Source organism: Ixodes scapularis, unplaced genomic scaffold, assembly GCF_016920785.2.
Source record: "Ixodes scapularis isolate PalLabHiFi unplaced genomic scaffold, ASM1692078v2 PGA_scaffold18__7_contigs__length_3171195, whole genome shotgun sequence".
Classification (NCBI taxonomy): Eukaryota; Metazoa; Arthropoda; class Arachnida; order Ixodida; family Ixodidae; genus Ixodes; species Ixodes scapularis.
The window spans coordinates 734,410-806,498 of NW_024609844.1; the positions used below are offsets into that span (position 1 = coordinate 734,410).

The 72,089-nt window shown below is 45.9% G+C and overlaps 1 protein-coding gene and 1 pseudogene across 3 annotated transcripts; one reads left to right on the forward strand and one right to left on the reverse strand.

Moving 5' to 3' along the window:
* Positions 1–18,260: 18,260 nt before the first annotated feature.
* LOC120840436 (zinc finger protein 239-like) lies at positions 18,261–49,561 on the forward strand. 3 transcript variants are annotated; one of them, XM_040501134.1, is made up of 6 exons: positions 18,261–18,514; positions 26,302–26,409; positions 33,650–33,677; positions 34,400–34,570; positions 46,486–46,671; positions 48,590–49,561. In XM_040501134.1, exons 1-6 carry the CDS (start codon positions 18,500–18,502, stop codon positions 49,129–49,131), a joined length of 1,050 nt encoding a protein of 349 aa, XP_040357068.1. In that variant the 5' UTR covers positions 18,261–18,499; the 3' UTR covers positions 49,132–49,561. The 3 variants fall into 3 exon arrangements, 2 of the variants coding, with proteins under 2 accessions (XP_040357068.1, XP_040357070.1); XM_040501136.1 differs by lacking the exons at positions 46,486–46,671; positions 48,590–49,561 and adding an exon at positions 45,768–46,183; XR_006077699.1 differs by lacking the exons at positions 26,302–26,409; positions 34,400–34,570; positions 46,486–46,671; positions 48,590–49,561 and having other exon boundaries at positions 33,650–33,738.
* A 16,066-nt stretch (positions 49,562–65,627) lies between these two features.
* Positions 65,628–67,776, reverse strand: LOC121835647 (annotated as a pseudogene).
* Between the last annotated feature and the right edge of the window lie 4,313 nt (positions 67,777–72,089).

Consider the following 72,089-nt stretch of genomic DNA (forward strand, 5'->3'; position numbering starts at 1 on the left):
CCCCGACCTCGAGCTCGGAGACCCTGGTAGGTGGCGGGAGAAGGGCGGACCCCCAGAAGGGCCGGGCAGGTTGGCTGGACGTTCCTCCCGTCGTCTGTTCCAGTGAGTCGTACGGGCTTCGGTTTTTCCCTTTTCGGGGAGTGAGTGTGCGCGCGGGGCTGCGTTGCGTCCACCGCCGAGCAACCAGTCCACCACGCCGGGAAAGTCAAGCCTTCGTCGTCCGTCGGACCGAAGACGTCGGTGAGTCTGCGGACTTCTTTTGAACCACGGTTGAACTTTTCCCTGGACTTTGGGTTCACCGGTGGAGCTTTTCCTTCCTCGGAACTTTTGTTTTCTATGCGTAGGCGAACTGGTAAAGATGTCGCTGGTCTGCCGCTGGCGTGGCCTAAGAAGAGGGGAGGAGCCTGGGAGAGGGGAGGGGGAGGGGCTATTGCGGAGCGCCAATGGCGAGGTGCGCGGAGGGGCGCGCGCCGGGAAGCAGGCACGGAGGCTGCGGGCTCCTATTTCAGTTGCTTTGTCGGAGTACAGATGGCGCTAGGAGCGCGCTGTCGCGTGGAGTGGGGAAGATTGGGCAGACGGGCGCAGCAACGACGCAGACACCTCTTTGAGTTGCTTTGTGAGAGTACAGATGGCGCTACGAGCGGCGCAGTGCGCTCGTGACGGTTGTGCGCCTTTGCGCTACGCGGTGAAACGGGCGCACGGTCGCACTAGCGACGCCGGCATGTTGTCGCAGCCCTGTCGTGACGGCTCTTCCGGCGCGCCGCCGTGTTTCGCTTGCTTTTGACGGCTCTGCGCTCGGTCGCGCGTCGTCGCTCTCTGGGCGCGCTTATGGCGCTGGTCACTTGATGAACTCGCGCTCACTTTTCTGCGAGCTTTTAAACTGCAGATGACGGGGCTCTGTAGCGCTTTTGAGTGTACACATTTGGAAAGTGATGGCAGTGAGGTCTTGTAAAATTTAATCGGAATACGTAAAACAATCCCTGATTGATAGACAGTTTGACGTCTATTTTTAAGTTATTGGTTGTCGTATCAATACTGCTTTTCTTCTAGCAGTCTGCTAGCTGAAAGGCTCAAGACAAACAAAGACAACGCACTGGGTACATGACCTCGCATTAACGGAGATGAGAGCGAGGAACAGAAATAACTCTCGAACGGTAATAAAGTTGTTATTTTTGCATGTAAAAACAATGCTTGTAAATTGCGAAGGGAAATGAATTTCCTTATCAGATATTCCTGCTTTCTTTTCACAAATTTCTTTTTCTTTTCGTAGGTTTGTTAGTTTGTGCACGGGTATTGTGACTCAAAATTGGAGCGAGCAAGCCCAAAGGCACTACGGCGCAAAGCATCAGGGACTGGGTTAAAGAATTTTACATATATCCAATTTTTTGGACTGCACAATTAGTTCACATCTCTCGCACACCATCAAACAACTTCTCACTCAGTGTATCAATAACATGAAAAAAAAATACAGTAGAAATATTTCCCCTTCTGTAGGTGATCAACCCAGTATAAAAGGCTCTGGATCAACCAATCGAGCGAGCACGGAAATAGAAACCGGAGCAGCTATCATCCAAGCATTTCATACTTCGCAGTGTAGCAACTGCTGCCAGGCGAAAACAATAAAAATAAAGGAACAGCTGCACTGCGCAAAAAACCTGGCTCCCACGCCACAATGCCCGATTGGAATTTTTTTTTTTTTTTCGCGTGGTGCGTAGATACGTGTTCCCACCAATACAAGCCTCGTCATCGTCCGTTCATTAGACCTAAGTTATAGAGTTTATTGAGGTTTTTTGTGTCTTGTTTTTGTTCCCGAAATACCTGTCAACGTGCTCTTGGCATTACTTGACTGCGCGCTGGGCAGGGGCGTCGCGGTGTTACAAAGTCCCTAGATAAGAGCTTCCTACTAGTTGCGACATTTCTTGAGGCGCCGACTGCGTGGCGGTGCAGTTTTAAGGAAGCGAATGGCGGCGCACAGCAGAAGACTGAACGGAATGGCGCCATTTTGTTCCAGCGGAATCTGCTTCGTCATTTGTATACATGCCTTGAACCTACGTCACATGACGACGTTGAACACCGGTAACACCCATGGTGGTGGTTGAGTCGATGGTGATTCGCGGCAAGAGCCTTGGTAAACTGCGCCGCGCTCGGTTGTAGCAATTGCTAAGTGCCCTGCCCAGCGTTTCGTCGGCATGCCCCGCGACAGAGTAATCATCAAGTTAGAAAAAGTACGAGCAGCAGGAAAGGAATGCGGGCGCGCATTACTGAGTTTGCGGACGGATTTCATAGCAGCGAGCGACCGCACTTTTCTACCGTTGTTTGCGTCGGTGCATACCTTTGCATCTGCTTTCTCCGTTCGTCCTGTAGATACCCTTGGCCTTTCGTTTCATCACGCCGTTTCCACGCTTCAAGCGCACATTTGGGCTGTTTGCCCGGCCAGACGGCTATCGGTCAGCGGCACCGCCGTGTGCACGCTCACAGAGACGCCGCCGCCGGGGCATCGGCTTGTGCCGTCTGCGACACGATAACCTTCGCAAGGAGCGAAAGTGTGCACGTGAGCTGCTTAGGAAATATAATTTAAACCTTGATACAAGGAGAGTCGTCGTTCAGTATTTTTTTTCTCCTTTTTTCAGGGTTTAGATTATGACGGTAACCTTACTTTGCTTACCAGTACTTCGAAAGATCATAAATGTTTTACTACAAGCGGCTCCTTGAGCCGTCCGTCACAATTGAGGGCGCGCAATGAAAAAAAAGATTTTTTTTTTTTTTTGCCGACAGGATGGTTTTTTTGCGTCAAAACTTCGTTGGCGGCATATGGAAACTTTTTGCTCATAGCGCAATCGCACCCACGCTAGCAGCCGCCTGCCGCTCCTTTTATAACGCCACATTTCTCCATATCGCTAGCAGGGAATCCCGATGGACCAGACTTGGACGTAGTTCAACTACTCTACTCAAACTACTGTAGTTTAACTACTTTTTCGAGTAACTTGGTAACTTTCAATTACAATTTGATTTGGGTAATTAGTAGTTTAATTTAACTACTTTTTTCAGGTAACTTCTACTCAAATTACTAACTACTTTCGAAATTATATAGTGCAAATTTGCCCATCACGAAAGTTTGAGCGCAGAAATGAATAAGACGCCGGCAGATGAAGTGGCATTCCCGAACAAGGGGCCCCCTTGTTCGGGAAGGCGTTTTTGGGCCAAGGTGGCGACGAGCAGCCAAACATAACACCGGCACGCACGAACGCAGGAAGAGATGCTTAACAAGCCTTGGTCGGGTATTGACCTAATCCGGTAATGCACGCAGTCGCCGCATTTCCAGCTGCAACCGTGAAAGACGGGGACACTCCGAGAGTTGTTGTTTTCGTGTTGTCTGTCTTTAGTGAGTTCTGACTCAAGTGGTAGTTTCCATGGAAGGCGCCACTGGAATGACCTCGCAGCTGGGCGCCTGTTCCCATGGCCGCCTTGTCGTCAGCGCATACGCCTTTGCAAAGCCGGACTCTCCCGCGAACAAACCCTGGTACGGATAATCCGTTCATGGGAGCATGTTCCCGCTTTCAGCTGCAACTGTATACGAGCGACGATGCTTGTTCACGTAATCCTTCGCGTCCTTCCGACCATCCATGCCTGGGAGACCTCCTTTTTGTTAAAAACGATTTACTTGTCAGGCGTGTCAGGCGCGTCAGAATATTGTAGTCGCCGGCGACGATTGCCAGCTACCCTTGGGAGATCCTTTTGTTGCACCCGGCGTCAGCGGCGAAGTATACTTCAGTTGATCTTCTGGTAAACCAAAACAATTTTTTTTAGTAGCGTAGCACTAGCGCTACAACGGGACGCGCAGTCGTCCGGATGATCTCATCGTCGTGGCGCGAGACTTGAACCCTTGACGGTCAGATGCACTCGGTCAGCGTACTCTCCGAACGTCGTGGGATAAAGAAGGGCCATTCATAAAAATCTCAACTTGCCGAAGAAAAAAGAAAAAGCACGAGATTTTCTTATAAAAGACCCTCTAGCCTAGGGAAACCTCACATGTTTCGTCCCGGACACCTAAGATCGACACTCGCTTACCCGACCCTGCACAGCCTCTTTCTCAAATTCAACGCTGCCCCATCCAGCGCGTCGATGGAACGCATTTTAGCTTGGCTGGGGACGTCTTTAGGAGGAAAAGGGTGAAACTCCCGTGTCAAGAACTTTGAAAGTCAATACACCGATCTCACCAGCCAGTTTGACTACGCCACCGCTGCCGCAATGCATCGAGGGAACTTTAGTCTTTCTGCGCGTGCCACAACCTGGCTGGAGCTCTGCGCGTGCAGGGCACGAACAGTCTCGTGCACTGCCTATTGCCTCCTGTGAACTAAAGTTATGGCTGCCTCGCGCGTGCGTCGGATGCTCGGTGAGATCGGTCTATTGCTTCTGCGAGCGAATAAACTATTTTGGCGAAAACGCAAGCCATAAATAGACTGCATTCATTTTAGGCTCGCAGGGTTTTTCATTGATGAAAACTGCTGTTCATTTTGCTACCACAAAAATATAAAAAAGTAACTTCGAAAGTAACTTCAAAGTAACTCGCTACTTTTTACAGTAATTAGTAGTTTACTCAATTACTATTACAAATGCGTAATTTCTACTCTACTCCAATTACTTTTGGCGTCGATACTCAGTAACTTAACTTAACTACCTTTTTTGAGTAATTTGTACATGTCTGCGATGGACAATGCCCCGACCAAAGCAATAGGGCCATTGTCTCAACGTACAGCTATGCCTTTCCTTCTCCCTCAAACACCGCCATTCGCGTTAACCACACCCGCGCCGAGGGGCCAAACGTCCTTCGTCGCTGTGTCGCCATCGAAGTCCGGACGGAGGAAGAGGATAATCCATGCGGTAAGGGATAATCCCACAAACGCGCCAGAAGCTAGGAGAAGGCGGAATCTCTCCAAGGCTGTCGGGACGAACTTCGTCAGTCAACTCAATAATCCTTCGTTGGAGGCCACGTTGGCGACCCCAAGGCGCCTCTCGCTTTGCTTCCGGGCACAGCTGACCGGAGCCATCCGCATATTTTGTACTCTTGTCCCCGGCTACTTAATAAACGTATCCGGTATAAGCGACGAAAAAATAATAAAACGCTTCAACCTGTAAATAGTAAAAAAAAAAAAAAAAAAAATAGAGGGGCGGCAAAACGAGAATGTGTGACGGCTACCACTTTTATCCTAAATATATTATATTGGCGTGGCGACGGAAAAACAACGTTTTCGCCGATACTGGGGCGCCCTTGTGAAAAGTCTCTATACTCCATTTCACTAAAACCGTGCAGTACAGCCAAAGTTACAGGGGAGAGAGCTTGTGCCAACCTGTTCACGAGGGGAGAACGGGATTCCCTCCTTCCCCCTTTCCCTCCTCTTGAACAGGTCAGGGGTACACTCTCTCTTGTATCTTTGGCTTTACTGCACAGTTTTAGTGAGACGGGGTATAGTCACGCGATAACGCAGTCATGCGCACTTAATAATACTAGTAATAATACTATTAATAATATAATAATTATACATTTTTATTCATAGCAGTAAGCAAATACAAATACAGGTGTGCGTGAGCCAAGGGAGGCTTATGTTGCATGACCTTGCAGTACAGCCCATTCCTTGCAGAAATAGCAGGTAGCAACATAACTCACTAAATATCAACTGTACATTTATCACTTGGTGATATCATGTAATAAATTTTTTCAGATCTTTTTGAACCCATGGTTAGAATAAGTTATCTGGTAGCTCATTAAAAATCTTCGGCGCGTAAAATTACCTAATGCTTTCCCTATAATGAGTATAAATACGAGGAATTTCAAAGCCGAGTAGTGCTCTAAATATACGTGGGGCCAAACTCTCAGTTTTAAAATCACTGCATCAGAAGTGACAAAAAACAACCGCCTGAATAAATAACGAATAGAAACAAGGCAATTTGAGTAAACTAAATAAATTACTACCTGAGGTGTTGAAGTAACACTTTTGAACATCCCCCTCAGAATGCTATCAATTCTGGCGTGCCATTGTCGAAAGCAGTTAAAAAATAGAGTGACACCATACCTAAGGACACTACACCAAAGAGTGCATGAGCATTTTTCTACTTGCAAACAGAAGGTACACCTTTAGGTTATGGAGCTAACAAGATACACTTGCGACCAATCTCCGATAGAGGCGTCCGCTTTCAAACGGCAAACGCTCCCCTTAGTTTGAGTTGGACCCTCTCTACAATCTACGCTACAATCTAGGTAAACTCAGTTTTCCGAGGGACGTTTTTAGATTTCATTTGTTTATATGACTACTCTGGGCCCTGACTTGATGTGATAACGATAATTAAAATGACACCGCCCAGCCAACGTGCTCGCATTTTTAAAATAGGAGATCAAGTACACTGTCGTTCCCATTGCACAATTCACTCGCGAATTAACCAAGCTCGATATGTCTCTATGAAAGAATCAGTTAATTTGGCAGTTCTTGCTTTTCCAAAGATTTTCATTACAACACCCATATACTTGTCTTTTCATGGCGATATACATTATATATATAGATATATATTTTTTTTTTTTCTTTTTAAGGCGAGAATCCCGAGCTCGCAGTTTTATCTTAGGCAGTTGCTCCTGCTGATCGAAAGTTCTCCGAGATGCATTTTTCAAGGAAGAGTTCACGCTTGCAGCCTAGTCGCGGAATTGTTGTACATTACAAAAAACTGGGAAGCAAAACATAAAGTGAAACAAAGGGCAAATGAACACAGATAGGGTATGTAAAAACGATGTGAAAAAGTTGAAAAAAGAGGGCCAATTTCCGAGCGAATATGAATAGGCGAGACGAGATCACGATGGCGCAGGCCATTTCTAGTACTCGAGACATGGGAACCGGGACTCGTAGCCGGTTGCCTGCGGGCTGCGTCTCGGCGAGTCGCGGGCCGCATGCGGTCCGCGTGTTTGAGACTCCTGACCTAGGCTATCACGAACAATAGGCGAAAGAAGCGATGCCGCCGGCATGATCCTTTCCTCGTTATGTCATCACTCTAAGTATCGAAGCCGATTTTATATAAAGGCATTTTGTCTCGTTTATAGGCGTTAGAAAACAGTTCCGATAACGCGTCTTGCTCTCTTTATGGCGCACAAAACAAACATTATTGGCCTCGAGACCAAGATTGGATTGTATGGAAGCGTGCTTTTGTTTACCTATCTCTATGAGGCATGTGGTGATTCCATCTGTCCACAATGCGGGTGGAGACAAAGCATCCACACCAGCGGAACAGGGCACGGGCAAGGGTACAGAGCACGAGTTCTTAGCACTTGATCCCAGTGCGCGAGCGCTGCATTGGCGTCTCCCATGGGTTCGGCCTCATGTGCGTAGCATTCCTTTTGCTCCAAGTAAGTGTAAAACAAAGCGTAGTTCTGATTTTTACCGTATGAGCCGTGTCGATCGAATCTCGGGGCGAATAGTCGTGGTGACAGGCGAAGAGCGCAGTCGAAGCTCCGCCTCCAGCGCGAGCTTTCTCGTCTTGAAAGCGGAAGAGTGCTCACGCAGCTGCAGGGAGTATTCACTGGACGCCATATTTGTGGGTGCTGTTTAGAGCGCAAGCTCAGAACGAGCTCACATCAATAGGCTGCTAAGACCGACACTCTTGATGGTGCGGAATGCACGTTGCAAAAGAACTGTGGAAGCTCGCCATCAGCACGCGATCAGCATTCGCGCACACAGCTATGGCCGACAGTGAATACTCCCTATACACGCAGCCAAAGTACACTCTAGCCAAAGCGCTGCGAAAGACAAAGAGCGCGTGATGGAGGCACTGACTGTAAATGCCACTAAGATGGCCGCAATGCCATCAAAAGCATCTCTTTTTTTTTTTTTTTTTTTTTTTTTTTTAAGACCAGAAAAACAACTTTATTCTGCGACGTGCCGGGATCGTGGATTTGTACAAATTCGTTTTGTTAAACGTCTCACTTTCCTCAGTTATTCGTCGTTTTGTTACATGTCATTCGTAGTGATTGGATGCAAAAAAAAAGAGAAAAAAAAACTGACAATTTTTTAACACTAAAATTGTTGCACTACCCCTACAAATGGGCGGTGCAAGGATATTCAGTTGGAATGTGTTTCACTTTACACGAGTTTACCGGCGCTCGTGAGACCCAGGTATACTCGCACGCAACACCACTGACCGAGAAACCTCTTTGTTGCAGTGCAATTTCAAGGATAAAAGCGAGCGTGTTCTTTCAGTCTATCCTTCGCAAAACTTGATGACGTAGCGTGGGGGTCGCAGTGTTGGTATAGTCCCCTAGTGATAATATTTAAATGCGGCTCATAGATTGAACCCGAGCATCGCGTGAGCACTCGATTTGGACTCGTGATAATCGATAGCTCGACAAGCATTCGGGTATAGTGGCTCGTGTGTCCGATCGCGGCAATCACCACGCCGAACCCAAATAATGTCTGAAACTCAGCGCGTGTCCTGTGCTTTGCCAACCTCAGCGTGTGGCTATGATCCACTCTGGCGGCATATCATCGGCTCCAGATCACTCGGCCGCTTGTTCTGACTGCGAGTTGAGAGAATGAACGCTGTTTTTTTTTTTTTTTTCTTTTATTATCATTCTTTTTTCTGCGACGTTCATTTCGTGCGGAGAAAAACGAACGCGTGTTTCATTAATCATAAACGTGCAGGGATTCGTTCTAAGCCAGGGGTTTCAAACACGCGGCCCGCAGGCTATCAGCTTCGAGTCCCGCGGTTCCGATGTCTCGACCGCTAGACATGGCATGCGCCATTGTGATCTCGTGTCGTCGATTCATTTTTGCTCGAAAAGTACCTCTGCTCTTTTAACGTATTCACATAGTTTAAACTTATCCGTGTTCATTTGCCCTTTGTATTGTTTTATTTTTGCTTTCCAGCTTTTTGTAATGCAAGAGCGAGCTATTCGTTGAGGGATGCATCTCGGTTGCGCGATCTCTCTATCAACGGGAGCAACTGCCAAAAATAAAGCTAAAAGCTCAAGATTCTCGCCTTCAAAAAAATATAAAATAAATATCACCATCAAAGGAGCCACGAAACGATTTTTGTACCTTCGCCAATCTCTACTTAAAATCACTCACTAACGTTAATAACTGAATAAACTTGACTTAGTTTTTCTTTCTAGGCAATGGGCAGTCGCTAAAAAAATTCGAGAAATATCTATATGCATCGTCTATCCCCTCAAATCTAAGCTAGAACAAGCGGCCACGTGGCCTCGTGCCAATCCTATGCCGTTAAACGGCTCCAGGAATCCAGGAATTGTTACGGCTATTCTCATCACCGCAGTGGGTGGACACGAGCCACGATCCGAGTGTCCGCCGAGGCATTGACTGTTACGAGCCGAAGTCGAGTGCCCACGCAGTTGTCGTGTCTAATCTATAAGCCAGGGGTTTCAAACACGCGGCCCGCAGGCTATCAGCTTCGAGTCCCGCGGTTCCAATGTCTCGACCGCTAGACATGGCATGCGCCGTAGTGATCTCGTGTCGTCGATTCATTTTTGCTCGAAAAGTACCTCTGCTCTTTTAACGTATTCACATAGTTCAAACTTATCCGTGTTCATTTGCCCTTTGTATTGTTTTATTTTTGCTTTCCAGCTTTTTGTAATGCAAGAGCGAGCTATTCGTTGAGGGATGCATCTCGGTTGCGCGATCTCTCGATCAACAGGAGCAACTGCCAAAAATAAAGCTAAAAACTCAAGATTCTCGCCTTCAAAAAAATATAAAATAAATATCACCATCAAAGGAGCCACGAAACGATTTTTGTACCTTCGCCAATCTCTACTTAAAATCACTCACTAACGTTAATAACTGAATAAACTTGACTTAGTTTTTCTTTCTAGGCAATGGGCAGTCGCTAAAAAAATTCGAGAAATATCTATATGCATCGTCTATCCCCTCAAATCTAAGCTAGAACAAGCGGCCACGTGGCCTCGTGCCAATCCTATGCCGTTAAACGGCTCCAGGAATCCAGGAATTGTTACGGCTATTCTCATCACCGCAGTGGGTCGACACGAGCCACGATCCGAGTGTCCGCCGAGGCATTGACTGTTACGAGCCGAAGTCGAGTGCCCACGCAGTTGTCGTGTCTAATCTATAAGCCTACACTCAAATGAGTTCGAGACCACTGTATTAATACCCCTGCCAGACGGGCACGTTAAATGACATTTGAGCAAAATGACATTACAGCTCGGCCAATCCGCGTGTTTAATAAGCCACGCTGCGCGTGCACCCGCCACATGCAGAACTATAGCATCACGAGCTGATTCGCCCAGCGATGAATGACATTCGATCAAAATGGCATTTACCTTCCCGTCTGACGTGGGTATAGGCCGTATTCGCACAAAATACAGAATTTGTTTTACCGCCCCCCTTATGGGCTAGTTTTGATTTCGTCTTGAAAGAGCAACATATAATTGTTTTTCTCTTTATATCCAACGGTCGCATTATGAATTGTATTTGAAATGAATACGCGTATCTTGAAATAGATCCGACTTATGTGTGTAAAGTGCATCAGTTTATTCAGTGCGACTTAAAACTCTGTTCATGTTCATCGCAGAATAAAAAAATCTACTATGTTTCTCCTTATTCCTTATTTTACTCTTCTATGCTTTGTCTTACTTTCATACAGCTTTTTGTGTTTTTATTTGACTCTCCGCATAGCTGGGTAGTCTAAAAAACAAGAAAACATATCAGTCCCAGAGTGCCAGACTTCTGAACGGTACGTCCCTACGGTGGGTTTGTACGATTGACGTATGCGAGCCATGTCTGAAGAAGTCAACTGGAGGTGACGTGGGGAGAAACAATTTCAGAGTAAAAGTAGCGCAATGATTTTGGCTCAATAGCGTTCTGAACAGTTTGTAGTCGTAGATAGTAGTAATAGGGACTTTTAGCAATCCGCTACCGTGTTTCGCGTACCGCACTACCGGAGCCTCTGAAGCAAGCTTTTAAGGGCGCGCCCCGATGATACCTTGAGCGGACGGTAGCGCAGTACGCGGAACACGGTAACGGATTGCTAGAAGTTCCCAATATCAATGTAGAATTCCATTCTAACGGAACCTAACTCAGAATTCGCCACCTGTCCGAAGCATGTGCACTTGCGCCGCCGAACAACTGCGCGTTTCAGCACGTGTCAACGCGTTATGATCCCCCCCCCCCCCCTACACACACACACATTATCTGGCACTCCCAAAAAGCTGTCGTTAGATGGCTGTCCATTTTTCCATGACTCTCATTCTGCGTATGTATGACGGCTTATGAGTTGATGGGAAACTCGTACATTAAGATTGATCGAATTCGCTTGGCTTCTTTCGTGGCTTTGTCAGACTGGCACAGTTTCCGGACCTTCTGGTATCGATCGGCAAGCTTGGGAGAATGAAACAAACAAGGGCTCGAGATTGAGTATGATAATTGAGCTTAAAGGTGTCGCACTGAAAAGGGCAACGAGGATGTCTTATTTCTTTTTTTTTTTTTAATTTTGGTATTAAACTATCACGATACTTATGTTATGAAATTTCTGAAATGCTGTCATAAAGAAAGAGAAAGCAAGTGACTGCAAAGCAAGTGGGAGCCTTCCGGGAGCCGCGAACGAAAGTGTACGTCCACACGGCCACAGGCGGTCACTGGCGGTCACACGACAGCACGACAGTGACCGCGTAGCCTCCGCCGTGCATTGGGAGCGGCCGGCGCTTGGAGGACGGTGACATCACGATGTAGGGGACGCCCCGCTTCTTAACACTGTGAAGTCCCTTCATTATTAATTTTATAAGTAACGAGAACCAATCCAAATGACGGGGCCCATTCCGCTGAAACAAAATGGCGTCATTCCGTTCAGTCTTCTGCTGTGCGCCGCCATTCGCTTCCTTAAAACTGCACCGTCAAGCAGTCGGCGCTTCAAAGAATGTCGCAGCTTGTAAGAATTGCTCTTATGTAGGGACTTTGTCAGGAGCACGTTGACAGGTGCTTTGGAAGCAAAAAACAAAACACGAAAAACCTCAATAAATTTTATAACTGAGCTCTAATGAACGGACGATGACGAGGCTTGCATTGGTGGGGAACCCGTATCTGAGCACCACCACAAAAAGCAAAATTCCAAACGGGCACCCTAACGTGAGGGCCGGTTTATCGCGCAGTGCAGCTGTTCCTTCATTTTTATTGTTTTCGCCCGGCAGCAGTCTGAAATGCTTGGATGATAGCTGCTCCGGTTGCTATGTCCGTGCTCGCGCGATAGGTTGATCGCGTACACAAGTCGAAATATCTCTACTGTATTTTTTTTTCGTCACTTGATACACCTTGTGAGAAGTTGTTTTGAAGGTAGGTGAGAAATGTGAGCTAATTGTGGAGTCCCAAAATGATATATGTATAATTCTTTAACACAGTCTCTGCTGCTTTGCGTAGTTGTGTCTTTGGGCTTGCTTGCTCCGATTTCGGATCACAATATCCGTACTGAAACTAACGAAAAAAATGTGAAAAGAAAACATAAATATGTGATAAGGACATTTATTTCCCTTCGCAATTTTCTACCGTTGCTTTTTCATGCAAAAATGATAACTTTATTACTATACGAGAGTTATTTCTGTTCCCCGCTTTCATCTGCGTTAGTGAGGGGGGGGGGGGGGGGATCAGGTACCAGCGCTATAATGCGTTTTCTTTTTTTTATATTGAGCCTTTCAGCTAGAAGACTGCTAGAAGAAAAGCGGTATTGATACGACAACCAATAACCTAAAAATAGACGTCAAACTGTCTATCAATCAGGGATTGATTTACGTATTCCAAATTACTTTCACAAGACCTCACTGCCATCACTTTTCAAATGTGTACACTCAAAAGCGCTAGAGAGCCCCGTCATCTGCAGTTTAAAAGCGCGCAGAAATGTGAGCGCGAGTTCATCAAGTGACCAGCGCCATAAGCGCGCCCAGAGAGCGATGACGCGCGACCGAGCGCAGAGCCGTCAAAAGCAAGCGAAACACGGCGGCGCGCCGCAAGAGCCGTCACGACAGCACGTCGGCGTCGCTAGTGCGACCGTGCGCCCGTTTCACCGCGTAGCGGAAAGGCGCACAACCGTCACGAGCGCACTGCGCCGCTCGTAGCGCCGTCTGTACTCTGACAAAGCAACTCAAAGAGGTGTCCGCGTCCTTGGTGCGCCCGTCTGCCCTGTCTCCCTCACTCCACGCGACAGCGCGCTCGTAGCGCCATCTGTACTCCGACAAAGCAACTGAAATAGGAGCCCGCAGCGCCCGTGCCTGCTTCCCGGCGCGCGCCCCTCCGCGCACCTCGCCATTGGCGCTCCGCAATAGCCCCTCTCCCTCCCCTCTCCCAGGCTCCTCCCCTCTTCTTAGGCCACGCCAGCCACAGTTTATCATACACAGTTTGCCCACTGCAGAATAAACCTGTGGTAATCGCAAACCACGTGATCGAGGGCCTTGTGTGAATAAAAGTACATTGTAGAACTAAACTCATTACATATTACTCACAGAATATAAATTATATTGATAACCTAATAATTAAAAAAGAGCGAAAGTTCCTTAAACAATTATTTAAACTCGTAAAAGCGCCCTCTCACCACGGATGGGGTAACTAACCACATTTTATGCTTCTTTTTTATTGTTTTGCTTTTCAAGATGGCGGCCCCCATGGCATTTTGTGTACCCGGTTCTCGCGTCCGCTTGCGTTGCGCTTTCGCTTTATTGTGGCGTGCGCACCACTGGACGACAATCACAGGTAATTTATTCACACAAGAGTTATTTCATGCAAACAAATGTTTATTTTCGCTCTGCATAGTACAATTTATAAGAAAACGTTACAAACAGCACATGCAATGATGCGGTTGCTGACGGGTATTATCGAACATACACGGTAGTACAAACAGTTTGAACGTTAGCCTTCAAGCTATGTGCATAAATAATGATAAACCTAAGATCAACAAACATAGTCTAAACACGTAGAAGTAAAGTCGCGGTAAAGGTATTTCAAAACAGCTATTCATAAACCATGCAAAAAAAAAAAAATGCACAGACGCGAGAGTTTTACATAACGAGTGCGATTACAAACCAGTTGCTTTAACAGTAACTGCAGGCTAATGTGGTAAAGAATAAAGCTGTGCTTGGAGGTGCATTTGACCTGCCTGTCCTTTCCCCCCCAAGGTGAATGTTCAACACACCTGGGGGTATGTTCGACGACAAATGTTTCGTTTCTCCTAAAAAGAAACGGAAGTGAAGATATTGCGTCTGATTGGTTAGAGGCTCAAATGATGAAAGTTCCCGCTTTCGTCATTTGAGCCTCTAACTAATCAGACGCGATATCGTCACTTCCATCACTTCCCTTTCTTCTTAGGAGAAACAAGACATTTGTCGAACATTGCCCCCCTGGTCAGTCTTCTATGAGATATATTGGATCTAGCCAGTCAAATGTTTCAGCACAATGTTTAGCTGTTAGGTTCGATGACAGCGCGCCTTTACAACCCTCCGTCTCCTGATCTGCCTAACGGGGCTACTGGCCCTTCGACAAAAATATCGCCTATCATCGACAAACCGTAAGCACCTAGAATGCCACTTTCCGACTGCAGCATCACCATTGAACATTGTAATCTATGGAAGCAACCTCCTGGCTCAGCATTCTTCACTCATCGCCCTCGCCAACCTCACCTAATCTCGTTATTGCTGATCACTGGTGAAGCACACCCGCCAGCAATATGAAAGTGAACACCTTACCTGGATTCTTGCCCGTTTTACGGCTCTCTATAGCTATATTAACTCTCAACGTCTCAAATAGTACGTGGCTTGGGGTCTAAACTTTGCGTTCTAACCCTCTTCTGGAACAGAGCTTGTTCCAAAACTTGCAGGAGCGTCAAAAACAAGAAGAGGGCTGTTCATCTTCATATTGCTCACCTTCATATTGCCCGCTCAAATCTAACATCCACTTGTGACGGAGTGTATTACCGACTCATTCGGTGCTGTGCGTGCGGGCACGTGTGGGTGTGTGTGTCCCACCGTGGCGTTCGCGCCAGATTACAAAGAATCCTCGCCTCGCGGCCAGGGGAAGAAAAGAGGACAAAGAAGAGGGACAGCAAAAAAAGGGCGGTTTAGCCATCGCAAGCCTTCGGACGGAGAACGTTGTACCAGTTGTCCGTGTTGCGAACTAGTCCTGGGTACTGTCTCTCCTCAACGTCGGGGCCCGACGTTGAGGAGAGGGAGTACCCAGGACTAGTTCCGGCACATATAACTTTATCTAAACTCGGCTTGAGTTCGCGACACAGACAACTGCTACGACGTTCTCCGTCTGAAGGCTTGCGATGGCTAAACCAAACAATGGAGCCCCCGCCAATATGGTTTCCGCCCGGCAGGAGCTGGGAATCGGCCCTTGCAGCTTTCACTTATGCACTCAGCACAGCCTCGACAACCGAACTCCGTGCGAGATCGTCCAGTTAGACTTCAGAAAGGCTTTTAACAGCGCAGACCACAGCTTGTTCCTATCCAAACTCCAACAGATGGGAATCTCCGGCATGAGGAATTAAAAATTTACATTTTCACACTACCTTATTCTTCAAGGGCTCTTTTCGTGATTTAGCACAAAGGGGCTTTGAGAAAACCAATTGAAGAACACTTTGTCCAAGCTCAAGAGAAAAAATCTTGTTCTTGACCACTGGCTAACACAACATGATGGGAGCAACCGGTTATTGTTTTCTTCCGGTGACTTCAGAACGAGGTCTACTGGCACGACAACCAGCTGTGGTTGTCGTGCTGATCTCTAAGACAGATCGTGATGAGGAAGAGCTAGAGATAAAATTTGAAAGCACAAACAAGGACGAGGACAAAAAGGAAGGCGAACAGGACGAGCGCTTACTCTCAACTGAACATTTAGCGCTTTTAAATTTTATATCATGAACCAACTCGCCCGCTTCGCCACTTTAGTAAAAGCTAGAGCCCTCCCAGCCACTGTTTTTTCCCAGATATGCAGAACTACCTTTACTGCACTTACCCAACCATTTACACAGTTTGTTATATGAAGAGTTGCAGATTATTGTCAAGTGACCACTTGTGGCTGCGACATTCATAATTGCATAAGAGATCATAGAATAGATGCCAGAACCCACATGAGGAATGTTATGCCGCAATGTCAATTTTGGTGGCCCTATTACAGCTATAATCTGTTTCAGCCTAATTTTACAAAGAAAAGCACTGCCGCCTTTTGGAGCTAATCAGAGCAACGAAGCAAGTTTTGTGAGAGCTCTCCGTAGGAGGTGTATACTCCCACAATATGTTGTCCCGTCCCTCAGCCAAATGTTCCGGTTGTCTCATTGGTGCCGTAGCTTTGGTAATGCCCTGTAAGCTGCAGAAGGATGAGTCAACCTAGTTCCAGTAACAGTTCACCTCACGTACGAATATGACCAGAAAATGCTCAGCCACCCAAGGATGAGGGTCGACAAATTTCCCAGCGTACAGTCTCCGATTTTCTTCTTGTGGCCCAGATGATGAGCTGCCTCTTGAGTTTCCTCACTTCATCCCCCTGGTTACTGATGGTCCTAGTCTCTGGTGTCCGGCCCTTGCAGCTTGCTTCCACATGTTTGTCGCCCTCGTGGTATTCTTTGTGACTCTCCGAGGAACCATCGTACTGGAACAAGAAAGTAACAGTATACAGTGAATGAACGAAGCGAGACACACCTTATACTCAGGGGCACATCCAGAACTCCGTTTGGGGGGGGGGGGGGGGGTGGGGGCAGAAAGTTTGTAAGGATGCTATTCTCCCCTTCTTTCGTGTGCACCGGGGGTCCAGCCATGTCAAATTGCCCCCCGAGATGGGGGCAGGGGGGGGGTCGAATTTTTTTGGCGGGGGGGATGGGGGGGGGGGCGGCCGCCCCCGTCGCCCCCCCTTGGATCTTCCCCTTGGATCTGTCCCTGCTTATACTTCTAAATTAGATAAGTACTGTGGGTCTTACTGCATGACGTGCCAAGAGGAGATAAATAATGTCTGGAGCTTGACGGGGGGAGGAGGGGTCTCGACCCATGCTGGACGACAGGTGCCAGATGCTGCCATACCCACAGGGTATCCTGACGAGAGAGAGAAGACAGGCGTGAGTCCAGGAAATTGGCATGTTTGAGCAACACGTTTTTTGGAGGTGCCTTCCCGTTAATTCCCTTCAAAGGACATCCATCTGACTAGTTAATTCAGAATTATGTTCAATGTACCCAGTCAACTTGCTTAGCCAAATGCAAATATATAACAAGTGGTAAATTCACTTTTTATAATGTTGCGTGTTTTTTTGTTTTGTTTTTTATATCTTATGCTATGATGCCAACTTCTCTTTTATGATTTTACAGATTAGCAAATCCAAGGTTCGGTCTTGATCCGCGTCATTTGCTACGATATTTATATTTTTCCAGTAAAGTGGTGTGAAAGTTTCGATACGTGGAGGTTGCGCGTGAACAAGCAATTCATTACGTTCGACCGTTTTACAAGTCACGTCCGACGTACATACGACTAAGAAATTAATCGAGTCACATACACAGCGTTGGAGAAAAGACGATCGTGCCATGGTCTGACGCGAAGGACAGCACGAGCACATTAAAATGTTTGCACTCACCAGCAACGAACTTGAAGCGGAATCCCGGAAACTCGAACGGCGAAGTGAGTCCCCGGCTTTTTGGCTTCTTGCCTGAGCAGGCCCATTTAGAACACATTCATAGCGCGATTCGGTAACTCATGTGACATTAAAACGCCAAGCGAGGATCCAACCGAAAGGGAAATGTACTAGGAAAGAGGAATTCGCAGAACAGCAACACCGACAACGCCGACAACGCGACCAGCGACATGGCTTCGGTTAGGGCAATGAACTTTTTCAAGCTAACGGTCACGGCTCGATTTTTTCTTTCCATGTTGGTTTATCATTATTACCTAGCTTATTATGTTTTCTAAAAATATTAACATTAACGCACTCAATTTAGTCAATTGCGATTCTTTTTGACCCTGTTTTTTTTGTTTGTTTTTGTTTTACAACTTTAGTTGTCGCCATCCGGCTTGAGGAGCGCTGTGTATGCACGATTACCGGAAGTGGCCTTGAGTGGGACCACTGGTTATGATTCCACTGTGACGCCAGCGGCAGACCAGCGACATCTTTACCGCCGGAGGTATTCCGGGAGATCGACGAGGAGGGCAACGACGGCGCCAACACATAGCCGACAGCACTGCGGGCAGGGCATGGCAGGGGCGCAGGGGTCCACGGCCCATACTGCCCATGTTGCCCATACTGCCCATACCACGCTGGGGAGTGGGATCCCCCGTTACAAAGGGGTTAGCCGTATTTCTAAAGCCAAAGTCAAGCCACTGGCTAAGCCCGGATAATACTTTTCCCGCGTAAAGTTTGTATTCGCGATGTTCGCATCGATTCTTCGTTTTTTTTCGCCAGTTTCTTTTGCAGTTTTGTTTCCGTTCAAGTCCGCCTAAGTGTTCCTTTTCAATCGGGGGGATGGCGTCGGAAGCGGCAGATGACTCGGAACGTGGTAAGTGTTCTCTTTCTCGCACTGCACCATTCACATAGCCATTGTAGCCCAATGATGTCGGCCAGAGCGCGGGTTCAGCGGAAGATGATCCGGCGCGTAAATGAGTGTATCGAGCTAAGTTTACCCAAAGATCCAATTTGTTCCACTGCTGTTGAAGATCAACGCCCGTCTCTAGAAGCAACGGTGTCTTCTGCATGCGATAGCACTCGACAGGACCATTTGATCGCAAGCGCGCTGCAAGGCACCACCTTTGGCAGCCAATCACGGTCAGTAGTTTGTGATGATCAGCCTACTGGGAACGGCACTAATTCCTATACCCGCAACGAAAGTACGCCTGTGCATAACGATATCGCACTGAGCGAACTCTCCGATATACAAGACCACGTGTTGCCTTTCCGCAGGCAGCTGCAAAGGTGGGCGGTCGAATCGGGCAGCTCTCACAATGCAGTGTACAAGCTTTTGATCCTGTTGCGCACTCATTCGTGCTTTTCTCCTCTGCCTTGATCAGCGAGAGCGTTGCTCGACACGCCTAGAAAGGCCTTGGGAATCGAACGTATTGGCAGGCCTGCGCAGCCGTAGCTTTGGCTATTGTAACGCGCTCCCCGACGGCTGAACGAGCGAAGGCGCGAGGAGAAAAGCACAACAGAGTAAAGCCCTTCGATGTGTTTGCGTTTGACACAGAGCACAACACAGCGCCCCCTTGTTTGTGCAGCGCTTAAAACAAAACTTTTTGTTTTTCTAAGAATATCTGCTCCAAAAGCCACTTTTGCTGCTTCGAAACACTCTTTTGGCTGCTCCAAAAGGTGCTCCAAAATGGCTTAGGCCAATCACATCACTGCATCAAGCTAAAACCCGGTCCCTCTAAGGATCTGAAAGAAAAACAAACGCCCAATATGATTTCATTACTTCAGGACCCTGGTGACCGCTCAGTTAGACTCGAGGAAGGGCAATCCCTGCTTCTTGACACTGGGGGTGCCATCAAAAACAATCTGCTGTCAATTGAAAATAAGGTAACCGACATCCACAGCAGACTCGCTACCGTAAAACAAAATATATCCAGCGTCGACACCGTTCAGCAGGCATTAAATGCTATAAGCCAAACCACTGAGATAACTTAATATTTTTTATGGAATCCCCTTCATTGCCGGAAATGTGGCCGATGTCAGATATCAAAGTATGCAAAATAATATTAATAAAAAAAAAAAAGCTTCACCTTCACATTTTCTCTGAAAGTTTTGTCCGTGCACATAGGCTTGGTCGTGTTTTTAGCTTCGATACGTGCTGACCGATTATTGTAAATTTTTTGTCTTTTAAGCCTTAAGAAAAACTTCATTTCTACACCCGAGCTTCGTGGTACTAACATTTCCATTTCCGAGGACTTGTCCATCGAAACACGCTATGTCAGAAAAATATTAATTGAGTCCGGTAAGGCGAGTAATGAACCTTTTAAACTATGCAATACTGAGCTATATGTAAACAATCCATGCTATTTCTGCTGTCCCAACGGTAATTGCGTTTTTGAACTACGACTTGATTACACTCCGAGTAACGAAATTCCTGACGTTGAAGTTACAAATATTTGCACGGCATCATCATCAAGGTATAAAACAAAATAATCAGCGTGATGGCCTCATTCATTTTGCTAGAGAAATCCAAGTTTTACTAACTAATATCTGAAGTGTCATTGGAAACCGTGATGATTTGGCGTCGCTAATCGATTCGTCATCTAGTGATATTGTGGTTTTGACCGAAACTTGGCTTTTAGTACAGTTCACAACTCTGAAATTCGGAAGTGTGAAAAGTGCTTTAACTTTTATCGTTGTGACAGGTCATTGAGAAGAGGGGACGGGTTTTTAATAGCAGTGAACGAACCTCTTGAATCTTTTTATGTTAATTTTGCTACCTCACTCGAATTTGTCTGTGTGCGACTACAGTGTGCGTATAAAAGTGTCATCCTGTGCGTATGTTATCGACCGACTGAAAGTCCTACGAGTTTTTTTTGTGCATTTACATGATGTTGTTTATGCCATTTGGGGGGGGGGGGGGGGGGGCAGCGGTGTCAAACCCAGGAGATTCTGCAGTGTAAGCTTTCGCTCCACGCTTCCAGCGGAGACCCATTAGGTCAATGATGTACTGCGGATGTATCATTTCTACTTTAAGGTTTAGCGCTGCGTGAGCTTGATTTTGCAGACAGTGTTTGCTTGTTTACAGTGCTGCGTTAAGAACATAGAAAAAGTACTTGAGTAAAGTTCAAAGTCAATTACTTAGAGCTTATGTACTTCAAGTATCGTAAGCACACCAAGTGCGATGTACTTGAAGTAAAGTACTATAAATAGAACATACTTTTAAATTAAAGTACAAATACTTTTTAACACAATCTTTTATGACGCCCTTTAATACCACATTTTTCTTATTGTATTTTATCTGGTATGCATTGCTCCAGGGGTAATCGGAGGAGCATCAGTTTTTTTTTCCCGGAAATTGCGGCAAATATTGGATAAAATCAAGCCTCCACGGAGTAGTTCTTTTACTCTGGCTGACAAACCATCACGAGACATTTATAAGGCACTTTTTTTTATCGGTCTCGTAGCTGCCATTATGTCACTGAGAGAAATTACCAGATGACGTCTCGAAAGACGATAGCGCGTTTTAACATGACGATACACGCCATTTTTTGTTTCCGAATTTGTGGAATGCACTTTATAAAGTCCGGAATTATACATTCTTCAGAAATTACCAGAAAAAGCACCGTAGTAAAGAACCAGTACAGGCACAGAGAATGTATATCAAGTAAAGTACAAGTTTTCTAATCCTACTTAAAATAGTACTTTAAGTATTCCGTGTGTAAAACACCTCCCGATTCAGCTTTTTTCTCAAAAACGTCGCATCGTGAAAGACCTGCATATTCTAAGTCTTGGGAGTAAAGGCAACGCAAAGAGATCATGACATCTTTGCATTGCCCTTTTAGCATGCTATCCTTCAAGTACAGCACGAACTACAAAAGCTTCAGAGCGGGTGCAGCATTTTGTTGGCTCCTTTGGGGGAGACTGCAGCGTGTACACCTCGTGTAGTGGGTGAGAGTTCCTACGTTGGGGAGAAGTTGGGACTAGGGATGCCGCAAACTTTTTTAGAACCGAAGTTTCGATGATCGAATCAAGTGGTTTGAAAGTTTCGAAAGATTTTGAATTTTCAAATTTTCTATATCGTAAGATTTGACTGAAGTCGAATTTCGAACTTGTTAAGCTAAGAAGTTCGACGCTTTTCGAACCGTCGAACTTATTACGGTAAAATATTCTATCCTTTTCGAACTTTCGAACTTATCACGCTGCAAAATTTGATGCTTGTCTAACTTCCAAACTTGACTGACCAAAATATTTGATCATTTTCGAACGTTCGAACTTCTTGCACTAAAAAGTTGGAAGCTTTTCGAATTTCCTATGCTAAGGAATTCGATAATTTTTTAACTTCCGAACTTATTTATCAAGAGAATTGAAAAAGTTTCGAACTTTCGAATCCTGAAAAGTCAGAAGTTCGACGAACTTCGAACTTTTAGGGTAAAAGTTCGACCTTCGTCGAACCTCGAAAGAGCGGTTGACGACTTCATTTGAATTCAAGTAGTGAGGTACATTCCTAACTTTTTTTCTCGAACTTTTACATGCGGTGCTGCGTTCCTTACGAAAGACAATGCCGTTTATTTCAATGTTCTGGCATGCTTAGTTTTAAAGAAATAAATTCCCGAAGGGGCGAGGAAGGACGACGGGTTTTTGACGATTATCTTTTGTGCCAGATTTGAAGTGCGCTGTAGCCGAAGCTATTCATGGTCGAGATGTTAAACGTTTTACGAATGATCTATGTGTAGCCTAGATAAGTGTCGTCTTAAGATGTGATTATTGTTATTCAAGGTGAGTTTCGAAGAAATGTCCAAACGTGTATCTACATGCAATTATGCCCTAAACTTGGTATTTATTTTCGTCTAAATTGTTTGAGGTATCGCATTTGAATTAACACCACAGACAGTACATATCATTGCCATCTGCAGAATACAAAATAATGTATTTATTGTTTTTTCATGTTAAGGAATAAATTAACTCATGGGAGAAGATTTCTTATATTCCTCAAGTTCAGCATGTCATTAAAAGAAAACATTTTTTTTTTCGCTTCAAGTTCCTGGGACGTGTTTCTTTTAGCCTGTACACATTTTGGAAGGAGAAACTTGTTTCGAAGTTCTGAACTTCTGAATATGCAAGAATACAACACTTCCGGCAAATTCTTGATAGTTTTTTTTTCTCCAGATTTTTCTCCCCGCATTTATTAATGTTTTTTTTTACTATTGGCACAGTTATTTAGGTCGAAAAAACATAGCTTTGAACTTCCGAACCACTAAGCATGTGACGAGTAGTGCCTTCTGACAATCAGTTTCTAACAATGACCATCCACGCATTCTTTTATGCAGTGAAGAGCAACAATAGCTATTTATATGCATAAATAATTTCAGATTAAAATATGGTTCGACCACGCCCTCTTTCCCCGTATTGTTTTCCTTACAAAGGGGGGAAAGGGGGGCTGAAACTCCCCCTCCCCTTCCCCCCCCCCTCCCCCTTCCCCTCCCCCCCGGCCCGTTTTTCCTCTCCGACGCCACTTGTATGGTCGAACGCTCCTCGACCTCGAGTTGTGTAGGGTTCTGTGCTTTTTGCGAGGCGATTCCTCCGTCCCAGAAAACAAACCTCCAGGACAATTACAAACTTAACTTACTATATGCCAGCGTCACTCGGGCGGCGTTCGATCGGATTACTACCAGCGTTCAAGGGATGGGGAGGTAGTTTGCCAGGTCACTTCAAGGCTTTTCTGAGCCTCAACCTCCTGCCCGCCCGTGGCCGTTTCGAACTGGATGAGTATCGTAATACAGTGTGTTTGTGTGATCACTACTGCGTGATGCAGGTTAAAGACGCCCCCCCCCCCCCCCCCCAACCCCCCCGGGTCGGCAGTCACAGTTACTGATCTATGGCCACACGTCACCCTGCACTGGCAAATTTTGGGGACACTCGTCGTCTCCTTTAATTGCCTGACCAACTTCGCAGAGTCTAGATATCGCACCCTAACTTTTGTAAACTTGATTTCATGAAAACCAGTGAGTCGTGGCAACGTTATTTGAAATTGAAACTGTGGAGGAACTTGAAAACCGGACTTCGAACTTTGAAAACTTAGACTTGAATAAAATTCAAAATCTTCGAAGTTTTTTTTTTCCGAATTTAGCGTTAAAAAAGAATTGAAACCTTCAAACTTTATGCAGAAAGAAATTGAAATCTTAGAATTGTTCGAACTTCATGTTTATAAAAATTCAAAGCTTTCAAAGTTTTCGAATTTTATTTCCAAGGAATTTCGAAATCTTCGAATTTTTCGAACTTCAGATCCCAAGAAATTAAAATTTTTCAAATATCTCGAATTTCAAGTTAGGAAAGTTTGAAATATTTGAATTTATCGAACCTCAAGTCACAAAATATTTGAAATATTCGAACCCGAAATTTTCGAATTTGAAACTCCACTGTGTTCGAAAGTTGTGAATTTTTTAAATTCAAACCTCGGTCGGTACGAAAATATCGAAATTTTTCAAAATCAAACCTTAGTTCGCTTCGCAAATATCGAAACCTTTCTAAATCGAACCTCGGGTGGTTCGCGACATCCCTAGCTGGGAGAAACCTTTCCTTTAAATACGTCAAGTCTCCTTGAGCTTCGAGGCACACAAACACAAAAAAGCCAGTCTTTGGCGGTAGTTCCGCATTTACTGGGTCTCAGTTGCGACGTGTCTGTCCGCTCCCCGCGCCTTGTAGCAGAATTGTAGCAGTGGGGGCGCTTGGCTCGTAAACATTTTAGGGGGTTTCGGGCCATCTAAACCACTTCCCCCCCCCCCCCCCCCCCCTTCCTGCCCACACAACATGTTTCCGCCTATTCGCAAATATCGGCTGACCTTCCAGCATCTTATCCATTTTTGTGGAGGAATGTTTGTTACAAACAAACCTACCACTAAAATTCGAAAGTTACGCTGCGTGTTCTTTGGGTTACCCGCGGTTCCTTTTCACGAGTGGTAATGCTCAATGACAATAACAGCGTGATGACCTTATAAAAGATTGAATATAAGGTGGCATCTCCGTTAGCAGACGCAAGTGTTGCCACCCACCACTCTGTGAGAGCCGCCCAGCAACATTCAGGGACTCTACCCCGGAGCCACCGCTGCCTCTTCAGCCTTGTTGTCTTGTTTTTCAGGACTGGAGTTATCAACCGGCAGAAGTAGATACCTAAGGTTGTTCCTCAGCTAAAAAACACAATTTATTAATCTCATACGTGATGTGTCTAACAGTCGACCAAGGCAGTACAGAATGACGAAGGAAAGAAGATTCACACAGCAGACATCGAAATCTAAACAACTTTTAAGAAGAAGAAAGAGCTGAGACGACTGACACCCGAAGATGCAAACACAGCTGTACTGCATTCACCCTCATTAATCTGAGACATAATGGGTCGCATCTTCATACGCCTCAGCCCCAAACCAAGTTTTAATACTCATTGTGTTTTCCGAATATGGCGTGTCTAATTCACGAGAACAGAATTTCAATCACAGCATAATATAGCAAGGGTTGCAGTGGACGATAAATCTGATCTACTGATTCGCTAGGTCGGCTCTGAATATTAACTGGTTGGGGTGATCAGTGCATACTCATCTCATTCAAATGTAAATCTTAACTGTACTCTCATTGCTCATTTGCGATGCCTGTCTTTTTTTAAAATTTCGCACCCAGTTTCAGCTTGCCGAATATACATAGTTAAAAATACAAACAAGTATTGTCGCTTCCCGTTCCTTCCTGTTTATTAACCGTATTCTTTCTAAACCTTGCAGATCAAACTCGTCAGGACTGGGGACGCAGATGGGAACGACACTTCACAGCTTTGGAAAGGTGGCCTGTCACAGGCCGAATCCCCCTTCGGTGGTGCAACGCCTTTGTGCTATATTATGTCTTTACACGAATGCGACAGAGCCAGATCAAATGAGATGGCTACAGTTGAGCCTGCTGCACGCAAACTTTCTATTTTCTGTTTTACCTCACTTTGCCTATTTACTGCCCTCACCCCCCACCCCCCCCCCCCTGCCCCTCCCACCCCTTTCAAAGCCAAAAATGTTCCAAAAGCCGGGTGAATTCATGATTGAAAAGGTTTACTCCGACTTAACATAACAAATTAATAACAAAAGGTACAGACGTTTCGCCACCTATGCAGGTGGCATCTTCAGTATACACTGACACAAATGAGGTGAGGTCGACCAGTCTACTTATCACACACGTCCCCGTAAACGTCCGGCAGGGGGCCACGGTTGGTGTTGCACACCGATGAGTCACGGCGAATGAACCAGGACTCGACGAATTTTCTTTGCCCCCGCCTTTGTTCTCGGGCCAGCGTCGTCGCTTGTCCAGGTCGAAACTGTGTCCTGTCGTCCAGCAGTGTTCGACAAGTTCCGTCTTGGACCGCGTGGCATGGGTGGCCTTGGCAACGTCCCTTTGGTGTTCTTTCAATCTCGTTGCCCTCTTTCTACATTTATTGATTGAAACTGTATAATCCCTCAAAGTATGCCTTAATGTGGACAAATTAAATAGTGTGTCTTACTTTTGGTTTATTATGTAGAATCTCTGAAGGTGGTGTCTTATTTCTAAAACGGTGAAACAATGTGTACTATCTGAGTGTTTGCTTTATTGTTTGCTCAAGGCAACTGTACTAATTTCTTACTGCCATGCTTACAGCCGCAGATGCATAAAACACGGGTGACTACTTATAACCGGCGGCGCAGCGGCCAGTCGTCAGCAGTCACAACATGGTTCACAAGCCCCTCCGGTCGCAAGCAGTCACAAGTGTGTGAACTGCCGAAATTGGTTCCTTCATGACAGTACTTTCATCTTGGGCCTAGCAAAACTCTCTGCAGACATGTTCCTAGCGAACACATATGTGTGCTTTGAACACGTCCGCAGACGGTTTTGTTAGGCCCAGTATGAGAAGACACGAGAAAGAAACGTGCCTCAGACGGTGTTTGAAGGTTGTCTTCTGCTTGGTGTACGAGCAGTGTGACTGGAACTTCATGGAGCGAGTCAAGAAAACGTCAGCAGATGATTAGTCTGCTAACGTAAGTGAACAACGGAATTCGTCTGCTACGAAGCGTCATTCGCAGACAAAATGAAAAAAGAAAATACTTTCATGTCTTCCGTTAACGGACCAGAATATAGGCAGCCGTCTGCTAAAAGCTGAGTGCCGCGACAAAGTGATGCGCGACGCAAGCTGAAACTATAATGATGTGCTTTACTTCCGGTTTGATGCTATCTACTCCTGTATAATAGCTGAAATTCTCCTATGTATGCAGTACTCGGGACAAATACTTTAACAGAGCAAAACGCTGGGATGTCATGTCCAATCAGTAACCGAGAATGCTATCGCTCTCACCAGGTACCAAACACTGACCCCTAAAGTTGTTTTTGAAAAGCTGGCGAAACAGGTCTGAACAAAATCAATATGAAGAGCCAGGCACGTAGTGCGGGGGGGGGGGGGGGGGGCGGCCTGGTCCCCCCCCCCCCCCAAAAAGAAATGTTTCATTTTGCTGAGACCTTCTTTTCCCCCTCCCCCTCATACAGCATTTTGTCATAGGCGGCCCCCCCCCCCTCCCCCCCTTCCTTTCCCCTCCCCCGAACCAAAATCCTGGCAACGTGCCTGATAAGAGCCATGTTTCAGCTTGAACCTTGCCCTCGGGGTCCAAGAAGACTTTAGAGAGGAGGTGGCTAGAAGTTGTTAAAAATGCATAAACAAAACTACGAATGAACTAACGAAGGATTTGAAATGTGTAAAGTGATGGCAGTCTTGAAGATGAGACATCTTCAAAGGGAAGCTGAAGCGGTTTTGTAATTTAAAAAACAATTTAAAAAAAGATCACTGCTCTGTTGTGGAGATATTGAAACAAATCCGGGTTTCATGAATGCGGAGCAAGCTCAGCAATTTTCACAAATGTTCCAGTTATTAAATGAGCTAAATTCCCGGTCACAGGGGTTTGAGGCTGGCCAAACAGCGCTAATCAGTTCCGTGGACGAAATAAAGCAAAGTCAAAAATCTATTGAAGAAAAGGTTACAAAAATCAGTACAAGGCTTGTATCCGTCGAAAAAAAGACAACTGCTTTTGAACAAGAGATACAAGGCCTACGAAAGGAAATGGGAGAGCAGAGGAAAACGAATACTGCTTTACGTCATCGTTTGGATGAACTTGAAGATAGGTCTAGGCGAAACAACGCCCTTTTTTATGGTATCGCTGATAGTGCTGCGGAAACGTGGGCTCAAGTTGAACAAAAAATAAAAAGGGCTTTGTTTGACTGTTTCGATGGCGAAACTGACCTGTCTTTCGACATTGAGAGGGCTCATAGGCTTGGCCAGTACACTATCAGTAAATGTAGGCCAGTCATCGTTAAATTTTCTTCTTTCAAGGCAAAAGAGCAAGTCATGGTTTTAAAGGCGAAACTGAAGTCAATGGACGTCAGTGTTAGCGAGGATTTTTCTTTTGCAACTCGTTTGGCGCGAAGGAAGCTTATTGAGTTTGGAAAATCAAGCGGTACTACTTTTAAACTTAATTATAACAAATTATTTCTAAATGAAAAATGCTATGTATATGACCATGACGCAGGGCACGTCACCGAATTACTTCGACCGCATAGCTCAAGCAGTGTTAGACGCCGTGATGCAGCCGATTCGGCCCCAGAGGGTGCACTTGTTCCTGTTTAGCGGTTGCAGAGGGGTGGTGGCCGTCTTGATTCTTCGTCGAACTTGTCTATCCTTTTTACGAATATACGAAGCTTAATGAATAAACGCGAGGATATAAGCTCTGTCATAGACACTTGCGATGCTAGCATTATTGTATTAACCGAAACATGGCTCTCGGCCAAAGTTAGAGACGCAGAGTTGTTTCTCGGACTGAAACAGTTCACTACTTATCGGCAGGACAGGGAGTTGCGAACGGGTGGAGGTGTTCTAATTGGAGTTATTAAAAGTATTCCGTCCTTTGTTGTAAATATTAACAGTTCTCTAGAGATAATTTGGGTGTGTATGATCATTCAACATCAAAAGTTTGTATTAGGATGCTGTTATCGCCCACCTTCTTATGTTACTGATTTTACAGATAAGCTACATGATGCGTTGAATGTAATTTCAACGCGTTTTCCAAATACGCCCCTGCTTTTAATGGGTGATTTTAATTATCCTAACATTGTTTGGGGACCGAGTGACCCCTGCTGTGACCCATTTTCAACAGACTGTGCAAAGTTCTTAAGTGTACTTTCTGATTTCCATTTCATTCAACTAGTTCACAGCCCAACGAGAGTAACGGCTACAAAGTCAAGCATTTTAGATCTGATTTTTACTACTACGCCCAACCTATTTGGTCCAATTACTTACCTTCCTGGCCTCAGTGACCACCTGTTATTACATTTTACCTTGTGCATTCGTTCAACTTGTGTCATAAATAAAAAGAATATTATCAGAGATTATAGCAAAGCCAATTTTGATGCCATTAATATTGAATTTTCTAGCTTTTTAGATGCTTTCTTTGAGAACGTCTCGGAGCGCTCTGTTGAAACTAACTGGACGCTTTTCAAGGAAGCGGTGATTTCGCTCACTAAAAAGTATATACCTTTGAAAACCATAATTGTAAATTCTACTTCACCATGGTTCAACAGGGCGCTTCTGAGGTTATCGAACAAAAAGAAACGTTTATTTAGAGCTGCCAGGCTCACGTCCTGCCCAGTTCGTTGGCAGAATTACTTCAGTGCTTCTCAGTGTTATAAGAGTGCAGTTCAGAGTGCTAAGGCTAATTTCCTCCAGAATTTGCTACCATCTATGTTAAAAAATAATCCGCGTCAATTCTGGAATGTATTGTCCCACCGTGATAGACCCTCATGTATTTCACTTAAAACACTAGACGAAACTCTGATTGAGGAATCTTTATGCACCCCCATCTGTGCTAACCCAAGCTATCATGTTGATTCCTTCCCATTAATGGATCCTATCATCATTTCTCCAGATGGTGTACTGAAGATCATCAATTGTCTTAAGCTATCCTCAGCGACTGGAATAGATGAGATTAACTCAAAATTTCTTAAAGCTACAAATCAGTACTCTTCCGTAATCCTTGCACATATTTTTGAGCAATCACTTGAGACCTGATTGGTACCAGCCGACTGGAAAATTGGTAAAGTTATTCCCTTGCACAAATCAGGTAATAAGCACGTTCCTATCAATTATAGACCCATCTCACTAACCAGCGTTCCCTGTAAAAGTTTTGAACATATAATCTATACGCAGCTCGTTAACTTTCTAGAATCTAATTCATTTTTTTCACCAGCTCAACATGGCTTTAGAAAATATTTATCTTGTGAAACGCAACTTTTGTCTATCACCAGCGGCTTTCATTCGGCGCTTGATCAGGGATCTCAGGTGGACTGCATATTTCTAGACTTTGCCAAAGCATTTGACAAGGTATCGCACCGACTTTTACTGCTCAAGTTAAGTAAACTTAACATCGACTCTAACGTGTTTAACTGGCTAGTTTCGTTTCTAACGAATCGGTCACAATTTGTAACGTGTAATGGTACTAACTCCTCTTCTGCACCAGTTTCTTCCGGAGTACCTCAGGGGTCCGTTCTGGGACCTCTACTCTTTTTAATATATATTAATGACTTGCATGCGGTGGTCTCTTCTTCAATTAAACTTTTTGCTGACGATTGTGCTATTTATCAAGTAATATCTAATGACTCTGACTCACAAAAACTGCAATATGACCTAGATTCCATACTACACTGGTGTGAACTCTGGTCAATGGAGCTCAATATTAATAAATGTAAAATAATGCGCATAACACGTAAAGCCAACTTCAATTTTGCTTATAGTATTAATAACACACCCCTAGAACTTGTAAACTCATACAAGTATCTGGGTGTGATTTTAAGTGCTGACCTTTCCTGGAAACTTCATATCAACTATGTGACTAACAACGCCAATCGAATGCTTGGTTTCCTCAAACGTAACTTTTATCTCTCCCCGTCATCATTAAAACTATTTCTTTATAAAACACTAGTTAGGTCCAAGCTAGAGTATGCAGCTTCCATCTGGGATCCCTCTACTCTTTACCTCGTTGATTCACTTGAAGGTATTCAAAACAGAGCTGCACGTTTCATAATGGCGAACTATAACCGCACCGCAAGCGTTACATCAATGAAAGATAATTTGTTACTCCCAAGCCTCGCACGTCGTCGCACAGTCTTTCGTATTTGTCTTTTTCATAAAATCTATCACCATATTCCTCAGCTTAAATCCCAACTAATCATCCCCCCCTACTTTGTTTCAGCACGCCTTGATCATCGTCACAAAGTCGGTGTCCCATTTTGCCACTCTAACGTTTATTATGACTCTTTTATTCCCAGGACTTCCAAAGACTGGAATAGCTTACCTGCATCGCTCACATCAATTAATGATCACACACTTTTTTGTACATCTATTGCCAATTTCATGTTCCCTGTTCCTTAAGTATTGTATATTTTGTTCCAATTGTTTATTATGTTTACTATTGTTCCCACTCCCCTCTGTAATGCCATGTGCCCTGAGGGTAAAATAAATAAATAAATAAATATAAATCCACACACACACGAAAAAAAAACAACATGAAATTAAATTTTTAAATAAATTTGTATTCCGTTCCTTGGGGAGATCACCAAATGGTAGCTCGAAACAAAATTATGAGGAGTGCGTGTGATACAGCCCGAATTTACGATAGTAGTATTTTTATTGCAGGTAAAAAATAAATACTACGCTGAAGATCTACACTAGCATACTCACACAAGCGTATGCGAGGCACAAAAGCTTAAAAGGAAATGACCTGAGTGTCGCCATGGTGCAAATACGCGAAATATGACGTATTAAAAAAAATCATTTCATGGGAAGTAAAACATTTTACTTTCATAATCATGATAATAATACTAACAAATAAATTCAGTACTTGCGCATATATACTGTTTGGCCCCTTTAGAGAAAATGCAGGAATAAACGTCGGCGACATTTTAATGTGCTCATCCTGGTAGTGCGGTCACATAGCTCAGAAAGCTTTTGAATTTCATGCTTACTCGCAATGCAATATGACCAGTGCTCATAAAAGTGGTTGCCTGCAGTATTGGTTAAAAATAAAAGCTTCTCCCGCAGCGCGAACCCATTCAGTTGGGAAGCGAGCGAGCGGGACAGTCAAACTCGCCAACAGGTCCAGGTTAGCAGTCAAGAGCCCACTTTTATGCTTTCGACTACATCTCCAAAATGTTTTTCGAAATGTGAGAGTAGCGTGATAATGATACAGCGTAAAGTAAGCGAGCGTTCACCTTTGCTTTTTAGCACCGTTGCCTTTAACATTCATGTGCGAAACGAAGTTGTCACGTCGCCTGGCTCTTCTGCACTTTGCATCAGCCTTAATCGGTTGTAAAAGACCTACTTGAGCGGGAAAAACAAACGCAAAACAGTGTATATGAGCGGTGTTGACCGGACCTTCCCGTTGCTCTGCACGAGCGAAGCTACGATGCTACCCAACATCAAGTTACCAAAAAATCAGATAAAATAATAGATGCTTGCAGATGTTACATACAATTATCATGAGCCTTTCATGCCATCGTGGAAAGTGTCATACATTAATGAAATGTTTAGGAGCCCTTTTAAAACAACACTAACGCCGCAGGTGCTCTTTTAGGGAGCATGAATAGCACAGGAAAGTGCTACATCTATTCAAACGTTGGCTATGATACCTTTAAAAAGAAAAACAATACAATCCGAATGTTTGCATCGGTTGTTTTTAATTTTATTTTCTCGTTGAATACGTAGCGGAACAGAGCAGTCATGCGGTTGCTGCGCGCCACTCACGCGCTACAAACGGCCACAGCGCTCTGCCATTCGCCTCAAAGATGGCGTCGGAAGGAAGCTTGGCGCCACGTCCGACAGATGGCGGCCGAATCTAAATAAGGTTTATTGCTCACGAGCGACTCGCGCTTGGCGGCCGAATGATCCTTTTATGACGTAACGACTGGTCGGGGTTTTTTCGTGTGTTCTGGCGTTTAGTTACATCGTCGGGGAAAACAAACGAAATATTTCGATTTATGGGATAAAACTACGCTGGAATCAACCTCTATCTCATTTCTTGGAAGAAGTGTTTCAGCTTCTTTTTAATGAAGACGATCAAGAGGAGAAAGCCACTCAAGCTTGTCTTGAGTTTGAAGAAATAAAAATAAAAAAAAAAAAAACATTGGCGTTGCCATAGGGACTAAACTTTATACTGGTGATGAATGGTGATCAATTTATACTGGAGATCACTTAACCAAATTATAACGTTTTATAATCAATTTCTGGATGATCTCAAAGGCTTTTTACCAAGCTATGGGGAACTCGTGAACGTGAACCAAGTATCTCAGCTAAAACTCGTTCTCCCTAAGTGGGCCCCGTTTATGTTAGTTCTTGGCAAAATGCGAGCCTGATTGATTGATCTACACTGCATATCATTTTATAAATGATGGCATTAGTCACGCGGATGCGGCACAGATGGAACCGGCAAACATTTTCCTCCTCGCTAGCGGTTTGACGCTGCATACGTATATAATGAAACATCTCGTGGAAATAGTAATGGTCAGTGTTATTTGGCCAAAACATTCACTCTTGGAAATTGTATGGTCACATAGGACTTACTTTTCCCGCGTCCTTCAGATTGAAATTTCTCGCTGGTACCCCCCCTGACAAATGGTGTTGTTATCCACGCCCTGTTTAATCTCGAAAGTGGCTTTCAGTTTTTTACTTGTTTAAACTGAACTGCAAATGCGCGTTTTCCCATTTGTTGTTTTCTTTTTTCTTGTCTCTGCGTCGTAATTCGTTATCATTTACTCCGCAGTCTAATCAAGCAATGAAGAGCCAACTAGACCAATTCCAAGCGCTGGTACCCTTCAGTTTTAGATTTGCTCATCCAATGTGACGATAATTGAGGGCATGTAAAGTACCTTTGTCTTGGAGACTGTTTATTAATACTCATTCTTCTCAACTTTGCAGGCCGAGCTAACCGGAACTGCTCTTAAATGTGAGCAACCCTTCGCTGCCTAAAAAGGAGGGGCAGCCACCAGCTAGGTCAACTTCTGCAGTGCGAGACCTTTGGGCTACATTTTTTCCCAGATGAATGGGACCAACAAGTCGGATCAAATAAGCAATGGCCACAGCTCAGCCAACTACATGCGACATTTTTATTCCCTTCTGTACCTTCATTTGCCAACACACCATGCCCGTTTTGTTGACGTATAATTCCCAAAACCTATGGCGGTGATATGCCGTACAGTTGTTGGTTCTGTGGCATGCCTGCCTTTCTTTCAGCACTACAGAGCGGGAGTGACGTAACTAAATCCCGCTCCTTGATCGTATTTAGTTGCGTCTTTGTCGATTTGTGTGGGACCGTATTGATGTAATCCTTTACCGTATGTTCAAGGTGAAGTGAAACTTTTGAAGTATGTATTTAATAGAGAAGGATTGCCTTAATGTATGATTCACGTGCAATTTTTACAATCAATTTTTTCGGGATTTTCAGTATTCAATTTGATGCCTGTGTTTTTTCGTGATATGATTTTACCCTTTGAATTACACTGGAATACGAATGTAAACCCCTGAATTGCTCTACTTCATATGCATGATGTGTCTATGTTTGCTTGTTCTTTAAGTTTGTTCTGATTGGGCTTCTGTAATGGTGTAGTATAAAAAAAATGATACTAAAAAAAATTTGATCTTCAGTCCTAACAGAACTTGCCCACGCAGCATTCGACTCCGAATGGCAGAGAACGGACTGCGAGGACAAGGGGGCGGAGCTCTCCTTCCAAGGAGCCGAATTGCAGAGGCAACCATTGAAGATGGACCAGGAGGGGAGGACAGACGGCGGTGCGACTTCTCCGCCCAATCTTATGGTGCCCACAGAACTAACAACACCAGGTATGAGAAGACGCACACGGGACAATACTCATCCAGCCTCCTTAGCACCTTTTTGTAGGCTCGGTTTTCCAGAAAATGGAAAACGTGAGGAGTCTGATGTGGTACACAATGTTTTCCCCACGTGGAAACTTCATTAAGTTTTAATTAATGGCCTGCACCAAACCGAAAAAAATATTGCAACAAAATTTAATGTTTTTTTTTGTTTTTGTTCTTTTAGGTAAGGGGGGGTGTTACATTCCAAAGTCCAAGAACTACAACTCAAGTGAAAGTAAACAAACAAGCTGTGCTCAACTGAAGGAACATTCAGTCTGGGCACTCGAAGTTGCAATTGATACATATTATTTAATATCGGAGAAATGTATCGTGCTGAGTTGGTTATTTATTACGAAATTGTCTTTTTCTTTAGTTCCGGTTGATTGAGTAGCTCTCACAAATGCTATAAATTATTTTCGACGCATGAGGTAGCCCGAAAAGGTTTCGCTGCTTCAAATGATTAAAGATTTTAACGTTAATTTGTGTCGCCGAAGTCGCTTTAGACTGGCAAATGTCCATATCAATGTCGATATAGAACCGCGTTTTCCTCTTTCAAATCGCTCGTAAAATATTCGCTGTGTACTTTAGTGATTTTTCAAGTTTCTAAGGTACACAACGATTAATAAACGAGCCTATTGAATGCTATTTTGTGTAACCTTATAATCTGTGTGCGTGTAAACGACCCTTCCACTGTTACTTAGTACACAGTCACGATCATTATGAATGTCAACGCGCTATCACCCAGCGCTCCGTACTGGCAGCGGTATGCAGCTGCAGCGTTGTAGGCATTACCAAAAAAAAAAGTAAAGAAATATGTTACTCGTTACTTGCAAAATAAAGGAATGCGATATCGTAATCGACAGAAAGTAATGCACAACATTTGTTTTTTATAAGAAGACAGTAAGAGCGCTTTTGCTATATTTTGGCGACAGCGTGATTCGACACTGGGATGACAGGCGCTGGCTTTAGGGTTTTTATAAAGTGGAAATGTTTGCATGGGGAAAACAGTCAAAATTTAGACGCAGCCTACGCTACAACCTAATCGGACAAATCAATCAGCGTCAAAATCACAAGTCACTTGGCCTTGTGTGTTTATTTCAGTGATGACAGAACACGTACAAAAACAGAGAATACCATGATGGTTCCCTTTTCCCTCTTTCTGATAATTCCCCTCAGCTTGTAGCATCAGCTGCATCTGGACTGCAGGTAAAGTGTAGTATAGAAACTGGCAAAAAAATATAGGTGTACTTTTTTTCAAGTTTTCAGAAGATGTAACAAATTACTTAAATACGTTACCCGTTATTATGGTGCCTGGAACGCGTCTCCGACTGGTTTGTTTAGCGCACTCAAAAAAGTGGTCCCTTGATTTCTGCCTGGTGACGTCATACAAGTGTCATGCTGTCGCTGGTCGCGATCCTGGCGGCGTCCCAACAGCGGTGGTGTTTGTAGCAGACGCTTGATCTGCTCAAAGCCGCTCTCAAGTGTGGCGGTCCACGAAAGTTTCGGCAGCCAGAAGTTGGGACGCCATGACGACAGCGACACTCGTGTTCGGTTGTGCTACTCGCAGCCTTCTCGTTAGCATTTCTACGACAGCCGCCAGGATCGTGAGATGCAAGAGCATGACACTTTGGCTTCGGTGACGTCATTTGTTGCCACTTCGGGACCATTTTTGATGTATGGGCGGGATAGGACGCTAATCAAACCAGTCCAAGACGCGCTCCAGGCACCATACCATTACTGTCTTGGAATAGTACCGACTACATTATCACGTTACTAAAAAGGTAAGGCGATACTGTTAACGACACTACTTGTAACACGTTACCGCTAACACTGGGCAGCAGCGGCCGCGACGGCTTGAATTCCATTTCGTACTTGGTTTGGAGAACGCGCAAGCCACCACAGCTACGGCACGATAGGACTCCCAGAGTCAAGTCTTTAATGGTCACCTGTAGGCCTTTACAGGCATTGTGAATGAACATTTTTAACATCTGAAATGAATGAATAACTACTTTAGGCCGCAACTGCATAATGTAATAGCTGCGCCAACCTTTCTTGCTTTGTCGTGTCATCCCAACAGACTGCTTCGGAGCATGCTATGGCGACAAAGTGGATACCTTTGTTCGTGACAGCCGCAGAGGTGGCACCTCTCCCCAGACCAACAATTCTGGCCCACACAAGCAGCAGACGCACCGACGACCGAAGAAGCACCCGTGCCGCTTCTGTCCTTACTCATGCCTTTCCGCAGCGGCTGTCGCCATCCACGAGAGGACTCACACTGGCGAGAGGCCCTTCAGTTGCGATGCCTGCGAGAAAACATTCACGCAGAAGCCTCACTTGATATCTCACGTTAAAATTCATACCGGAGAGAAGCCGTTCAAGTGCAACACGTGCAGCAGGGCGTTTAGTCATAAATGGAGCTTGGCGAATCACGAAAGAATTCACACCGGAGAGAAGCCATACAGGTGCAACACGTGCAGCAGGGCGTTTACTAACAAAGGCAGTTTGGTGAATCATGAGAGGACTCACACAGGAGAGAAGCCGTTCAAGTGCAAGACGTGCGGTAGAGCGTTTGCGGCTTATAGCGATTTACTTAATCATCGGAAAATACATTGCAAGTGATCGAAACCCTTACATGCATCATAGTTGTGGATAGGGTTCAAACGAAATACTCGAGCACCGACGTGTGTTCATTTGGCTTGGCGATAGGCCTGCAAGGGTTCTACTTGCGAGCAGTGTGTGTTTCGCATGCTTCAAAATCTCTCAGCCTCTTATTTATCGTGTTAACACAGATAAAAAAAAGTGAATTTACCTTAAACGAAGCGAACATAGTTTTTTTTTTGTGCACGATAGAAAAAGAAAATACTTGAAGCCAAGTCTTTTTTTATTCATTTAGAGTCATTAATCACGTGCTGCTCCTGGAGTCTCTCGGTTGTCTGTAGGGTCACTTACGTTCCTTACAAGTCGGCCTACTCATGACCATAAATATACAAACTTCTAAAATAACTAAGGTCTTTCAATAGCAACAACCTTGAATATTGCAAATGTTAGAAGGTATTCGAAACTATTTAACACACTGAGCTGGAAACTAATGCTTTGCTCATAGGACTGCAACAGAATATACATGACTCGAAGATTTAGAAATGCAGTGTAATTTCCTACCTCATTTCGTTATATTCTTCGTCCTTTTTCTTTTTGACCGATTTGAGTATCTGAATTCTGATGACATCATTCAATGTGCTTGCTACATGTAATACTCGTATGTATGTCTTCCTTTTGCATGATTTTATTCTTTTTTGCACATTCACGAAGACGGTTCTGATCATTGAGGATATTCATACTTTAAGTGCTATTCATTTGGTGTTCATAAACATTTCGTTTCATCTTAGGTACGAGCGCAGACAATGTTATGAGCCGGAGGACCAATAAAACAGCGCAAAAAGCGCAACGCCATGGCGTGCCCTCTGCGCTTGATAGGACTAGCCGGTGGAGGAGCACGCACAGAGAGATGGCGACAGAGAACTCATTATAGCTTTGTGTCTCTTTCGCTGTTTGATTGGCCCTTCGGCTCATAACATCGGCCGCGCTCAGACCTAAGCTGAAACAAAGTATGGTTTCACTTGAATTCGTCAAGCTTTTAAACATTCGAAATTCCTCTTGTAGTAAACGAATCATATACATTTGTTGTACTAAAGGTATAATTGACCTGATTTTGTATTCATCTATCTAAAAACTGTATAGGCATAATCCATCTAAATATGTCTTAATCTGCAGTGACTGTACAGTGGTTGTCACTATTGCCATATGCAGCAAAATTGATGGAGGTGGAGTCCTGTTCCCAAGCGTATAAAACATTTGTTTTGACATATACAGGGTGTGTCCGAAAACGGGCAAAATCGCTACTGCAAAAACGACGCATCGCACAAAAAAGAAGCCTGTTGCCATAGTGGTGTGTGTCCAAGGAAAGTTGCTAGAGCTCAATATAATGGGATATTTTATAAATTCCGAGTACTTAAATTGTTAAATATTATTCTTAAAGGATGGTTTCAAAGATAATATTGTTCGGCATCATTGAGAACGACTAAATGCACCCATGTTATAATGGCATGAGGCGCATGTGCAGCATTTTACGGCGTTCTGAAAAAATGCCTTATTTGGACACGTATCTGGCTCTCGGTTTCTTATCGGAGAGCATCTCCGTGTGGTCAATCTCGCCTTCCGATTGCCCGCGTAGAGATGCACTCCGATAAGAAGCTGAAAACAAGACAGGCGTCAAAATTGAGTATTTCTTCAGAACGCCGTAAAATGCTGCGCGTGCCTCATACCTGTAGCATGGGTGTTTTATCATAGTTTTTGATGATGCTCAGCAAGATTCTATTTGAAACCATGCCTTTAATATCAATAATTAGCAATTCATTTATTAAATATATCACTCACCTAATTTTATTGAAGGCTAAAAGTTTTTCTTAATGGCAGGTGCAAAGGGCCTAGAGTGGCAGGGTGGTGGAAACTACGAGCCCGTTGGACCAGTTTTACGTTGATCTTTCGAAGCATGCCCGCGCTCCCAGCTATATCCACGCAGAAGGCATAATCAGCAATGAAAGGGAGGCGGTTGTCTGGTCAAGCAAGTATGTACAGCAGTTCCCGCCGCACTGTCAGCTTCAAGGGGCCGTGCAAAGATATTGGGTATTGGGCTTTCTGGCACCTGTGGGACCCAAGCACTGTTGTGCCTGTTATAGAAAACACGTAGCAAAATACCGTCACTCTTTAGATCGTCAAAACTAAACGAGTTCTGAGATTCGTTACCATCCTAAGAACGTAACAATATACCGTTACGGTTACTTTCAAAAGAGAACGGACGTTACTTTTGCGCCAATTTGAATATCACTCATATTCGACAGTGAAAGGCCGAGGATATGAACTTAGACAACAGTTCAACTTCTACGGAGTCATTTTTTTGTGTGTTATTAGTTTGTAAGATTTGTTGCATATGTTTATTATTTTGAAAACTGGCTTTATCGACTGTTCTCTTTTTTATTTTCTCTTTTTTCGCAAATAATTTAGTAATTTTTTGCACGACCATGAGGGCTCAGCAATAAACTTCGGTTGAATAAAACGCTGGTTTGAACAAAGAAGTAACCACGTGTCGCCAAATTTTTTCTCCATTTGAAGGGATACACTCTTGGGAGTATTTATAGGTATTTCCATGAAGATGGGGTATAATGCATTATATTACAGTATACCCCTTCTTCTTGGGAATGTTGCAAAAGGCTCTGCGACTTAACTCTTTTAGAAAGTCGGCGAACCAGCGCACTCAGTTGGGCACGCGCAGAGTGGAGATTGCGAACAGCTTCACTGATTCTTTCATGAGTTTGTTTTGAAAGCCCTTAAAACCCGGTTTCAAGCGCACTTAAAGCAGTGATATTAAAGGTGTGTCACAAAGCGGTCCGGACATGAATAAATTGATAAAAAATTACTGACAAGGACAATATAACTAGGGTTATCTGGTGGAGAAATTTTAGGACCGAGTTTAGTGTAATGAATAGTAAATTAGGCGACGCTCTTATGGGCGAAAAGAAGGATGATTCTATTCATGATAAGACGAAGCCGCGTTGTAGGCAACATAAATTACTGATGACAACAGTAGGCTAACGACACATTCCGAACGTGATTAAGCGTGGAACAGCGACAGTTAGTAAAAAAAAGAAAGAAAATGGAACACTGACAATGACCTATCGACCCTAATCGTAAACGTTTGTCACGAACGCAACTGCAAAAGATAGTTATTCCTTCAAATTTGCCGCAAAGAAAAAAAGAACATCTTATTTTTTAGACTGCCAGGTCTTTATACCAGGACTGGGGGTAGGCGACTGGGAGGTCTGCAGGGAGCCATTAAAAGGGTTGCGCTGCTACGCCCCCATTTGAAATTTTTTTTTAGCTTACTAATTTATTTGAACACGGCAGTTTTCGTCAGAAAAAAAAATAAAGCTTGTTTTGGAACACTACTCGCATATTTACTGACTATGTGATGTCGCAGATAGGGGCATATAAAAAGGTGAATGGGATGGGACGCCGGGGGCGTTGCGGCAGTAGTTTGCCTAGGGCGCTTAATGGGCCGGCCCTGCTTTATGCCGTCTGATGCCTGGTGTTGATAGGATTGGGGAACTAGCACCTGGCACCACACACCCATTTTCACAAGAACAGAAGCTGCACAAAAATTGGGCGACTGACAAAACATTCAATCGGTCGCACACACAGAGGAGCCACCGTGACGAGCGCTCCGACCAGCCCCGGAAGACGACTGCTTTCGTGCTCCGGCTAAGGCTCAAACTGGAGAATTCGATCGTTTCATCAGGAGGTGTGTCGCAAACTTCCAACTTCCGGCGCAACGTGATACAACGCCAGTGCGCTAAAGAGCCAACATTAGCCTTCAAGAAAAATAGGAAGGGCACGAAGCTGGAATGCAAGAAAAAAACTCTAGTGCTTCTCTTTTTATTGTGTTTGTTTACGACCACCATTGCTGCCGCGCGGCGTGGTCGTAAGAGGTTCGAAAACCGGTTGTGTCAGACTTTGTCGTAGTTGGTCGCAACAGTGTGAACCAGCCTTCAAGGTGTAAGAGAGTACATCTGTCATACAGCCCCTGCTAGATTGCTCATTTGCGGGTTAGAGATATGTAGCCTCTTGGATGGGTGACAAGCTCATTGCTATGTCTTAGTATTCACAAATACCACTCAGATTTGTGCTGACTGCATACAACTCATCATCTTCATTTTCTTTCTCTCATCTTCCTTGTATAATGGAAAAATACCAAGCGGGAGATCTCGTATTTGGTTGAACAACGAAGTCCCAACAGCGACCCCCGCAGGGGGCACCTGTGAAAGCAGGTGTTTGGAGAGTGGCGTCTCCACGGACCCTGAGCCATGCGGGTTCGCCCGCCCACGTCTGGCTGTGCGTGGCTTTCCCGTGTCTGGGGGAAAGGGCATCCTGGTGGTTGAGCCAAGCCCGGAGTATGTTTGGACCCTTCGGGGCTCCCCGGGCGAGGCAATACACCACTTCAGCCTCTGCTTCTCATAGACGGGAGTGCTGGTAAGGCCGGCCAGAATGATTCTGTCCTAGTCGCCACATCTACTATCCCCTCCCTTCTTTCACACTTGTCTTCTCCTTCTTTTCACTGTTTTCATTCTCTTCTTTCCTTCCTCAACTTCTTTGGCGGCGAGGGCTAACTTTGGGTGGCGACAGACCCCTTGTCCAGAACCACACTCGGTTATAGTTCCTGGGCAGTGCTAATAGCATAACGTCTCCAGCAAAGCCCTTTTTGTTATGGTGCGTTATCTATTCCTTGGGCTCCGTGGTGGGCGGCACACCACAGGTTCCGAACAAACTTCGCCTCTTATGGCAAACCCTCAAACCAAAACCCCCAGTTCTGGACGTGCCGTTAAGAGGCATCGTCCCGAATGAACAGTCATAGTAAAAGATCAAGAAGATAAAACTTTTTCAAGATTCATGGTGATCCAGTTCGAGGTCCCCGACAAACCTCTCCCTAAGATGTCACCGTTTCTTGTAGCAAAGGTTCTCGACAGTCAGCTTGGTGCTGATTACAAGGCAAAGAAACTGCATTCCGGTGATCTGCTTGTAGAAGTTGCCAAAAATTCCAGAGCATTACGCTTCTAAAATTGACATCCCTAGGTGACATACAGGTAACAGTGAGCACACATAGAACCCTCAACAGCAAAGCCTACGGTACAGCCTGGCGTTTTGGTACACTGAGGGACTTGTATGATATGGGTATCCGTGGTCGAATGCTTCGTACCATTGAGAGCTACCTCAGCAGGCGTACCTTTCGTATTCAGATAGGAACAGCTTTATCTAAAGTGCTTGTCCAGGAATATGGCATTCCTCAGGGAGGCGTTCTTAGTGTCACTTCGTTTATTGTCAAAAACTCCCTTGCATTGGCTATCCCCCCATCACCGCAATATTCACTCTATGTAGACGACCTTCAGATCTCTGTGTCGTCTTGCAATCTGTCACTGTGTGAGCGACGAATTCAGCTAACCATCAATAAGCTATCAACCTGGGTCAATCAAAATGGGTTTAAGTTTTCCTCAGATAAAACAGTTTGTGTGTGCTTTTCTTGGAAACGCAGACTACTTCCAGAACCTGTTCTTGCACTAAACAATTTCACAGTTTCTGTGAAGCCTGAGTACAAGTTTCTGGGTCTTGCATTTGACAGCAAACTAACCTTTGGTGCCCATATTAAGAATCTAAGATTAATTAAAAGCTCACAAATCACTTAATATTCTTAAAGTCCTTTCCCACCGATCCTGGGGTTCTGACCGGACGTGCCTTTTGAGGATATATCGCTCGATAGTGCGATCACGACTGGACTATGGCAGTATTGTTTACGATTCAGCGAGGCCTTCCATTCTAAAAATGCTCGACCCTATCCATCATCTTGGGTTGCGATTGGCGACGGGTGCCTTTCGCACGTCTCCTGTGCCAAGTCTGTATGCAGAGGCCAACGAGCTGTCTCTTGAGAAGAGAAGATTATCGCTGGGCTTTATGTATTCCCCGAGAGTCAGGTCCATCTTTGATCACCCTGCGCGAATGGCTGTGGAAGACATGCGCTCTGAAAGGGTGTTTCAAAACAAAGCCACAATTGTGCCTCCCTTCTCTTTGAGATTGAAAAGTGCCTGTGAGAACATGGGACTCGATTGGAGGCCTCCGGTATACTGCAGTCTACTGTTGCGGGAGCACCTTGGGAGCACCCTGTCATTAAGTGTGACCTTTCACTCACGCGATACAAGAAAGCTGATACTCCTAATGGTGTTTCTTCAGGAATTCTTAGCACTGCGAAGTCAGTATTCCGAATATGTAAGCTTCTACACAGATTGTACAAAGGCGGAATCTGCTGTTGGGTGTTCCACGATTGGCTCGACAGTTCAACTTGTTAGGCAAATCAACTCTGCTTCTATTTTTACAGCAGAGCTCTATAGTCTGCTTCTTACCATAGGCTTCATACTTGATAAAAAGCTCTCTCACTCCATCGTATACACCGACTCCCTCAGTGCATTACATGCACTGTCTTCACTAACACCCGTCAAGCACTTCCTGCTTCTTGAACTGCGAAATAAGGTTGTTGCTGCCTCAAGACAGGGATACGAAATTGTATTTTGCTGGTTTCCCAGCCATGTGGTCATTCCGGGCAATTAGGCAGCAGATCGTGCAGCAAGTACTTGTGTAAAGCGAACAGTTAATCTCCACAGCTTTCCTTATGCAGACTACAGAGGCCTTCTCAGGCGTCATGTTAAGTGCAAATGGCAGGCTGAATGGGACCAAGAAATCGGCAACTAGTTGCACATGATCAAACCTCTTTTGAGCGAATGGCAGAGTGCACGCCACCAGGAACGCTTTTTTGAGGTTGTCCTTTGCCGGCTCTGAATTGGTCACACTCGTCTGACTCATGGCTACCTCTTTTGTGGGGAAGATGCCCCCACTTGTGAGCTGTGTGACAATGCCTTAAGCATTCTTCATATTCTAGTTGAATGTCCTGCTTATGAAGAATGGCTTTTGCATTTTTCGTAACTGTATCAAGAACAAGTCCCACTACGCCCAGCTCTGCTGTTAAGTGATGATTCTCTTGTGACATTGTTTTCAAATTTTTAGATAGTATCGGCCTTCTACACCGATTTTAGCTTTCTTAACCTACAGATCATGCCCATCACCCTTTTACCTGTTGGCACCCCATTACCATCTTTTATCTAATCACTGGTTACTAAAGCCTCTTTTCCTCTCCAAACCTTTTCCAGCAATAGTCTCGTTTTTGGTGCTTTATGGCCTTAGTAGTTTTTGCGCCATAAACACCAAATCAAGCAACCAACAGCGACAAACTTGTCTCCCGAATGAAGTGTCCGAGAGTGTGGACTGGGGCCTCCAGACACACAGAAGAGCTCTATTGGGGCGTCTCGAATTTGCGAAATGGCAAAAACTTTGTATAAAAAGAAAAAAAAAAAGTTGTACACTATTTTAGCATGAAAGTGCGGATGCTCGACTCTCCAGATTCGCGTAAATTGGGACGCACGAAGGTAAAGCACTGCTCAATCTACATAAAACCAAATAAACTGCCTGCAAAAGAAAAAAAAAGTTAAAGGTTGAGCAGCGACACTTGCTCTTCGATTAAACACAAGGGGAAAATAAGCAGGCCTGCATTCTTTTGCGTCTTGCGATCGCTCGAGGAGAAAGGTCCTCCAAAAGTTGGGCAGAAAGCGGGCTCACGATGCTATATGCGTCCCGGTAACGGCGACTTGACGACTTTACGCGCGACTTGTGGGAGCGATTTTTGCAATCGAGAGGGAAGTAGGAAATGATGGGGAACGATGACGGCGCATGCGCGGCTCGTCGCTGCGCTATTTTTTTTATGCAGCGTGCCGCAGCACGCCACAGCACGCCGGCTTGCGTCTTGTGCTTAGTGTCCCCTGCAAAAACCGACCGTGGCTTCCCCAAGCCCTTGGCTCCAGGCACCATTGCGGTACTCTGCTCCGCAAGCGGAGCATATACAGTTACTCAACGCGCCCCTCCCCTCTATGGGTGAGGCCAACTCTGCCCAGCGGCGCCGCTGGGGAGCCGACATGTTATAAACACTTGTTGAACTGGATGCGTGTGTCATACCTCCCTATGTTCAGCAGCCAGGCAAAACTGCTGCACGGTTAAACTTTGCATATGTAATTAAACATTTCTCGTGAAAATCAAAATGTGTCACTGGTATTTGGCTAAAACATACGCACATGGAAATGGTATAGTCTTACAGGATTTAAGTTCTTAGTGTCCTTCAGATTGAAATTTCACGCAGGTACTCTCGTACTGACAAAGGGTGCTGTTATCCACGCCCTGTTTAATCTCAAAAGTGGCCTTCAGTTCTTGACTTGATTAAATTGAACTGCAAATGCACGTTTTCCCTTTTGTTTCCTTTCTTTTCTTCTCGTTTCTGCGTCGTAATTCGTAATCGTTTACTCCGCAGTGTAATCAAGTAATGAATAGCCAACTAGACCGATTCCAAGCATCTGGTGCCCTTCAGTTTTAGATTTGCTCAGAGAATGTGACGATATTTAAGGGCAGGTAAAGTAACGTGTTGGCGGTTGTTTTTTAATACTCATTATTCTAAACTTTGCAGGCCGAGCTGACCGGAAATGCTTTGAATGCAAATGTGAGCGACCCTTCACTGCCTAAGAAGGAAGGCCAGCCAGCTCATCTTTGGCAGTGCCAGACCTGTGGGCTACATTTTACCCCAGATGAAGGGAACCAACTAGTCGGATCAAATAGGGAATGGCCACAGCTCAGCCAACTACATGCGACATTTCTATTCCCTTCCCTACCTTCGTTTGCCGACACACCGTGCCCGTTTTGTTGACGTGTAATTTCCAAAACTTATGGCGGTGATATACCGTACAGTTGTTGGTTCTGTGGCATGCCTGCCTTTTTTTCAGCACTACAGAGCAGGAGTGACGTTACTAAACCACGCTTCTTGATCGTATTTAGTTGTGTCTTTGTCAATTTGTGTGGGATTGTATCGACGGAATCCTTTACCGCATGTTTAAATTGAAATGAAACCTTTGAAGTATGTATTTAATAGAGAAGGATCGCTTTTATGTATGATTAACGTGCAATTTTTACAATCAATTTTTTGGGGATTTTCAGTATTCAGTTTGATGCCTGTGTTTTTTCGTGATATGATTATATTACCCTTTGAATTACACTGCAATACGAATGTAAACCCCTGAATTTCTCTACTTCATCAGCATGATGTGTCTATGTTTGCTTGTTCTTTTAGTTCGTTCTGATTGGGCTTCTGTATTGGTGTAGTATAAAAATTTGATCTTCACTCCTAACAGAACTTGCCCACACAGCATTCGACTCCGAATGGCAGAGAACGGACTGCGAGGACAAGGGGGCGGAGCTCTCCTTCCAAGGAGCCGACTTGCAGAGGCCACCATTGAAGATGGACCAGGAGGGGAGGACAGACGGCGGTGCGACTTCTGACCCCAATCTTGTGGTGTCCACAGAACTAACAACACCAGGTATGAGAAGACGCACATGGGACAATACTCATCCAGCCTCGCATCTCCTTAGCACCTTTTTGTAGGCTCGGTTTTCCAGAAAATGGAAAACGTGTGGAGTCTGATGTGGTACACAGCTTTCCCCACGTGGAAACTTCATTAAGTTTTAATTATCGGCCTGCACCAAACCGAAAAAAAATATCGCAACAAAATTTAATGCTTTCTTTTTGTTTTTGTCTTTTTTTATGTGAGGGGGGGTTATATTCCAAAGTCCAAAAACTACAACTCAAGTGAAAGTAAACAAACAAGCTGGGCTCAACTGAAGGAACATTCAGTCCGAGCACTCGAAGTTGCAATTGATACATATTATTTAATATCGGAGAAATGTATTATGCTGAGTTGGTTATTTATTACAGAATTGTCTTTTTTCCTTTAGTTCCGGTTGATTGAGTAGCTCTCACAAACGCTATAGATTATTTTCGACGCATAAAATAGCTCGAAAAGGCTTCGCTGCTTCAAATGATTGAAGCTTTTTTCACAACATTAATTTGTGTCGCCGAAGTTGCTTTAGACTGGCAAATGTTCATATCAATGTCAATATAGAACCGCGTTTTTCCCTCTTTAAAATCGCTCCTAAAATATTCACTGTGTACCTCAGCGATTTTTCAAGTTTCTAAGGTACATAACGATTATTCTACGAGCCTATTGAATGCTATTTTGTGTAACCTAATAATCTGTGGGTGTGTGAACGACCCTTTCAGCGTTACTTAATACACAGTCACAATCATTATGAATGTCAACACGTTATCACCCAGCGCTCCGTACTGGCAGCAGTATGCAGCCGCAGTGTTGTAGGCGTTATCTAAAAAAAAGTAAAGAAATATGTTACTCGTTACTCTCAAAATAAAGGAACGCAATATTGTTATCGACAGAAAGTAACGCACGTTACTTTTGCGTTACATGTTTTTTTATAAATAGGCAGTAACAGCGCTTTTGTTTTATTTTGATGACAGCATGTTTCGACACTGGGACGACAGGCGCGGGCGTTGGTATTTTTCTAAAGCAGAAATTTTTGCGTCGGGAAAAGACAGGCAAAATTTAGAAAATATGTAGAATGAGTGCAATAATTAATTACTTGAATCATGTACTACGTTTCAGCTTAACTCTAGACGCAGCCTACGCTACGAGCTAATCAGACAAATCAATCAGCGTCAAAATCACGAGTCCCTTGGCCTTGTGTGTTTATTTCAGCGATGAGAGAACACGCACAGAAACACAGAGAACACCATGATGGTTCCCTTTTTCCTCTCTGATAATTTCCATCAGCCTGTAGCGTCAGCTGCGTCTTTACTTCAGGTAAAACGAAGTATAGAAACTGGCAAAAATTACAGGTGTTCGTTTTTCAATTAAAATTGAGGAAGAAAAGAAGGGGGTGACGAACGTTTTCTTCCTCAAGTTTAATTGTCCCACCAACTCGCTCGTTCTGTCCTAACATCATTTTTCAAGTTTTCGGAAGATGTAACGAGTGATGTAATTATGTTACCCGTTATCGTGAGTACATTGCCCGTAACTGTCTTGGAAAAGTAACGATTACGTTACCGTGTTACTAACAAAAGTAAGGCGTTACCGGTAACGACGTTACTTGTAACACGTTACCGCCAACACTGTGCAGCGGCGACCGCGGCGGCTTGACTTCTCTTCCGCACTTGGTTAGCAGAACGTGCAAGCCACCACAGCTGCAGCACCATAGGGCTGCCAGAGTCGAGTCTTAAACGACCGCCTGTAGACATTTACAAGCTTTGCGAATGAACCTTTTTAACATCTCAAATGAACGAATGCCTACTATAGGCCGCACTGGCATAATGTAGGTATTCTGGACCATGTTCAGAACAATTAAAAATGCGCCGACCTTTCTTGCTTTGTTGTGTCATCCCAACAGACTGCATCGGAGCATGCTATGGCGACAAAGTGGATACCTTTGACCGTAACTGCCGCAGAGGTGACACCTCTCCCCAGACCAACAATTCTGGCCCACACAAGCAGCAGACGCACCGACGACCGAAGAAGCACCCGTGCCGCTTCTGTCCTTACTCATGCCTTTCCGCAGCGGCTGTCGCCATCCACGAGAGGACTCACACTGGCGAGAGGCCCTTCAGTTGCGATGCCTGCGAGAAAACATTCACGCAGAAGCCTCACTTGATATCTCACGTTAAAATTCATACCGGAGAGAAGCCGTTCAGGTGCAACACGTGCAGCAGGGCGTTTAGTCGTAAATGCATCTTGGCAAATCACGAAAGAATTCATACAGGAGAGAAGCCGTTCAGGTGCAATACGTGCAGCAGGGCGTTTACTCGGAAGTACAAATTGGCGAATCATGAGAGGACTCACACCGGAGAGAAGCCGTTCAAGTGCGAGACCTGTGGTAGAGCGTTTGCGGCTGATACCTATTTACACAGTCATCGGAAGATACATCGCAAGTGATCAAAACCCTCACATGCATCATAGTTGTGAAAGGGGTTTAAACGAAATACTCGAGCACCGACGTGTGTTCATTTGGCAGGGGTTCTACTTGCGAGCAGTGTGTGTTTTGCATGGTTCAAAATGTTTCAGCCTGTTATTTATCGCGTAAACACAGATAAAAAAAATGTGAATTTACCTTAGACAAAGCGACCAGAGTTCTTTTTTGTACACGAAAAAAAGAAAATACTCGAAGCCTAATCTTTTTTTTATTCATTTAGAGTCATTAATCACGTGATGCACCTGGACCTCTAGGTTGTCTCTGGGGTCACTTACGTTCCTTAGAGGTCGGCCTACTCATGACCATAAATGTACAAACTTATAAAATAACTAAGGTCTTTCAATAGCAGCAATCTTGAATATTGCAAATGTTAAGAAAGTACAAGAAAAACCGAGTACCTAATGCGGAGGGGTCAACATAATTTTAGGATGTAAAAATAAAGCTACAAGAAACTTTTTAACACACCAAGCTGGGAACTAATGCTTTACTCATTGGGCTGCAAGAGTATATACATGACTCGAAGATTTAGAAATGCAGCGTAATTTTATATCTCATTTCGTAATATTCTTGGTCCTTTTTCTTTTTGACCGGTTTGAGTATCTGAATCTTGATGACATCATTCAATGTACTACTTGCTGCATGAAGTACTTGTATGTAAGTTTTCCTTTTGCATGATTTTATTATTTTTTTTGCACATTCACAAAGACGGTCCTGATCATTTAGGATATTCATACTTTTAGTGCTATTCACTTTGTTTCACTTTAGGCACGAGCGCGGACGATGTTATGAGCCAGAGGGCCAATAAAACAGTGCAGAAAGCGCAACGTCATGGCGTGCTCTCTGCGCTTGATAGGACTAGCCGGTGGAGGACCACGTACAGAGAGATGGCGAATACCGGCTAGTCCTATGGTCCTATAAACTGCAGAGAACTCGTCATGGCTTTGTGCCTCTTTCGCTGTTTGATTGGCCCTTCGGTTCCTAACCTCGGCAGCGCTCAGACCTGCGCTGAAACGAAGTATAGTTTCACTTGAATTCGTCAGACCTTTAAATATTCTAAATTCTTCTTGTAGTAGACTGATCATATACATGTGTTGTACTAAAGGCATAATTGACTCCATTGTGTATTCCTGTATCTAAATACTGTATATGCATAATCCATCTAAATATGTCTTAATCTGCACTGAGTGTACAGTGGTTGACACTATTGTCTGATGCGCGAGAATTGGTGGAAGTGGAGTCTTCTTCCCAAACATATAAAACATTTGTTTTGACATATATACAGGGTGTTTCCAGAAAAACGGGCAAAATCGCTACTGCAAAAACGACGCATCGCAGAAAAAAGAAGCCTGATGCCATAGTGGTGTGTGTCCAAGGAAAATTGCTAGAGCTCGATATAATGGGTTATTTAATAAATTCTGAATACCTAGATATTTAAATATTAGTCTTAAACGGATGGTTTCAAAGATAATATTGCTCGGTATCATCGAGAAGACTAAATGCACCCATGTTATAATGGCATGAGGCACGCGCAGCATTTTACGGCGTTCTGAAAAAATGCTTAATTTGGATACAAATCTGGCTTTCCGTTTCTTATCGGAGAGAATCTCCTCGTGGTCAATCTCGCCTCCCGATTGCCCGTGGGGAGATGCACGCGATAGGAAGCCGAAAACAAGACAGGCGTCCAAATTGAGTATTTCTTCAGAATACCATTGTAGAGTGGGTGTTTTTCATAGTTTTTGATTATTCTCAGCAAGATTCTATTTGAAACCATGCCTTTAAAATCAATAATTACCAATTTATTTATTAAATAAAATACTCACCCAATTTTATTGAACGCTAAAAGTTTTTCTTGATGTCAGGTGCAAAGGGCCAAAGCTGGCAGGGTGGTGGAAGCTACAAGCCCGTTGGACCAGTCATACGTCGATCTTTTGAAGCATGCCTGCGCTCCCAGCCATATCCACTCAGAGGGCATGGTCAGCAATGAAAGGGAGGCAGTTGTCTGGTCCGGCAAATATGTAGCTCCCGCCGCACTGTCAGCTTCAAGGGGCCGTGCAAAGATATTGGGTATTGGGCCTTTGGCATCAGTGGGACCCAAGCACTGTTGTGCCCATTACAAGAAACACGTAACAAACTAGCGTCACTCGCTAGATCGTCAAAACTTAACGAGTTCTTAGATTCGTTACCGTCCTAAGAACGTAACAATATACAGTTACGGTTACTTTCAAAAGAGAATGATCGTTACTTTTGCACCAATTTGAATATCACTCTTATTCGACAGCGAAAGAACTTAGACAACAGTTCAACTTCTACGGAGTCATTTCTTTGTGTGTTATTAGTTTGTAAGATTTGTTGCTTATGTTTATTATTTTGAAAACTGGTTTTAACGACTGTGCTCTTTTTTATTTTCTCTTTTTTTCGCAAATAATTTAGTAATTTTTTGCACCACCATGAGGGCTCAGCAATAAGCTTTGGTTGAATAAAACGCTGGTTTGAACAAAGAGGTAACCACGTGTCGCCAAATTTTTTCCCCATTTGAAGGGATCCACTCTTGGGAGTATTTATAGGTATTCCCATGAAGATGGGGTATAATGCATTATATTACAGTATACCCCTTTTTCTTGGGAATGTTGCAAAGGCTCTCAGATTTCACTCTTTTAGAAAGTCGGCAAACCAGCGCACTCTGTTGGGCACGCGCAGAGTGGAGGTTGCGAACAGCTTCGCTGATTCTTTCATGAGTTTGTTTTGAAAGCCCTTAAAACCCGGTTTCAAGCGCACTTGGAGCAGGGCTATTAAAGGTGTGTCACAAAGCGATCCGGACATGAATAAATTGATAAAAAATTACTGACAAGGACATTATAACTAGGGTTATCTGGTGGAGAAATGTTAGGGCCGAGTTTAGTGTAATGAATAGTAAATTAGCCGACGCTCTTATGGGCGAAAAGAAGGATAATTCTATTCGTGATAAGACGAAGCCGCGTTGTAGGCAACATAAATTACTGATGACAACAGTAGGCTAACGACACATTCCGAATGTTAAGCGTGCAAACCGGGCTTAGCGACAGTAAAGAAAAGGAAGAAAATGGAACACTGACAATGACCTATCGACCCTAATCGCAAACGTTTGTCACGAACGCAACTGCAAAAGATAGTTATTCCTTCAAATTTGCCCCAAAGAAAAAAAGAACATCTTATTTTTTAGACTGCCAGGTCTTTATACCAGGACTGGGGGTAGGCGACTGGGAGGTCTGCAGGGTGCCATTAAAAGGGTTGCGCTGCTACACCCCCATTTGAAATTTTTTTTTTAGCTTACTAATTTATTTGAACACGGCGGTTTTCGTCAGAAAAAAATAAAGCTTGTGTTGGAACACTACTCACATATTTACTGACTACGTGATGTCGCAGATAGGGGCATATAAAAAGGTGAATGGGATGGGACGGCGGGGGGCGTTGCGGCAGTAATTTGCCTAGGGCGCTTGATGGGCCGGCCGTGCTTTATGCCGTCTGATGCCTGGTGTTGATAGGATTGGTGAACTAGCACCTGGCACCACACGCCCATTTTCACAAGAACAGAAGCTGCACAAAAATTGGACGACTGACAGAAAATCTATTGGCGGCACACACAGAGGAGCCACCGTGACGAGCGCTCCGACCAGCTCCGGAAGACTGCTTTCGTGTACCGGCTGATGCTCAAACTGGAGAATTCGAATGTTTTGTCAAGAGGTGTGTCGCAAACTTCCAACTTCCTGCGCAACGTGATACAGCACCAGTGTGCTAAAGAGCCAACATTAACCGTCAAGAAAAATAGGAAGGGCACGAAGCTGGAATGCAAAAAAAAAAAACACGAGTGCGTCTCTTTTTATTGTGAGTGTATTCGAGCATTTTTGTGGATCATTTCTGGGGGACCATTGTATAATCCGCGAACGTGAACAGAGCATTCCAGAAACCAGATGGCACTGGGGAGGAAGCTTTCTACCTATCTGCTTACGCAATATAGTGCTACTTCTAAATAAAAATAAAGAAAAAGCTTGTCTTTTTGTTCCGATTATCAGCAAACAACTTGACCTTAAAAGCCCCCCCACCCCTGATTCCGAGTCAAGAGGTCTAACGAGGCAAGAACGATCCATCATTGGACCTTCTGACTCGGACCTTTTGACTCGTTGGACCTCTTGACTCCCTGTCCGATCACCGGAAAAGGGGGGGGGGGGGGGGGGGGGGGGGGCTTGGAAGAAAGTTTGAACAAGAAGAGCAGGAAAAGAGACAAAAGCGGAAAAGCGATGAATGGCGGCTTTCGCGTGGCAAGGAGGGACGTGACAATCACTCCAGTGCAACGGGGTAGGATCTTGCGAATAATCACAAAGCAATAAAAAAAGGGAGATGAGAGAAAAGGATACAGTGACCTCGGGGACGAGAGGTTTTGGGATCCTGAATGGCTGACTGTGTCACGGTGTTGTGCGTTTTCCATTTCAATCGGCTGGTGACCAACGCCATCTCTTCTTCCGGTATGCTCGAGTACCGGAGGAATTTCCCGAGAGTTGTGCGCGCTGTACGGTCGAGGGGATGCAGGTTGTTTCTTGAATTTAGAAACCAACGAACAGTTAGTCGGTCACTTAATGACGAGGCGCGTATACACAGCATGAGCTGAACTAGCAGGAAATTTTGGGCTATGTGGATGATTTTGACAGCATAATGTTTTACAGTCATCCTGAGGGTCAACATGCCTTTCCGCAGTATATTGCCAATATGGCCAGTGCAGCATGACTGCTAACTCGCACCACGCTGCACGGAGAACGAGCATCGGCGTGCGTTTGTGCAATCACTACAGCGTGGTGCACGTAAAGACCCCTAATACTCCGTTTCACCTAAGGATTGACCTCAGCCTATGCTAGAAGCCGAGGGCATCGCAGGACATCTCGCTTCGCGGGACGCCGAACCGGTAGGTCACGTGACACAATGTCGGTGCAAAATCGGTTGCGCTGACTGGTTCACTGACCTGCGTGAGTCCGACCGCGTCCGCCTGCAGCAGCCTGCGACGTTACATATTTTTACGGGTTGCTATGGCAGTTTACGACCACCATTGCTGCTGCAAGGCGCGGTCGTAAGAGGCTTGAAAACCGGTTGTGTCAGACTTGGTCGTAGTTGGTCGCAACAGTGTGAACCAGCCTTCAAGGTAGAAGAGAGTACATCTTTCATACAGCCCCGGCTAAATTGCTGATTTGTTGGTTAGATATATGTAGCTTCTTGGATGGGTGACAAGCTCATCGCTATGTCTCAGTATTCACAAATACCACTCAGATTTGTGCTGACTGCGTATGGTTCATCATCTTTATTTTCTTTCTCTCATCTTGTATAATGGAAGGATACCAAGCGGGAGATCTCGTATTTGGTTGAACAACGAAGTCCCAACAGCGACAAACTTGTCTGTCAAATGAAGTGTCCGAGAGTATGGACTGGGGCCTCCAAACACGCAGAACCGTCATTGTTCTGCTTGCGGCGCTCGCTGAGTTAGCTTTTCGCACAAGAGAAACATGAGTCGTACATCACCTACAAGGTGATCATAGCACATCATGGTAGCGAGAGTGAACGCGACACAACCGCGTTTCAAAAACGTGTGATGGCCGTCATATTGCATGGCCATGGTGGGGCCTTTTTCTGTAAGGAATAGACAAATCGATCAAATGATTTTTTATTGAAAATATACGCGCACTCTGTGTGGGTCTTTTTGTACAAACTAGTTTGCTATCAAAAATCAACCCTACCGTAAGCTGTACTTTGACATGCACGGTATGTAGTAAGCTCGTTAGAATGTCTTGAAGCCTGCATTCTTAACCTACCTATTAAATCGCGTTCATCGGTAATATCATGGATTAGACGGACCCCTTACGTTGAGTCTTTAGAAAGTTTGTTTTATAAGCGCACTCTTGACATTTTGTGGATGGTTTCTCCAACTCGGGCTATGTGACTGTAAGGTTGTGTGGCTAAACCCCATTTATTTTCCTTTTAAATTGTTTCATGTTCTATTAAGCAGCGGAATGCCAAAAGAACGAAATTGGCTCGAACTAACGGGTTTCCTCGAAGATTAGCCTGGTGTCCGGTGTCATCCGCTCGCTAACTAGAGCGGCCATCTGGAACCTGGGTGGCCATCTGGAACCTGGGGATTTGTGTGAATTATGATTGGGGCGCAGGCCTCGCCTCACCAACGCGACACCTCCGCGGCTCCCCGGACCCCACGTGCGAGGAAACGGGTCGTTGTTAACGTATTCTTGGAAGGCTCATTCGCCACTTGCTTTGGTTCTGTTGTCGCGTGCCTCGCTTTTAGAAGTTTGTTTTGATTTTGTTGTCACTTGCTTCGCTTTTAGAAGTTTGCTTTGGTCTTCGCCCGCGGAATGAGTTAGTCTGGAAAGCTGAGAGAGACGGACTTGTCAGCAACACCCTCCTAACCCACACCTCGGCAACAAGTGCGCCGATACCTGGCACCATACTATTTCTGAAACCTTGCTCGATTGATAGTCCTTACTTTTATTAAATTACTTTCCATCTATACAAACGTCTGAGTAGTTTGGTGGTCTGCCAGCGAAGTCACAGGTGTGTGCGGAATTGCTGGACATCCGGGAGCTTCTCAAGAAGCGACGCCCGGCAGCCACGAAACATCCATCGTCGACAGAACAACGAAGCAAAGAACTTTTAACTGTGACATCTCCCCATGGCTTTCCTCCGTCTGGCGTACCCAAATTCGCCGACCAACGTTGCCCGCTGACCATAGTTGCCAGACTACCGCTACTCCGGCGGGTGTATGAGGGAAAAGGGAAAAAAAGTAGTTGTTCCAGCAAAGAGAGGGGAAGGAGGCAGAGGAGGAAATGCGTGAACAGGGAGAGAGTTTCTAAATAGGGGGGGGGGGGGGCCTGCAGGGGAGCGTAACGCATTTACTCCGCCACCAGCGTCGGGCATAGAGTTATTACAATAAATGCTAGAGGCTCGGCTGGCGCTAGTGTCTACGGGACTTCCGGTTGCAAATTGAAGCAGACAGCATGCAGTCTACTTTTCCAGTCTTCCTGTGTATTCCTATGGAAAAACATGCGGGAATTTTGTCTCGTCGCCGGAAAATAACATGAATAACTTTTGTTATTTCGGTTGTAGCAGGTAGTATGTACCTTTATTAATATTGTGAAAGTAATTGCTTTAGTTACAGCATTTTTCCTTTACCACTGAACGATGCTAAACTTCGCTATATTTCAGGCCCAAACCTCTGATCCATGGCAGGTATGTAGAAACAAGCGACGATTTTAAGCAAAATAACGATCGGAAGGAATGTAGAGTGTGTTCAAAGTTTGCCAGCATTCCGTTGGTACTTATATATTGCTAATATGTCTGTCCTCTCACTGTATCAAAATGACCCCGTCGTGCATCTTTACGAGTGGTTAAGAAAAACGTTTGAAACATAAAGAATAAAGGACGTGGACTACGAAAGGTGTGTTTTCTTATTATTTCCTATGTTGGGCCTAGCGGGCACCTCGGTCGGGATTCGAACCCGCCACCTGGGGATGTGTAGTGTGTGTTTGTGTGTGTGTGTGTTCTCACTCTACATTTCACCCTCATTTTTCTTTTAAAACATTTTGGCTTACGGCCCTGTGTACAAATTTGGTATATGTGTGCACGTGTTTTTTTTTTTTTTCTTTTTCAAATCCTGGGTGGCGGGCTGGCAGGCGCACTCGCGTTTGGGTTTTAATCTTTCTGCACAGCCATGCACGCCACTCAGGATAAGATTTTTGTATGCAAATAAATATTACTATTATTATTATTATCGCGCACCTGTCCTCTGGCTTCCCTCTATTTGCAAAGATTTGGAGCGTGCGGGTGCTGATTTCAACACAGAACAAGAATCTTCGCACATATTCATGAGCAGAAAGAATAAAGCAGTACTTATTTATTGCAAATCGGACTATATTACGTGACTTTCAATTTATTTTGATCGTCTGCAAGCACAAGGAATTCCTTACTCAGTGTTACTGCGTAGTTCTTGCTGTCTCTCTTGTCCACATGTCCTTCGTTCGTTTGGCACATATATCCCCCACGCTGGAAAGCGTCGACGCCGTGTTCGCGCTAACAGTGTTCGACAGTGCACATAAATACACGTACGAAGCGGTTTTAACACCGTTTTTACTGCCGCGAATTTCAAATAAGAATGCTGTAACTGACCAATTATTTCATCTGCGTGACTGAGAAATGTTCCAATTGGCCTAGTACGTACAAATTATTTGTGATATTTGCTCTTATAATCAAGCGCAGAGAGAAAATGCGCTCGCTTTTTCCCATAGAAATGCATTACCGGAAGTCAATTTCTGATTGCATGCTGTCTGCTTCAAAATGCAACAGCACACTAGCGCCAGCTGAGCCTCTAGCGTTTCTTGTAATAACTCTATGGCGTCAAGTCACTGGTGTCGATGACGCTTGTTCGCATTGCGCTCGCGCCATCCTCTTTGCCTCCTGCTTAGAGGCGCTGGCATCATTTGCGCGTTTGTTGACGTCGCCGTAAAAACGTGCTCGCTCCGCGTACGCGGGAATTTGTTTAGATGACCCGTAAGAATTGCTTCCTTGGTTTACCTGCAGCGATGCAGCGATAGGCTCAAGAATACCGATTGGTGCTTGCAAATAAACCCCAAGTTCTTTTTATACATAATTACAAGGACTGCTTGAACTGGAGTGGGTGGCCCTAAAAAGGGCCGTTTGCTGGGCGTGTTCAGGCACACGGATACCCTCCGGCCGATGGCTTCCACAAGCCTGAGGAAGGGGTCCCTAGAGCACTATATAGCTCCTTCTGAGCAGAGTACCTCAATCTAGGACGCCATCTCTCGGTGACTAGCGGCGAACTCCTAGAGGTTCCAACTCCGGTCAGAAATGCATGGGGAACGTTGGAAAATCGCTGTTTCTTCAAAATTGTGGGGATGTACGGAATGACAATAGTTTTTGACATAATAATGGAACATTCTAGAAATTTACGCTAAGTTCTGTGCCACGTAAGGACGTAACTTTTTTTAAAAATTGCCTGAGTGGCATCATGCAGCAGATGACGGAGCGACGTCACAATGTTCACGTGACCCGCTTCGGCCAACCCCCAAAAAACCCATCTCCGCTGCGCAAAACAATCGTCTGCTTCAAACGCCATTGCCTTGGAAATTGCCTTCTCACAATTTTTACACGCATCCAATATTATTAAAACTTTGATAAAGTGTTTAGAGCTTTACCAACTTCACGACAGACTAGTTTCGAAAAGTGTGAACTTGCTGTTTATTTTTTAATCAGCCGTGTTGAGTCGATCTTCATGTATTCTCCCATAGGGCGGGCCGCCTCCTGGGACCCTGAGTACAACGTGACACGCGCCGAGCTGCTCAGTCGGCCATCTTGTCGGCGAAGCACGCGGATCAAAGGATTGCGCTACTCTGCTCCGTAGGAGCTATATAGAGCTCTAGGGGTCTCTGCACCTGGTTCGGCTGTGTTCCAAATCTTACCCAAATAGATCCGAGTTACTCTGGCAGATTGGATCACGTGACAGCGCAGATTGAAAAATTCTGGACGCGGGTAAGTTTTAGAACGCCAAGGGTACAAAACCTTTACCCTGGAGTAAGGTCGAGTAAATTTTGGAACACGGCCCATACAATAAGTCCCCCACTGATCTCTATTTTAGCAGGCTGGATTGCGGATCAGGAGCCCGTCGGTGTCAACGTTATTAGAACCAACCCAGTTCTGGAACTCCGCTCCGGAGGGGGTCCCTTTGCGCGGCGCCTGTTAGAGGGCGTGCGCTCCGTATTAATACTCGCTATCATCATCATTGACAGCGCGTTTGTGTCATCTGGCCTACTGCTTACGGATGTTAGTGGCGCTTTTTCTGACAGTAGCAGACGACTTTCAAATTGCTTCTGCTGCAGTTGGTAGTCATCGACACATCTACTATTACGGTATGTACAAACTTGCCCTGATTGTAGCCACCGGATTGTGGCGCCGACAAATTTGGGTTGTTCGAAACGCTTCGTGCTGTCAGCACAGCTAAGGCAGCAGCATTTTACAGTAATGCAAAGCGTATGCCAAAACGGTCGTAGCGCTTTTCATGCTCAAATTGTAATTTTTACTGGCGAAAGGGCAAAAATTAACCAAAAACCATGCTGAACCTCGAGAGGAGTCGGGACTCACAAGCAGCCACAGCGCAGTAGCAGACGAAAACACGTGGAATAATGCGCCAGCAGCGCCACCTAGCTGCAAAAGAATCGGACCCGGTTTCGGACCCCCTCCCATGTACAGCGTCTATGGGAAGTTCCATAACTGAGTTGATCTTAGTAACGGTGCGTCGGTGTCGCCACCGGCGGCCATTGCTTGATGCAATACACGCAAGTCTATGGGAGAAACGCACAAAAGTAAGAATATTGAAGCGTGTACACTGTGCTGGAGGCGAGTATTTTATGGTGCGCTGCGATCCTTATGTCGGGTGTTTGGAGATTGAATCGGTATTTGTCAAACGTTCGGTCGTCGAATAAAAAAATCAAACGTACCGGAGCACCTACGGCTGAGCTGGCAAGCTTGCTCTCGTAGTGTAGTAAACAAAGGAACTTGCCGTCAATGAGACCGTCCTTGGGGAAGCCCAGTCGTTGATGAATGACAAAGAAGTTCCATCTCGACAATGGCTATCCGAGAGTAAGCGAATTCCGCGTAGCAAAGCCTTTGAGCTTGTCGTCTGCTAAACCCAAACCAACGAAACCGCCACCGACTCTGCGGTAACTCTCGCCTCATTGGGCTGCACTACAGCAGAGTCACTCTCGACCACAAAATATTTATTTATAATAACTGCGAGGGGCTGTCAGTTTTAATGTTTGTATGCAAGCTATTTGACGGGCTTATTGAAAAGTATCCAAAAAGTTTCAGTGCCGACCACAGCTCAGAAACGGGGGAAACTGCACTTTTTCTTTTCTTCCCATAGAGTCCCATGCATTGGCTGGTGTCAATCAATGGCCGCCGGTGGCGACCAGTGGTGGCGATACTCGGCCCTAGCTGCTGAGGCCGCGGTCCACGATCCAGGCTACTACAATTAGGGAGGCTCTAGTGAGGGTGGGCACAACTCAAAACCTGGAGAGCGTTTGCAATTTAATGGCGGCGCCTGAGGGAGAGGATTTGTGAAAGGATATGAGCCAATGTTGCCTGCACGAGAGCAGACGCCCGCTCTCTTGCAACTCTGTTGCTCCATGCGCCTTTCCTCCTGTCGCCTTCCATTGCAAGTAACGAACGCCTTGGCGCAGCCTCTCTTGCTTCCTTCTTGCTCCTATGATTGCAAACGTCGAGAGGCGAAAGCAGGGTTGCCAGACCAGCAGCAACGTCCAAGATGGCGAAATTAACCATTTTTCGCGTTAAAAAAATACTTAGCCTATCGGAACAAAACTGGTGGCTATGGAAAGGTAATCAATTATACCTTGTGTAAATTATTCAAGCACTTTGATGGGCTCTTATGACCTGAGTTAGAAAAGAAAATGACCCTTTGCCCCATAGACTCCCAGCAAAATTTAGCAATTAAATGGCGTCCATGTCCCGTGATCCCCGATCTAGCAGTTGCACCCACAATCACTTGAGCCTCCCTAATCCCTAACTACAATAGAGATCAGTGGCGTCCCCCGTCCCCTGTTTGGAAAAAGACCTTTTACGTACTTTTAGACCGTTTTTGATAGCTGCAAGAGTTTGGTGGCGCTAGCTACCGCCTAATAGTAGGAGAAGATCCAGTGTTGGTCTAATAGAATCTTACTATCACTTATTTATTTATCCATACCATTTTGGTTTTCCCGCTCGCGTTGGTCTTCTCGCGGCCTCGCGCCTCACTTTGACGTCCTCGGTGTTGAACCTCAAGATAAAAAGGCCGATCTGTTTACGAAATGGTGAGTTCCTCCGCGTGTAAATATTGATTTTGTACGTGAGGTACGGGCCCACCTTTCTGAAACTCGCGTTCCCATAGGGATGAAACAAAACCACGGAGTCTTGCAGCCGAGATGTTTCGTATTTAATGACGACGGTCTAACTTGTCAGTTCCCGTTCGCGTTTGACGTTCTTACGAAACCTGATTTAAGCCCTTGTGTTGTATTTCGTCGCGAGCCAACTGATAGCGCGGCCCGTCACTCAGAGAGCTCAAGAGAGCGCCTCTCGCGTATTTATGCCTACGGCTGACCTTGTGTAATGGCAAGCGGTCGTGCTGGCTTGCATGGGTCTGAACTAGTAGTCCCCTACTTCAGCCCACGACCAAGTCTATTACTTCCGGCCACTTCACCCTGAGCTCGCCTTCGGGGAGCGCTGTCCCCGGATGCCATGGCCTCTGAGATCCCGAAGCCCGCGCGCGTGAAGTCTTCTCCGGTAGTCTTCATTTGAGTCGCTCTTCAGCAGAAGAGTGTTATCGCGCAAACTCCATCGCTCGCCGCGAGGCCAGCGAGGCGCCGCTGTCTGTTCAGTCATAACAGAGCCGTATAGACCGTTTTACTGAAAGAGGGCGAGAGAGAGAAGGGGAAAGGGCTACCGGCGCTTTCGCCCTTTCTGATTGTGTAGAAAGAGTGAAATTCCCGGATGAGAGGCTTCGCCGGTGTTGGGTGTCTGCTGTGCCCGAACTTCGTTCGCGCTTTCTTTTCTGTTTTAAACTCGCAAACTTAATTAGAGCCAGAGGCTTCGATGGCAATAGTCTCCCGGTCATCTGGACACCATTGCTGGGTCATAGGGTGCACAAATAAAATCAGGAAGCATAGAATACTGTCCGAGGATATATGTAGCTTGCAAGGAATCCGGCAAGGCGACAGCGGCTGCAATGTCTTTGAGCTCCATCGCTTTCCACATGAACCCTGTCTCCGGTGGCAGTGGATTGCGTCCATAAACCGAAAAGGCGTTTCCTCAACGCCATCCTCTCGACTTCGCTCGGAACATTTCGGGAATGCAGAGCGCACTGCCGATGAACATAGGGTACGCTCGCAATGTGCGTGCGAGTTTTCTCATGATAACTGCTGTTTCAGCTTGTAAAATTTTGTAACTGAATTTATCTTAATAGTGATAATTTGCAGTGGTGACTGACTCGATTTTATCATCGACAACAATTAGTTGAAGGCTCATTTCCGCCGCCGGCTGAGGCTGGAAATTGTTAAAAACGTGGTTCTATTAATTTTTTTTTTTTTTTAAATTGCGATTTTCTGCGCGATACTAAAAAGCCGGCAAAAGTGCTCCTTGGAGTGCCGCTGGTGGGTTCTTTCCGCTGACTAAGGCGCTTTGAGGCGCTTGATAGTCACTGCAGGGAACGTCTCGTGTGTTGCGATCTGCGTTTTCGAGCCCAGTGTGCACGTTTCTTTGTTTGAGTCATGGCATCCGCCAGTGTGGCGACGGAGGGAACAGCGCCAGCGAACGTGCCAGCTATAAAAAATGGAGGTGAGCACCCAAAATATTGCATCAAATAGTAAAATAATTCGTGGCTGCTTCGAGGCTTTCTGCGGTTCGACAAAAGTACATCTAGAGCGTCTTCGTCGTTCATTCACAAGGAAATATAAGAACAGGGACACGAAGATAAAAACAGCACAGCAGGACGATATGTAGCAGCTCCGGGCGTTTTCAAAGTTAATTGAGGTTCCCGTTAACTAAAAGCGGCTACGTTGAAATAGGCCCATTGCAAGCAAAAATGTATAAATGGTTCATCATTTCCAGTCATGCGGAAAACAATGAAGCTTAAAAACATTCCAGCCGTACTTGCCTTGCCGGATTCCATGCAAGCTACATAGGTCCTCGGACAGTATTCGACGCTTTCTGTCGTTATTCGTGCACCCTATGACCGAGCAATGGTGTCCCGATGACCGGGGGACTGTCGCCATCGAACACCATGGCTCTAACTAAGTTTGGGAGTTTGAAACGTAGAAGAAAGTGCGAACGAAGTTGGGGCACTGCAGACGCCCAACACCGGCCAAGCCTCTCATCCGGGACTTCCACTCTTTCTACACAATCAGAAAGGGGGAAAGCGCCGGTAGCCCTTTCCCCTTTTCTCTCTCGCTCTCAAAATGGCGCTACCCACAATAAAACGGTCTATATGGGGAGAGTTTGGTCAGTCTATGATCTCGCGGCCGTAACGCTCTCCTCCCAAGTGAGCCAATCAGCACGCGGCGTAGAGCGAGAGGCATGAGTGGATGCGCGTGAACTCCCGGCTGCTCCCACCTGAGTGGGGAGGGCCGCCATCTTCGATCATTCTCCCGGCGGAATGCATGGGATCGGCATCTAAATCTCGATTATTGCCTTTTATATCGCTGGCTCTGGCAAGAAAATGACATTCTGTTATTCGTCGGTGGGTTAAAAGGGTAATGTAGCTAAAGTAGCCAGAAAACAGACCTCCTTATATCGAAATGTTGCGATTCAAAACTTGGAATATTCCCCGACCTGCAGCCGCGAGCGGCGGCCATGAGAAACACGGCGTGGCGTCAATGGGGGAATCTTAATAATAATAATAATAATAATAATCTTTATTAGCACAAAGAGCAGACTGTGTCCTGGGGGGCTTGCGAGGCGAGAGCAGATAGGCGAAAGCCCGTACGCGAGAGTGTCTGCTGGCCAACCCCCCAGGAAACAAACAATAAAAACAGAAAACAAGCAATCAGAGAAACAACAATCAAGCAACTGAAAAAAAAATAATAATAATAATCCAAGCAGTCTTAGTGCCGGATTTGCAGAACACTCTCCAAGGACAATAATGAACCCCCCCCCCCTCCCACACACAGCACCACGAGGTGCAACATTAGGGCTCCCCACCCTGTGGTAGGAAGCTTGTCCCTTCACAAAAAGACGCTGTGAAGAAAGGGCGTGTGCGCCCCGTCTCACAGCTCACCAGGGGTGCCATGTTGCGCCCCCCGGACCCCCAGGAGACCCGGAAGAAGGAAGTGACGTCAACAACGCAGCAAACGCAGATGGGATGTTGATTTTGTTTTCTTCTGTCAACATCCAATCTGCGTTCACCCTAGTCGACGACGCCAGCCCCACCCCCCAAGCCTCCCAGGAGTCCCAAAAAGCGCAACATAGCACCCCAGGAGACGAGGCACACACGACCGCCCCCCACCGCAACACACACCACGGACGTTGGTTACCCCGGGCTCGCGAAAACGCCCGACACAGAGTCCTGCCTGTCTTGAGGTAAAGGGACACGTATGTCTAGGGGAGCCGCCAGGAAAGCTTCAATTGCAGCTGGGACAAAAGAGTGGCCATGTCGGAGTGTGCGCGCCCTTAGCTGCTCAGGTTGCCCGGAACGCCTGTTAATCCGAACAACACTCTCCAAATAAGTGTCACACATTGAGCCGTCCAGGAGTCGGCACAAAAGTTTGACACGCGCTACGACTTGCCGGTGGTCAAGAGAATGCCAGTTCACTCCCCTAAGACGATCCTGGTATGACTGTGACCTGGCAAGTGGCCAACAGGTGCGTGCCAGGAGAGTCCGTGTTGCACGACGCTGAACTCCCTCCAGGCGCTGTGAGAGGTGAGCTTGATGGGGGCTCCAGATGGCCGCACAATACTCGAGGCGTGGGAGTACCAGGGCCGTGTAGAGTACTCGAAAGGCCTCCGGGCCACAAAAGCGCGAGACCCTGGTGACGAATCCAAGAGTTCTGCGAGCCTTCGCCACAATACTCGACACGTGGATGGTGAAGTCGAGAGTGGGAGTGAGCGTGACCCCCAGAATCTGGAGATGTGTAGCCACCGGTACAGGGGTGCCAGACATCGAGTAGCATGGGGGCTGCACTCTCCTTTGTGCGCTGAAGCGCATAGCGGCACTTTTGGCATGGCTGAATCTGAGGTGGTTGGCAATGGACCAGTCCACGACCTGCGTCAAGTGATCTTGAAGGAGATGGTAGGATGAGGGTGAATCTAGACGAGCCAGAATGGTGGTATCGTCGGCGTACTGGACCAGGAGGGTACCATCATTCTTTGGCATGTCGTTGACGTATATCGAGAAGAGCGTGGGTCGTAGGACCGAGCCCTGAGGCACTTTTGAGGGTACTCGATAGTCGTTGGATGTCGATCCGTGGAACACAACTCTATGTGAGCGCCCGATGAAAAAATGTGCGACCCAGCGAAGCATGGAGCCACGCACGCCAACCCCGGCAAGCTTCTTGATGAGAAGGTGGTGATCAAGCGCGTCGAAGGCGTCGCTGTAATCAAGCTGGATCAGGTCAGTAGGAGTGCGGGCGTCCAAGCCATCACTGATGTAGTGTGTGATGGTGGCCAGGGCAGTGTCGCAGCTCCTACCTGGCCTGAATCCATGCTATGACATGGAGAGGGTTTTGCTGTCGATCAGGTAGTCCAAAAGACTCCGATTGACTAGTCTCTCGAAGGTCCCGCAGAGGATTGATGTCACGGAGACCGGTCGATAGGAAGAAACATTATTCGCCGGCTTGCCTTCGCCCTTGTGGATGGGCGTCACCAGGGCCCTCTTTCATGAATCTGTGACCACAGCATTGTCCAGTAAGGACTGAAAGATATTGATAAGAGATGGAGACGCCTGCGGGCAGAGCATCTTGAGAAAAGCAGGCGGCAGGTTGTCGGGGCCCGGCGAGAGAGAGGGCTTAATCTGACCCAAGGCATCATTGAGGTGGTCAAGTGTCAGGGTGATGTCAGGCATAGGCATGTTGGGGCACGCTGTGCTCTCCTCAATGTCTTGTACCAGAGAGTCGATGCAGGGTGGAGATGAAGCAGCATTGAAAACACTAGAGAAGTGCCGAGCGAACAGTTATGCAACGTCACGGGAGGACGCTACGCTCCCATTATCGGTCAAGAAGCATGGCTTGCTGCTGCTGGTCTGCAGCCTGGTCATATAAGACCAGAACTGCTATGGGTCCTCTTTGGCCTTAAAAGCAATGTTGCGGGCGTAATTGGAGTGAGCAGTGTGAATAGAGGACTTCAGTGCTCGCTGAAGATCTTTCGCTGCCTTTAGCGTTTCTGCACATTGCAACCGTGCCGCCTTTTTGAAAAGCGCCCTTTTGTGACTGGCGGCTTTGATAATGTCAGGTGTTATCCAAGGAGCCCTCTTCCGCCGGGTTGACCGAAGTGAGTGGGGGACAGCATCATGCTGAATGGCACAGGCAAAGTCACACCACAGATCGAAGTTTGAGAGATAGTCGCTGCCCATAGTTGTCATACCCCAAGGCGCAAAGTGGGCCAGGCTTGCAAGGTGAGCGTGATCCGTCTCGAGGAACCTCCATATGGTGCAGGCAAAGTGGCCCTTCCGGGGCAGAGAGGTGGCAAACGATACCTCCACAGCCATGTGATCACTTCCACTAAGTCCAGGATAGACGTCGCAGGAAAGGATCTTCGTGAGATCGGGGGTGAACACCAAGTCCAGGAAGCTGTTCCGTGGCAGGTAGGTGGGGCTGCGGCAGACCTGGAAGAGTCCAGCTGATGACGTTGCGTCTAGGAGCAGGTCGTCGAAGGCATCACCAGGAACCGGTTCGTCACTGTTCCACCAGTCGATGTGAGAGTTGAAATCTCCGATAAGCAGGATGTCCCGATAGGGTTTCAGCAGGGCACGAGTTACCGAAGCGTCGAGTAATTGGTAGGCAGAGTTCCGCGTCGAAGGCGGGCAATACACACACCCGAGTAGAACAGTGCCATGAGGCAAGTGAAGCTCGAGGAAGATCGCCTCCAGGTCGGGGTGTTCGAGGTCGTACCTTCTATCAACTGTGAGGCCGGACGGAGTGGCGACCAGTACCCCTCCCCCCCCTGCACTCCCTGTCCCTCCGAAAAATGCTATGCGGTGTGCCTAGAAGCTCACCGTCGTGGACGCTGGAGTCAAGCCAGGTTTCCGTAAGCAGAAGAATCGCATTGTCAGGCAGTGAACTTGCGGTGGCATGAAAATCTTGCATTTTGTTCTTGAGGCTGCAACAGTTGGTGTACCACAGGGTGAGTGCCTTGTTCACACCTTTTGCTCTCGGCGCACGTCCACTGTCCTTTCGAGGAGGCCGGCAAACACCGCCGTCGCCGCGGGTGACGGGGGGGCCGGCGACTTTGGGCAAAGTCGCAGGTAAAGGCAGAGGAACTTCAAAGAAGTCATCAGAAAACTGGGGTAGCGAACAGACCAAGCAGAACCACGGGTCGCTTAAAGAACCCAACTGACGATAATGGGCTAATGACAGGTGGATGCAGCCGCGATGAAACCAGCCTGTGCAGGAGTGGCAGCAGAGCGCGGCCTGGTTATCCCGCACTCGCTTGGTGCAGCAGGGACAGACAGAATGCCGGGGACCGGGATTGGACGCAACGTCACCGGCGAGCAGAATGCACCAGACGAGGTGATGCCGACGTGCATGACTTGTGAAGTCACCGGCGAAGCACCGGTGGCGTTCCTGAGCAGCCCGATTGAAGCGGTCGGGCCCGCTAGGCCTAGCCGGCATAAACCTGACGGCAGCCCAGCTTGAAAGGGACAAGGGAGCACGGGTCCAACTGTGGGATAGGCCGCCTTGAGGATGGCTGGCAGAGTACTTGGAGCCATCACGAGCCCCGACGCTTGTACAATTGTCGATTCGGAACTTCAGGATTGTGGCGAAAACCATGAATATCCGGAGCCGCAAAAATGTGCGTGCGTCCGCCATTTTGGCAGTTAAAATAAAATGAAAGATAGCAAGTTGTGCGAATACCTGCTCGATAAAAGGTAACTTTTCTATAAATCTTGTTCCAACATATATATAAATGTGTCAAAAACCTGGTATCATCGACAACACTTTTATTATACGGAGTTTTAGTGGCGCCATCTATCCTAGGTCCACAAAACCGTCAGCTCTCTCTGCTACCGCGAACAGCCGCCAGAAGCCAAAGGGGGAGGGGGACAGGGCCGGACGGGTATGACCGGACCCGTATGAGACTTTCCTCCTTTCACCATAATATTCGCACGGCGCCTACCAGCACGTGGTCACGCGGTCGTGAGCGGATGAGTTCTTGCTGCTCACTGATGGCTCTGAAGAAAGAACTTTTCCGGAACCCTGCGCCTACCCCATCAACGTCACTGCGCGACCCGGAAGACGACATACGAGTTGAGAGGTGGCAAAAGCCAGGATCTTTTTCATTTTTTAAAATGAAAACTAGGGTATCTAGGCAAAATCCGTTTTCTGTAGTTCACTTCAGAAGTGTCAGGCATCAACTTCTATAATAATTTAAGCAGAGCCCTGAAATTGTTGCACAGCTCCTTTAAGAAAGGGTTATTGATGCGGTCTGCAAATTTCCAGTCAAATCGAAGTCTATCAAAAATCGGTGGAGTTCCCCTTTGACCATAGCTATCTGTTTTTCTTCCATCCCCTCTGCCGCCCCCGCTCCGTTCTTTCCTTCCAAATTGCTCCCCGCGACCCGAGTCCTCTACAGCCAACGAGCCTTCGCCGCTCAAACCGACCATCTCTTCTCCTCGTCCTCAGTTCTACCCGTTGCCCAAATGTAAACACCAGCCAAGTCAACTTTGCTCGACAGCCCCGGCAGCCGACTTCTTCGCCGCAGCTGTAACCTTACCCCTCACCTCACAAACTAGCTCCGCTCTCGCCCTCGCCTCTGCTGGCTGACATCGCCTCTTCGCCTCAGTATCCTCCAAGCCAATGTTCCTAGTTGCTTTTGCCCATCCTACTGACTCAGACAGACCTTCCTTTTTCGTAAAAAAAACAGTTATATTTAACTTTAAACTTGTTCCTTCTTCCTGGGCCCTCACACTATCCATGTGTTGGCAGGTCGGCAGAAAGGATTGCCACAACAGCGATGCCACCGTGTCGTTTTTTCAACCCTAACAGAAGATAAGACTTTTGTTCCAGGATGCTTCAGGTGGTCCACTATTCTCGAAAATTCCAAGTGCAACTGCCTGCATGATCTTCAACGAGGTAACCTACAAGGAAAGTGTGTATCGTCCTTTCATGCAGCAGCGTGGGCAAAGTTTCATGTTGAAGACCCCACCTACAGATATAAGAATATCAGCTCATTCCACCGTGACGTCATGCGATCACTGTTGACAGGAGCAGCCTTATTGGATAGGAGCGTGGTGACGTTTTGATGGTATTTAAGGTAACATGGAATTTATTTAGAGGTTGAAGTCTTTTCGCATAACTCGTCCGACAGACATAATGTCAGGGAAGGGACCGCGGTCAATCCTTGATGGAACGTTTCTTGAGCCCACTGAAGACTCCTCTTCGTCTGGAATCACTACCTTCAAGGCGAAGTGCAAAGTTTCCGGGCAAGTAATTTCGGGATCAAAAACTTCCGCTTCAAACTTCATCTCAGTTGGCGTCTCAAACAAATTTGAAAAATGTATTGCAGGACCAGTATTTCAGTATTTGTATTTCTAAAAAGTTTTAGGGGCGACGCTCCTTAGGGTTTAGCCTTGTCCATCTGTTTGGCGTCCGTGCTCACATCGATTGCACTGCCTCCAAAATCAACCCACTTAGAAAAAACAAAAAAAAAAAAAAAAACTCGGGATTGCTTGTTTACGAGGCAGACATCTTAACCACTACGCTACACTCTTTTTTTTTTTTTCCTTTATTGAACCACTACGCTACACTCCAACGTTGCATGTAGCCGCTCAACGTCTATAGAGGAGAGGGCGCTGCGGTCAAATGTGTGTATAATCGCGTTAAACTTTGCATGCATTGGCTCAACGTTTATAGACGAGAGGGCGCTGCAGTCAAATGCTCAACTGCGTATATAACCACGATCCATATTACACATTCTCTTTCTGACATGGCGAAAGCTCGCGCTGCAGAACCCAGGGATCCTGGGATCGAGCCCCACCCCTGCCCATTTCGATCTGGATGAGCATCGTACTGGCGTGCGGTCGTGTATCACTACTGCATGGTGCACATTAAAGACCCCAGGCTAGCGGTCGTACTGCACTGGCTAAATTGCTCATCTACAGCGTGTGACTCGTCGTAACTTTAAATGGCTGACCAACTACACGCTGTATAAATATCTCCACAACCCCAATTATTATTATTATTCTGACATGGACCGCTGACTTAAGCGGTCGAGATGCGTAAAATAAAACCAGTATCATCAGCACCACCAGAGCTTCGCCCCAATCAACATCATTCACCACGTGGAGATGCGGCCTCTTTTTGCATATTTTTATGTGTATTTCTGACATGTATCGCAATACGATTTTACAGATATATTTTGGTATCAGTATTTTAGCTACTATTCTCATGTATCCTTGTATTTGTATTTCCAAATACATTTTTGAGTATTTCTGCCCAACCTTGCCTTATCTCGGCCAGGGATGTCTTTTGCTGCATCTGTGGCGGACTGCGGCTCCACGGCGATGGGCACGACCGGTCTCTGTTCCACCGGAGCCGGGCCAATGGCAAGAACGGTGACGTCAGCAGGCCCCGGCGCGTGGACGACTCGGCGGAACATCGAGACGCCATCCGGTGCTTCGGCACTCTGCTGGCCCAGGCCCTGTGTTTGCTGCCGCCGCCCTTGCAGCAGTCGGACTTCAAGGGGTGGCTGCTTCGGCCCCGGCAACTTGCCACCGAGACCGCCAACGTTGCCCACCGAAGACCCGGTCGGACCCAATAGACTCCGGGACCTGATCGACATGGACATGGACTATTGACCTTGATCTGCTGTGGCCTGTAGACCGCTGGGCAGGGACGACGACTTCGAGCCCCTTCGGGCTCACGTAAGCCTGCTGTTCCTTTTTTTTTTTTTTTTTTTTTTTTATGAGTGTCGGTGGATTTTTTTTTGTATGTCCGGTAGGCCGACCAAATATTTTAAGGAGGGGGCGATGTGGGGACCATTGGTGGCCCTTCCCCGATGCCCGGTATAACGGCCGTGGTTCGGAACGCTCAACTCGGCTGCCGTGAGCTCCAACCTGTTTGTGAAGCGTAGGAGTGCCGCCTGGCTTGGGGGGCTCTCTTCTTCACTTTCTGCAGGGGGGACCATTTTCCATCCCCCCGCTCATCCAGGAACCTAGTTATTTAGGGTGAGGATAACACCCGCGGGAGGAGGAGGTCGATGCGTGTTCCCGACTTCGGGAACGCAGTCGCCTCTTTCGGAAGCGATGGAGATCAGATGTCTGGAGAAGGACTTCCTTGGCTCGCGATGGACAAAAGCTCTGCACGGGCCCGGGCCAGCCCGAATGCCAGAGCCCAGGCCGGGCTCGGGATTGAACAAAAAAATTTTTGGGCCGACCCGGGCCGAGCCGGCCCGGACCGTGACTGGGTCAGTTATGTGCCGCAAATTCTATTTTGTTAATAAAAAAAGTGCTCATTGATCTTTTAGGTTCAATGAAAACAAATAAGCAAAATGCAAATTCACTACGACATTGTTAGAAAAATAAAAGACGTCTTGCACTTGGAAAGCTTTTTGTGTGGATAGAAGGAAACGTATATGATTCATACAGGGTAGTGGGCCTGTCCAGTCAAGAAAACGAGGGCACTTCAGTCGCAGGGTACACATGAATGTGTTTTCCACTGACTTTCAAAATAAAAAAATAAAAAAAAAAGAGTGATTTTGGAATTTGTGGAGGGGGCATGCCACCTAAGATAAGCTAACTACCCTAAAGAATTCTATGCCTATAGAGTGTAGACCGCATATAACGTATGTCGCGGGAGTCGCGAAAATCCGCACTATAAGCGGTACCGCGCTATAACCAAAACATTAATTTTTCAGGCCAAAATACATGCCATCAGACAAATTACCTTTGTAAAAGAATTTATTTTATGTTAGATGAAAAATAAAGCTTAGTTTGAGGAAAGTCTTTATTTCACCAGACTAGTACACTTCTCTCTCAAGTGTGTCACACATTTTGAAAGAAATGAACGACTTTTGCCTGGCGCAGCCTTTTAATGGCGTCGTGGGTTGCGAATGGACGTTGCGAGCGTTCAGGATTGCTAACCCTAACCACTTTTCTCTGGCGATGAAAACGCGTGAAAATTCG

What these genes read in the sequence shown, in the direction of transcription:
- LOC120840436 (XM_040501134.1), top strand. An exon ending in CCGGTCGCAAGCAGTCACAA is followed by an intron (nt 26,410 to 33,649) that starts GTGTGTGAACTG and finishes TCAACTTTGCAG; the next exon opens with GCCGAGCTAACCGGAACTGC. An exon ending in CACAGAACTAACAACACCAG is followed by an intron (nt 46,672 to 48,589) that starts GTATGAGAAGAC and finishes TCATCCCAACAG; the next exon opens with ACTGCATCGGAGCATGCTAT.